The following is a 72,089-nucleotide window of genomic DNA, read 5'->3' on the forward strand; positions in this document are numbered from 1 at the left end:
TTGTGTGGAAAAACTTACCCCTTAAAAAGTTACCTCTTAAAAATACTTCATACAAAAAATTGAAATCATACTTCTACAATGCACTAAAACATGATTTGAATACATCAAATTTCAAAAAGTCCCTGCCCTGGGAGGGGGGTCATCCTTCTTCCACACCCTCTCCCCACTCGATTGCTCCACTCCCTCACCGGGTACCCCCAAGGCCAGTGATCAGTGATCGCTCAGCCTCCCCACCTTCAAAAACGCTCCACGGCCCCTGGTTCAGACGGAGAACACTGCCAGATGTGAGCGGGGAACTGAGAACAGTTGTCCGTGATGTCTGGATCCCAATGATCAGCACTTCATGTTTCGGAGTTGGCTAATGTTATTGATTTGTAATTAGCCTGATTTAGAATTAGTTGACAAAACCTTAATTTATTCATTCAGAATATCCAGGGGGATGGGATAAGTGTAATATTAAAATGATATGCAAGGTGTCAGGCTGTCTGTCACAACATACAGCCCCGATAACCCATTATTTCCTTCAGTTAAATATTGAGAAGGTAGCACTATTGTCATTTGCCACTCAACTATTATGTTTGTTTACCTCTGACTATTTCTAACCACTCCCCCACCCCCCACCAATTTCTTTGAGAGGTTGAATAGAAATGTGTCCAATCTCGTTGTTTTATTAATTAAACACGTAGATGAACATCCTCAAGGAGTGTCATCAGATGGAAACTGATTCAGATGCGATATTTAAGAGCTTGTTCAAAGAAGGGGCATATTTTAAAGGAGTGACAGAGATACTTGCAGGGGAATGTGTGAGGAGATTATTATTTGGCTTCAATTTTAGCTTGAACCAGGACATCTGAAGATTCAAAGTTTAACATAGTAATTGTGCTGATACTGACCCCAACCAACCACGTAATGAATATCATCCATTCCGGAGGTTTTACTTTTATGATGCCATTTAAACTTCACTTAGATTTCAATCACTTCAATGTAAAAGTAATTGGGAATGGGAAGCATTGGAACAAAAATTTGCCCTCAGTACAAATTAACTGTAATATAATAATGTATGCATGTTGGTAGGTGCATTCAAAACAAAGATTTTTTTTTTATCATTGATGTGTTATGAATACCACAGAAAATATGATGTACTCTCAAGATCACATTTAATGGAATAATATTGCTTAAATATATAGTTATTGGACTTTGCATTTCGGAAAAGTCCCAGCTGAGAGGAAGACAGCAAAATACTGAAAATATTGAGGATGAAAATGAATTCAGGGCAGTTTGTTAGGAAAATGAAAGAAATGGTAATAGACTACATACAGCTGAGTGAGTATAATTTTATGAATGAGAAATTGTGTTCAACCAATTGATGACTTCTTTGATAAAGTAACTAGCATGTTAGATAACAAGGAAGCCAATGGATGTAGCACGTTTTGTTATACATAATCTGGTCTGTGAAGTGCCCATAAAAGATTACCACATTAGATAAGCACCTGTGGACTTGAACGTAATAGGTTAAGTCCAGGGGGTCAGATATGGGGCTTTATGTGTGGGCCAGATATATTGTCAGTGCAGAGGAGCTACGAGCAAGGTCAAATGTGCATCCAGAGTCAAGGTCTGGAATAGTACTAGGTGTGCAGTGAAAGCTGGGACAATGGGAGTGTTCAGCACTGGGAACCTAAGCAGGTAAGCAGCTATGATAAGGGTAGAATAGGGGGCCAGGTGTAAGGCTGGACTCAGGGTCAGGAATGAGAGAAGGTATGCAACTGGAGTCAGGGTCAGGAGTAGTACTAAGTGTGCAGTGAGACCCAAGTTGGTCATCATGGGCCAAGTGTTTGATTATCATGATTTCCATACATGGATATACTAAGGTCATTCATGTGCTGCACGTGTTGATCAGAGCATGGGCTCTACTGTGGAATGTAATTAGGAATGTAATTTAGTCTAACCTTATTCATAGCAAATCCATTTAAAGCATAAATATTGCATTCAAGTGTCTGTTAAAAGACTCGCTACAGTATGCAACATATTGCACAATTTCAAGCTGAAAATGCAAAAGCTCCATACCAATGGGAGGGGGGATTATCCTGTTACAAACCTGTTGTGCTGCTGCAAGTAAGAATTTCTTTGTTCCGTTTCGGTGCACATGACAATAAAACACTTGATGATGACACAGATTTGTTAAAAATAACTGGCAGCGTCGGACAAGATTGCGATGCGGTTGAGTGATAGCGACAACCCCGCCCCCTTTCCTGGGCCCGGCCCCGACCCGCTGTCACGAGCTCCCAGGGCCACATTCGGAAGGTGTTGCAGCGGCGGGAGGTGCGGGATGAAGTCGCTGGGCTGGTGCTCGCTGCTGGTTACCTTCACCGTCTTCACATCGGCGCAGTTTGTGCCGCCGGTGAGTGAGTGAGCGAGTGACTGTGCAGAGTCCGGCGGTGGTTCCCTGTCAGTGCTTCCGGGTTGGTGCTGCGCCGAATGTTTTGATCCCGCGGCTCTGAGCACAAGGAACATCGGCAATGTTTGAAACAAAGTTTTCTTCATAGACAGAGTCGCGGGTTCTGTTTGTTACCAGCCTTTTTTACAAATAGTTGGTACGCAAACATGCTGGAGAAAGTCAGCGGGTGCAGCAGCATCTATGGAGCGAAGGAAATAGGCAACGTTTCGGGCCGATTCGGCCCGAAACGTTGCCTATTTCCTTCGCTCCATAGATGCTGCTGCACCCGCTGACTTTCTCCTGCATTTTTGTGTACCTTCGATTTTCCAGCATCTGCAGTTCCTTCTTAAACATTTTTACAAATAGTTGTTCACCTTCCTAAAAAAAAACGCAATTGTATTTCGAAGCACAAAGAACTGCGGATGCTGGTTTACAAAAAAACAATACAAAGTGCCAGAGTAACTCAGCGGGTCAAGCAGTATCTCTGGGGATAGACACAACATGCTGGAGTAACTCAGCGGGACAGGCAACATCTCCGGATAGAAGGAATGGGTGACGTTTCGAGTCGAGATGCTTTAAGAAGGAGTTACTCCAACCTTTTGTGTCTACCTTCAATGTAAACCAGCATCTACAGTTCATTTCTACTCGTATCTCTGGAGAACATGGATTGGCGTCGTTTTGGGTCGGGATCATTCTTCAGGCTCAAGAAGTGTCTCGACCCGAAATAGCACCTATTCACCATATCTCCAGACATGCTTCCTGACCCGCAGAGTCAGGAAAAGAGTTACCCAAAGACTTTGTGCCTTTATTATATTTAGAAGTTGATCAGAACTAGTCGATCGTTCGCATGGGGTCGTTTTCCTGATGTACGCGACTGTCTTATTTGCCCCATACTTATCCGTGTCTTGCTGCGACCAGTAACCAAGCCTGTTGCCCGTTGCATAACTAAGTTTGATAATAAGTGTCGTTGTCAAGTTTTGGTCAGGTGGTGGGTGTCATCACATGATCGGTAACCGCATGATACGATGATTTCACTGCTTTCGCCTTTGCAAAACTCTCCGCAAGTTTCACGCTGGAGATATGCACAAAACTCCAGATTGAACTTCTGTGTAACTCTAAGAGAGATTGGGGCATTTATCTCTGTTTGTTTTATTGTAGTTATCTTCTACCAGCTACCTGCCTAATCTATTCTGCATTTTTCCTTGATCTCATTCCCTTTGTCCTAATTTCACACCTTACAATTCCCATTTAACTTTCCCCTGCCAATAGACTGAAGAAGGGTCTCGACCCGAAATGTCGCGCATTCCTTCTCTCCAAAGATGCTGCCTGTCCCGCTGAGTTACTCCAGCATTTTGTGTCTATCTTCGGGGCACTGATCCCCATTTCATCACAACATCGGTTTTGCTTTGAAATAGCAATGGTGTTTTAAAACTGCAGGCACCTTATCCATCCCTAATCATATGCTCTTGCAGGGGAGTTACATTGATTTCTCGTGAATTAGTTGATTCATCATGTGATGGCATTTCTGAGAAGAATAAAGAATTTATATCATAGTTTTCGTCAGTCGTTTTCCTGATGTACGCGACTGGCTTATTTGCCCCTACTTATCCGTGTCTTGCTGCGACCAGTAACCAAGCCTGTTGCCCGTTGCATAACTAAGTTTGATAATAAGTGTAGTTGTCAAGTTTACTCTCAAGTCCAATTCAGCAAATTTGATTACAGTACATGTTCATAAACACACTACTGATTATGACTAGACTGATTTTTTTTCATTGTCAATTAATATTTTCTGAGGTCATGAGTCACTTGTGGCATTTGCTTCTTACTTAAAAGTAGGGTGTGTCTTGGTTGTAACTCAATACTATCAAAATCTCAAAAGGTTACATACATATATTATCAAAAATGACTAAAATAAAAAAAGAATGTACGTTATATTATTTATTAGTACGTTATCCTGGAATCGTTTGAAAAGAAAACATCAAGAATTAGAGATATTACATGACTAAAGTGCCTATTTCTACACTAGCTGGAATGAGAATTACTGCCCTTTCCCCTTATTTCTAACTTGGACTTGTTCAGTTGAAGGAATATAAAAATGTGCAGATGGGTTGAAATAAGGAAGTGAAATAATGATGTGAGAAAAATAATATAACTTTTTTTTTAAATGCAACGGAGCAGTTAACATAACAAACAGATCAGGAACTCAGCGGGTCAAGTAGCATCCGTAGAGGGAAATAGCAGACAATATTTTGGTTTGGGGCTCCCAAGTCTGACGAAGGCGCCCATTGTCTGTCCATTTCAGTCAACAGATGCTGCCTGACCTAATGAGTTCCTCAAGCAGTCAGTTTTTTTGCTCAATTATTTCTTTGCCCTATTTCTTTAATACATTTCTTTCAAAATGTCTCAATTGTGATTTGCACCAAAAAAGAGCATTTTCTAAGAACATCCTGATTTGGGGGTGGTAACAGGATGGAATTTTGGAGCTCTTCCTGTTGGAATCCCACTCAATTAATGGCCTTCATAAATGCCACATTATTGGAGATCAATTTATTTCATTGTTCACATCCAAATGATAATTGGACCTTCCATAAAATTGCCTGATGGAAAGATCTAGTATTTACTCGACTAAGTGGGACCCGTTGGGTCCCAGCATCACACGGGGGGGCTGGTCCCCCAACGCAATATTCCACCTCTCCACCAATTCCAATATTGGTGGCCAGTGGGGGGGAGGGGCTTTCTGTAGCGCCAGTATGGGTGTTGTGGGCCAAAGGGACTGGTTTCCAGAGGGCTAGTATGGATTCTTGGGCTGGCAGCTCAGTCACTCAAGCCTGTTGTGCTGGCAGCTCACTCACTCACGGCTGGTGGGCTGGCAGTTGACTCGCGGCTAATCCTTGAAATTCCATTTCAAGCAGAGTGCAAAGCCACCAAATTCATGTGCAGTTTCTTACCACTTCAAGAAGGGTGCAAGGCCACCAAATTGCCCTGAGTGTATAGGAAGGGCATGAGAAAGAGGAATAACACAACTAGTGTGAAAGGGTAATTGATGGTCAACGTTGACTTAGTGGGCCAGAGGACCTGTTTCCATGCTGTATCTCCAAACTTTAAATATTTGCAAGTAAACTTACATGATGTGCTGGTAATCTATATTACTAAAACTCTGTTCTTGACCGGTTTTGGCGATCTGTGCTGCGATTTCCGAGAGAACACCGCCACCTACGGCCGTCATTTTTGGCCACCTCGCTCAGAGACCCCCTCCGCCGTATGTGTGCCGAGGATTTTTCCCGTCGATGAAATATGACAGAGATATTAATGTTTTTTACAAAATTCCCCATTCTCTCTGCTGCCCCCGCTGGAGGCAGGGGAAGGGACTATAAAACCAGGAAGTTTTGCGTGCCTCAATTAGTCTCTGCAAGCTGGAGCTCTGTCAATTAGTCTCTGTCACTCTGAGCTCTGAATGACACTGAACAAATGTCTACAGCACTGTGAATACCCTTAATTTGGTTTGAAAATGAAAATAGTTAGTTTGAAGTAAAAAAGCACTGCCTGCAAATGGTTGTTTGGGTTGAATTAAAAAGGCACTCTCTCTCTCTCTCTCTCTCTCTCTCTCTCCCCCCCCCCCCTCTCCCCCCCCCCCCCCCCCCCCCCCCCCCCCCCCCCCCCCTCCTCTCTCCCCCCCATCCTCTCCCCCCCCCCCTCCTCTCTCTCTCCCCCCCCTCTCTCCCTCCCCCCCCCCCCCTCCCCCCTCCTCTCTTCCCCCCCTCTCTCTCTCTCTCCCCCCCTCCTCTCCCCTCTTCTCTCTCTCTCTGGCTTGTTTGGGTTGAATTAAAAAGGCACTCTCTCTCTCCCCCCTCCTCTCTCTCCCTATCCCTCTCTCTCCCCCTCTCTCCCCTCTCCCTCCCCCCCTCTCTCTCTCCCCCCCCCTCTCCCCTCCCCCTCTCCCTCTCTCCCCTCTCCCTCTCTCTCTCCCCCTCTCTCTCTCTCCCCCTCCTCTCTCTCCCCCCCTCCCTCCCCCCCTCCCTCTCTCCCCCTACCTCTCCCCCCCCCTCTCTCTCTCCCCCCCCCTTCTCTCTCCCCCCCCCCTCTCTCTCCCCCCCTCTCTCCCCCCGCCCCTCTCTCTCTCCCCCCTCCTCTCTCTTCATTGACCTCTGCACCACACAGAACTCATTATCTTTTCACAGTTCCAACATGTTGGGAGAATGCTTTGAAGAGCATAGAAACATAGAAATCAGGTGCAAGAGTAGGCCATTCGGCCCTTTGAGCCTGCACCGCCATTCAATATGATCATGGCTGATCATCCAACTCAGTATCCTGTACCTGCCTTCTCTCCATACCCCCTGATCCCTTTAGCCACAAGGGCCACATCTAATTCCCTCTTAAATATAGCCAATGAACTGGCCTCAACTACCTTCTGTGGCAGAGAGTTCCAGAGATTCACCACTCTCTGTGTGACAAATGTTTTTCTCATCTCGGTCCTAATAGATTTCCCCCTTATCCTTAAACTGTGACCCTTTGTTCTGAACTTCCCCAACATCGGGAACAATCTTCCTGCATCTAGCCTGTCCAACCCCTTAAGAATTTTGTAAGTTTCTATAAGATCCCCTCTCAATCTTCTAAATTCTAGCGAGTACAAACCTCGTCCAGTCTTTCTTCATATGAAAGTCCTGACATCCCAGGAACCTTCTGGTGAACCTTCTCTGTATGGCAAGAATGTCCTTCCTCAGATTAGGAGACCAAAACTGTACGCAATACTCCAGGTGTGGTCTCACCAAGACCCTGTACAACTGCAGTAGAACCTCCCTGCTCCTATACTCAAATCCTTTTGCTATGAATGTTAACATACCATTCGCTTTCTTCACGGCCTGCTGCACCTGCATGCCTACTTTCAATGACTGGTGTACCATGACACTCCCCTTTTCCTAATCGGCCACCATTCAGATAATAGTCTACTTTCCTGTTTTTGACACCAAAGTGGATAACCTCACATTTATCCACATTATACTGCATCTGCCATGCATTTGCCCACTCACCCAGCCTATCCAAGTCACCCTGCAGTCTCCTAGCATCCTCCTCACATCCTCCTCCTAACGCTGCCCCCCAGCTTCATGTCATCCGCAAACTTGGAGATGTTGCATTCAATTCCCTCGTCCAAATCATTAATATACAGTAAATAGCTGGAGTCCCAGCCTTGTGGTACCCCACTAGTCACTGCCTGCCATTGTGAAAAGAACCCGTTTACTCCTACTCTTTGCTTCCTGTTTGCCAGACAGTTCTCTATCCACGTCAATACTGAACCCCCAATGCCGTGTGCTTTAAGTTTGTATACTAATCTCTTATGTGGGACCTTGTCAAAAGCCTTCTGAAAGTCCAGAAGGTAGATATAAAGTCCAGAAGGTAGCATAAAGTAGATTTGCAGTATTTTTGTTTGCTATAATGCAAAAAGTATATTAGTATTTTCAGAAGCTTTATTTCTCTTTGACAGTATACAGAAAATTGCAGGAGAGGCATGTATCCACCAGCAGGCCCCACGTAAGTATTAAAATATTTTTTAGCCAATTCATTTTAGAAATGTTTTGTGCAGAATTACATTCAAAAGAAAATACAGTGCATTTGTGATGTCCCCATTTTCCCTTTACAGACTTTAAACCACATGTGAGACATATTAGTTTAAAATGAGTGGTTGGTGTTATAATCTCTGCCTAACATTACATGGTCATATCAGTCTACCAAACACTGTTGTTTCCTATGTACAGCAATTTGAGAGCTGAGTAACGTGTAATGTGAGAACGTAGAACAGTACAGCATAGGAACAAGCCCTCTGACCCGCAATGTCTTTGCCAAATGTAGTTAAATTAATTTCATCTCCCTGCACGTGATGTATATACCTGTTCCCTGCATATCCATGTGCCTATCTAAAAACATCTTAAAAGAGTAGAGGACTCGAGGGCCTAAGCTATAGAGAGAGGTTGAGCAGCTAGGACTCTATTGTTTGGAGTGCAGGAGGATGAGGGGTGATCTTACAGAGGTGTACAAAATCGTGAGAGGAATAGATCAGTTAAATGAAGTCTCTTGCCCAGAGTAGAGGAATCTTAAATACAGGTGCACAACCTTTTATCCGAAAGCCTTGGGACCAGACACTTGTCGGATTTCGGACATTTTCGGATTTCAGAATGGAAGATTTTTAGCGTAGATTAGGTAGGTAGCGCGGGCGGCTTGAAAAGTCTGGAGCAGCTGCCTCCTCCCCGGAGACCGGGAGAATCATTGCATAAATGTTAGTCAGTTAGTTTGGAGGGATTTTATGTGTTGGTGGTGGTGGAGTCGGGGTGAAGGGGGAAACTTTAATTCTTAGTCCCCTACCTGGTCGGCGACTCCCAACCTCGCGGAGCTGGGGGCTCCGTCCGGCCGCGGGCGGCGCCGGTTGTAGCTCCGACCCCGGCAACTCTACCCCTGGCTGCGAGGCGCTCCAAATCCAGCGCCGCCCGCGGTCGGACGTCCCAGCTCCGGGAATGTCGGGAGTCGGCCGCGTCGCAGCGCTGGGATACCAGCGGGGAGCGAGCAATGCCTTACCGGGTCGCCGTGCGGCAAGCTCCGGAACACTGTGGCCGCCGACACACAACATCGCGGAGCGTCGCTGGATTTGGAGCCGCGGAGCTGGGGGCTCCGTCCGGCCGCGGGCGGCGCCGGTTGGAGCTCCAACCCCGGCAACTCTACCCCTGGCTGCGCGGCTCCAAATCCAGCGACGCTCCGCGATGTTGTGTGTCGGCGGCCACAGCGCTCCGGAGCTTGCCGCACGGCGACCCGATAAGGCGTTGCCCGCTCCCAGCGCTGCGACGCTGCCGACTCCCGACATTCGCGGAGCTGGGGCGTCCGGCCGCGGGCGGCGCTGGATTTGGAGCGCCTCGCAGCCAGGGGTAGAGTTGCCGGGGTCGGAGCTACAACTGGCACCGCCCGCAGCCCCAACGGCCACAGCGCTGCGGAGCTTACTGCACGGCGACCCGGTAAGGCATTGACCGCTCCCCGCCTCTCCGACCAGGTAGGGGACTAAGAATTAAAGTTTACCCCTTCACCCCCCTTCACATAAAAGCCCTCCAAACTAACTGACTAACATTTAAGCAATGATTTACAGATGTTTAAGCGTCTCCCGGTCTCCAGGGAGGAGGCAGCCGCTACAGTAGTACAGACCTGGGTTGACCGTGGGTCGTTTTGGGTCAAGTTTGGTGCCAAACGCGAGCTTTGGTGCGCAGACGACATCTGGAAAAAATGGCCGGTTTTCGGAGCTTTTCGGTTTCTGGAACACCGGATAAAAGGTTGTGCACCTGTACCACTATTGTATCTGCCTCTACCACCATCCCTGTCAGCTTGTTCCAGGCGCCCACCATTCTGTGTGTAAAAAAAAAAAAAAAGAAACTTGCTTCACTCATCACTTTTAAACTTTGGCCTTTCACCTTAAACATATCCATTGTACAGTAAAGGTTCTGACAATAAATGCCACATAATTAAACATACATCTATTGGGTCTCCCTTCAGCCTCAACTCCAGACAAAACACTCGAAGTTATCCTAGCCTCTTATAATTAATACCCTCTTATCCAGAGAACATTCTGGAAAACTTTGAGAATATTTGAGCTTTCATTTTGAGTTTTTCTATTGTAGAATGAATTCTGCAATGCTTTTCTATTTTCATTAGGTGAAAGTGACCAATAAAGTAAGAATTTTGCAAGAGTCTTTCCTGAACTTCTGATGTTTGTTTCTGGGATTTTGAAGCACTCAAATTGAAACAGACGGAATAATCTGTGACTAACCTCTATTGTTATCCTGCACCTATTTTTCTACGAAAGCCTCTATTATAGAATTGTGGTATTTTCATCACCAAATAGTGTTAGCATTTGAGTATCTCATCCATTCAATATTCAAAACTCATGCCTTTTATAATTGGCTCCACACAAGCCAAACACCACCACCTCCCCTAATATTTAATGATTGTGAACTGATTTGCAGCTAAAATGCGAAAAAAATGATATGGAAAATTGTTGGGTTTTTTTCTCCAATCCGTTTGAATCTTCACAATTTAGTTAAAATAGAACTATGGACCTTTTAAAGCCTATTTAGGGAGATCAGCAATTGAATGGATATCAAAATATTTCATGAATTATCTTATAATTTTGACTAATCATTCTCTGATTATATATCAGTATCTATCACTACAAATAAACATGTTTCCATTTAATGCCACATTGTAATACACACTCAAATGTTTCGAAGGATTGTTGACCGCACCACTAATGCTACCTGATCTGCTAGAACTATCAACGTCCTGTCTTTGGTTTAGATTTACAACAATTATAATTACTTTTTGCACCAACTTTTCTGCTGTATATGTTCACAGGTTTGTGGGAAATGTTCCTTGGTACAAGATAAATCTTGATTCAGCTCCACGTCAAAGGTGGCATCAGGTGATTAAAGAAAGAAAAGTGGAGGTATGCGACTACCATTTTTTAATACATAATTTTCTTTTAAATCTTTCTTTGATGCACTCCACAAGAATGGCTGAATTGTGGATGGCACAACCAGGACAGCCCAGATTTAATGTTCCCCGCAATAAAATTAATTAATGATCAATGGACGCAAGGAATGGGGCGTTAGGAGAGGGACTGTGGTATTGCCTATAAGCTCGGCTGCAGGAGGTGTCCACGGGAGGCAGTAGAGTGATGCGAAGGACATTGGTTAGCGGGCTGAGCTAGTTGAGGATGACGGAGGAGGCCGTGTAGCAGCCTGGAGCTTACCTGATCAGGAGCCGCTCCAGTACATGTGGCACGTGGGCCAGACTTTAGACTTTTTGTAAATTGCGCCAAAATATGGCGACTTGTCCACATGTGATCTATACAAAAATAATGTTACTTTGCAGTGGATACGTGACAATAAAGCACCATTGCACCATTAATGTCAAACAGAGTGATGTTCAAAGCAGTGTTATTGGCGTCTCCTATCTTAACTTCCAAACCACCTCTACCTGCTAACCTAATTTGAAAATGCCATGTGGATATTATGCAGATCATTCTTGATTCCGATTCCTTAGAATTAAACAAAAAATATTCACAATCCTGGCTCAGCTGTTTTAGCAATCCTGGCTGCCAGCATAAGGTAAACCATGTCCTCCACTGAATAACTACCCCAGAGAGAAAATGTTTAAAAAAAAAAACAGGGCAAATAGCCTTCATTTTACTCAAATGTGATTTTCTTTCTTTGTAGATACTAAAAGGGAAATACGTTTAAAAAATAATCTGTTGAATTATGGTTATAATGGTCACATCAGATGTTAATTAACTGTTATTATTGAGTAAAATAAAGTATTTTAGAAATTAACCATTAATTACAAAAATAGCAATCCATCCCCGTGCTTTTTGTTTTGTGATGAATTTGGTTTATTCAACCCTCTTTCAGATAAGCATAAATATAACAATGTGTATGTGATATTTCTTTGTAACAAATTGGGGCTATTTATTGGTGTTGTATAGAAATTATATTGAAAAAAAAAACTAAACAGGGCCACTTTGAAAATAATGTGTCCAATCTTTATTTGCTCCCTGTTTTGCACAGGCAATTCAACACTCTGCCCCACTCAGAATTCTCAAAACCTAGTTAATCTGTAGAAAAATGTTTGAAGAAAAACACCAGCGCCCACAGTTCGAATTGTGTGTTTAACCAACTTCTCATTTTATCGAATAACTTAACATGTATTGGAAGATTACATATTATTAACTTATTTATTTCAGCTGACCAATTTGATCAAGGCAATCAAGGAATTGGCACTTGATTTCTTTCCCAGCGGAAAATTAATTGATCTAGTGGACAAACATTTGGTAAGGATAATTTTTAGATTTTATTTCTACGTTTCAAAATTATTGAGATTTCTAACAACCCATCTCAGTGCTTTATCTGTAGAAACTGTGATAATGAACACAAATTATTTATTTATTGTCAGATTTTATTAGAGGCAAACGATCATTAGGGTAAACGTGAAAAATAAAGCTGTCAAAAACCTTTGCAAAACTGGTGTCCTAGATAGAAATGCTCTTGAAATTCAGTGTCATGAGTCCTCTCTTCAAATAAATTAATTTTATACTGCTAGTTAACTAATATCCTGGTGCCCAGTTTGGAAGTTCATTGCCTAGATTAAGCAAATAGCATAAACCTCTACTTTTTCAGATTTTGTTATCATATATCAATATTATAAATGCATTTTTACTTTCAGGCTCCACTTGTAGACACTCTTCCTTTTCCATTTAACGAAGAACTAAAGGGAATTGCTGATGTATCTGGTTTGCCTTTGGGTATGATGGTTATTTTACAATAATTGTTATTTGCCATTGAAACTATGTATTCTAGGATCAAATGTATTGTGGAAATGTATTTTAATCATGGATACTATCATTTACTATTGGTGACTTGGGCATCTTACATTACACACATTGCAGTATTCCTGGCTATTGTGTCTGTTAATTTCTCAAAGAATTTTAAGGCTTGCTGAAAAAAAATATTTAAGAACATTTTGGTTGAAATTTGCACAAGCCACATATTTATTTCCATAACATTTGTATCATTGCATGATCTCTAATTAATGTTTAATTACTATCCTAGGCTTCTTGAAACTGAAAAGTGATCTAAATTGAATACTGCATACCTTTGTGATCTTTAAAATACAAAACTAGTCTGGTTCTACTGTCTGATGTGAAGCGGGCTTCATCCACTTCAAATAAAATCTGATGCAATTTGATCTCCATTTTTAGTGCTGGTTTTTGCTGGCACGCTTTATTTTGATTGGATTTTAAAATCTGGTCATTCTCTGACCCATTTCTTTGCACAAGTAGATTACACAACACTACTGCTTCCGTCACACTGAACAAGAAATTATACACCTTATGAAATCAGCCCCGTTAGTACTTACCTAGTTTTACATGGATGTTTATGATAATCATAAGAATATGGAACTGGTGACTGAGTGATCCTCTCATCAGCTTAGAATGCAATCCTGACCTCTCATCTACCACATTAGAAACCATTAAACTATCTTTAATTGGACTTTGTCGGATTTCAATGATATATCTTGCACTAAATGTTGTACCGTAATCCTTTATTTGTGCAATGTGGACAGCTTGATTGTAATCACGTATAGTCTTTCTTTGACTAGATAATGCACAAACAACAGCTTTCCACTGTACATCGGTACATGTGACAGTAATAAACTAAACTAATTATCAATCTGCTTATAAATTTTAAACATTTGAACTTTTAAGAATAAAATAACCAGATTCAAAAGGTAATTGTTTAATTATACCTTCTAACCAAAGCAGGTAGATAGTCAGAATCTTTTTTCCCCAGGGTGGAAATGTCCAACACTAGAGGCATACTTATACAGTGAGGGGGGGGGGGGGGGGGGGGTGTAATGGAGATGTGCAGGGCAAGTATTTAACGCAGAGAGTGGTGGGGGCCTGGAATGTATTGCCAGGGGCGGTGGTGCAGGCAGATACGACAGCGGCTTTAAAGAGGCTTTTAGATGGGCACATGAAAGTGCAGGGAATAGAGGGATATGGTTCATGTACAGGCAGACGAGATGAGTTTTATTAGGCATCAGGTTCAGCACCAACATTGAGGGCCAAAGCTGTACTGTTCTATGGATATATTTGCAAACGTCCTCCATACATCAGCCCAGTTATAGTTAATAACATTGTACGCATTTCGCTCATTTCAGGAGATCACATATAGCAGCGAAGATCCCTGTTTCACGTGATGAGATTTATCTTAGTTGCTGTTTTAGGTGCTTCTAGTTAAAGAGGAGTGATCAAAATATTGGATAGTTCTTTATCTCATGTGTTAAATCACTAGTAAATTGATCGTGGAGATTTTGAATCTAGCTGAACTTCAATGTAGGCTAATTTTTCTTCACCCTTAATTATTGCAGACACATTAAGGTGAGAAACCTCAATCTAGCTCATAGTGAGTCTGACATTTTCAGTCTTTAACTATATTCACATCACTTTTTGAATTCCTATCCGCTGAAGAGGCTTTGTTTTCAGAACAAAAACAAAGTCTCTTCATGTAAAATGCATTTCAGGTTGGGATTGTACCACTCTTGGAGTTCAGTAAGTGGAGTTTTGCTTACTTTCTGTACAGTGTGCCAAAATGTGCTTGTTTACCCTACCTACAGGAACAAACTATCTCTTGAATATAGAAATCGCCCGAAAACCAAGGAGAAATTTGAATATAGTTTTAGATTTAAAAAAATATTCAAATGTGATTTGCTGAATTTGGAAAAACTGATAATTGTACTCTATTTTGAAGAAGGGTCTCAACCCGAAACGTCACCTTTTCCTTTGCTCCATAGATGCTGCCTCACCCGCTGAGCTACTCCAGCATTTTTATCTGCCTTCAATTTTTCCAGAGTCTGCAGTTCCTTCTTAAACATAACTATCTTTAAACCATGTTTCTTTGCATTTCCAGGGGAAATTATGTTATTTAATATCTTCTATGAGGTATTTACAGTGTGCACATCACTTGTAGCGGAAGATGAAGCAGGTACGTCAGCAACAGAAATTACATTTCTCATTTACGGTTTTAGTTTTAGAGACACAGCGCGCGCGGCCCACCAAGTTTGTGCCAACCAGCGATCCCCGCACATTAACACTTTACTGCACCCACTAGAGACCATTTTTACATTTACCAAGCCAATTAACCTACAAACCTGTACGTCTTTGGAGTGTGGGAGGAAACCGAAGATCTCAGAGAAAACTCACGTGGTCACAGGGAGCAAGTACAAACTCCGTACAGACAGCACCCGTAGTCGGGATCGAACTCGGGCTCTGGCACTGCATTTGCTGTAAGGCAGCAACTCTACCACTGTGCCACTGGCTGAGTTGGTCTAGTTTATCGGAGTGGGTAAAAGGAGAAAACTGAAGAAATTAACAATTCTTGGGTAAAAATGTTCAAACATACCTTTTAGAACAAAATATGCATTAACTGGTAGAGCTGCTGCCTCACAGTGCCAGAGACCCAGGTTTGATCCTGACCTCGGATGCAGTCTGCGTGCAGTTTGCATGTTCACCCTGTGACCACGTGGGTTTCCTCCAGGTGCTCTGCTTTCCTGCCACATCTCAAAGACATGAGGGCTTGTAGGTTAAATAAATTCTGTAAAAGAAAATGGCTCTAATGTTTACGGAGTGAACGAGAAAGTGGGATAACAGAACTAGAATGAACAGGTGATCAATGGTCGGTGTGGACTCTGGGTCGAAGCTGGATCATTAATTTAAACTGTTTGAATTGTTACTTTTAAGTGAACCTCGTTCCAGTTCAAGTGAGTTTATTGTCATGTGTCCCTGTATAGGACAATGAAATTCTTGCTTTGCTTAAGCACACAGAAAATAGTAGGCATTTACTACAATACAGATAAATGTGTCCATATACCATGATATAAATATATACACACATGAATATATAAACTGATAAAGTGCAAATAGCAGAAAGTGGTTATTAATAATCAGAGTTTTGTCCGAGCCAGGTTTAATAGCCTGATGGCTGTGGGGAAGTAGCTATTCCTGAACCTGGTTGTTGCAGTCTTCAGGCTCCTGTACCTTCTACCTGAAGGTAGCAGGGAGATGAGTGTGTGGCCAGGATGGTGTGGGTCTTTGATGATACTGCCAGCCTTTTTGAGGCAGCGACTGCGATAAATCCCCTCGATGGAAGGAAGGTCAGAGCCGATGATGGAGTGGGCAGTGTTTACTACTTTTTGTAGTCTTTTCCTCTCCAGGGCGCTCAAATTGCCGAACCAAGCCATGATGCAACCGGTCAGCATGCTCTCTACTGTGCACCTGTAGAAGTTAGAGAAAGTCTTCCTTGACAAACCGACTCTCCGTAATCTTCTCAGGAAGTAGAGGCGCTGATGAGCTTTTTTAATAATTGCGTTAGTGTTCTCAGACCAGGAAAGATCTTCAGAGATGTGCACGGCCAGGAATTTGAAGTTCTTGACCCTTTCAACCATCGACCTGTTGATATAAATGGGGCTGTGGGTCCCCCTCCTACTCCTTCCAAAGTCCACAATCAGTTCCTTGGTTTTGCTGGTGTTGAGGGCCAGGTTATTGCGCTGGCACCATATGGACAGTTGCTCGATCTCCCTTCTATATTCTGACTCATCCCCATCAGTGATATGCCCCACAATAGTGGTGTCATCAGCGAACTTGATTATGGAGTTCGCACTGTGGTTGGCTACGCAGTCATGAGTATAGAGTGAGTACAGCAGGGGGCTGAGCACGCAACCTTGAGGTGCTCCCGTGCTGATTGTTATCAAGGCTGACACATTTCCACCAATACGAACAGACTGTGGTCTGTGGATGAGGAAGTCGAGGATCCAGTTGCAGAGGGATGCGCAGAGACCCAGTTCTGCGAGTTTGGTAACCAGTTTGGAGGGGCTGATTGTTTTGAATGTCGAGCTGTCATCGATGAACAACAGCCTGACATATGAGTTTTTGTTGTCCAAGTGGTCCAGTGCGGAGTGGAGAGCCAGCGAGATCGCATCCACCGTTGATCTGTTGTGGCGGTAAGCGAACTGCAGTGGGTCCAGGTTTTTGTCGAGGTAGGAGTTGATTTGCTCCATGATCAGCCTCTCAAAGCACTTCATCACCACAGGCGTTAGTGCCACTGGTCGATAGTCATTGAGGCACGTCACCTTACTCTTCTTGGGCACCGGTATAATTGATGCCCTTTTAAAGCAGGTGGGGACCTCAGTCCTCAGAAGTGAGAGGTTGAAAATGTCCGTAAAAACTCCCGCCAGTTGGTCCACACAGGTTTTTAGAACACGACTGGGTATACCATCAGGACCAGGTGCTTTTCGGGGGTTCACCCCTCTGAAGGATTTCCTGACGTCAGCCTCTGTGACTGAGACTGAAATACCATCACAGCGAATGGGGGATTGGGAAGTCACATCAGTATTCTCCCTGTCAAAGCGTGCGTAAAACGCATTGAGCTCGTCAGGGAGTGATGTTTTCACCGACATTCGAGCTGCCTCCTGGTTTCGCCTTGTAGGAGGTGATTGCATTCAGGCCCCGCCACAGCTGCCGAACATCTGTCTCATCCTCCAGTTTGGAGCAGAAGTCCCTTTTGGCCTTTTTGATGGCCTTACCAAGGTCGTATCTGGACTTCATGTAGGCCACTGTATCATCGGACATGAATGCCCCGTGTCTGGACTTTAGAAGAGTGCGGATCTCAAAGTTCATCCAAGGTTTCTGATTGGGAAACATTCGGAAGGTTTTTGTAGGGATGCAGTCCTCCACACATTTCTTTATGAAGTCTGTAACGACTGTGGCGTATTCGTTCAAGTCCGTTGCCTTGAACATTTCCCAGTCTACAGATTCCAAACAGTCCTGGAGTTGCTCTTCTGCCGCCCCCCCCCCCCCCCCCCCCCCCCCCCCCAGCTCTGTACTGTCCTCACTTCTGGGGGTGCGCTCTTCAATTGCTGCCTGTAGGCAGGAAGAAGCAGCACCGCGGTATGGTCGGATTTACCGAAGTGAGGGCGAGGGATAGAGCGATAGGCATTCTTGATGGTGGTGTAGCAGTGGTCGAGGGTGTTTGGTCCTCTGGTGCAGCAGGAGACATGTTGGTGGAAGTTGGGGAGTGATTTCTTGAGGTTCGCCTTATTGAAGTCCCCAGCAATGGTGGTAAATGCCTCGGGGTAAGACGTCTGGTGTTTGTTGACCACGGCGTGCAGCTCCTCCAGTGCCAGACGGACGTCTGCCTGTGGTGGGATGTAGACCGTGGTCAGGATAACGGAGGTGAATTCTCTTGGGAGGTAGAAGGGACGGCACTTCACCGCCAGATGTTCGAGGTGTGGAGAGCAGGAGTTGGACAGGACTGCCACGTCGGAACACCACGCAGAGTTGACCATGAGGCAGACGCCCCCTCCTCTCCCTTTCCCAGATGCCAGTGTACGGTCCATACGGTGGATGGAGACCCTTCAGGCTGGACCGCTGAGCCTGGGGAGCTGGGGGTGAGCCATGTCTCTGTGAAACAGAACACGGAGCATTCCCTCAGCTCCCTTTGATAAAGAACTTGCCCTTAAGTCCTCCACTTTATTTTCATGGGACTGTTCACCTTTTGTAACGGCATGTACACAACTTTTAGTCATTTATTGTCTATTTCTCCAGTTTACATGTTCCCAGATAAACTGAGTTATGCTTCCTTTTACTGTGGGGTGGCAAGATGGTGAATGGGTTCCAAACCTTCTGTCCATGCTACCAGCATTGTTGAGATCAATTAAAGGAAGAACTGAACAAATTTATCTTTCTTACATTCAGGAAAATTGTATCATGCTAGAAATCTGGATTTTGGATTATTCCTCGGGTAAGAGCTTGATTTTATATTTGAAAGACATTTTCATGTGTTAGTAATCAGTGAATTTAGGTTTTGGATCTGATGACTGTTTCAAGCATTGCTTCAAATAGGTAGATTTGGTGTCTGTATTTGTACTCTAATTTCAAAGAAGAAAAGAGGTACCAGTAAAGGTTCACTGCAACAGTACCAGGAAAGGAATGTCAGTGCACATGTATTTAAATTGTGAAATGGTAACCTTGGATTAAGCATTGAAACTATATCATCTTAAAAGTTGCATTAATGGTGTTGGTGATGGTTCCTCTTCCAGATAATTGCTTTTTTTGGTTTATTTTGATATATTGTAAGATCTGACGAGAGCAAACAGGAATATAATTGCTTTGTATTAAACTTGCTAAATAACTTAATCGGATTGGTCACTGGTTCATCCCAAACTTGCTCCAAGTTACCTATTCCTGGTTATTGAGGAAATTAGAGTATTAAAATTGATCACCGCTTGCCAAAAGTCTAGGGGAAAAAAAATCAATGTAAGTTTTTGGTCCTTATCACTGGGCACAGCGGTAGAGTTGCTGCCTGACAGCACCAGAGATCCGGGTTTGATCCTGATTACGGGTGCTGTCTGTACAGAGTTTGTACCTTCTCCCTGCGACCGCGTGGGTTTTCCCCAGGTGCTCCAGTTTCCCCCCCACACTCCAGAAACGTACAGGTTGTAGGTTAACTGACCGGTAAAAAATTGTAAATTATCCCTGGTGTGTAATATCAATGTTACAAAATTTGAGATTTAAAAAATCAAGTCTGCAATTTATCCCATCAGATAAAGCATATAAAGAAGTTTAATTTGACACATAATTCACTTTCATATCTTCAGTATTAAAAAAGTTATGGCCATTTTCATACTCGGAAATCAGCATCTTGTTCCCTATTGCTTATACATTGACTTAACACAAAAGCTGTGATCGAGGACGGTCAAAAGCCTATAACTTTCTTAAAAATTAAGAGAACTGAAAGAAATATTCAGTTATTATAGATTGAAGCATTCTGAAACAAATATGAAACAATCTTACTTGGATGACCTGAAATTAAAGCATATAATTACTTAGTTACCCAATTGTAGCTAATTACAAAATTCAATTACTAGATCTAAACATCTATCCATTTCTTAAGAAAAGATTAACATTTTTAAAAAGCCTAAGTGTTCAAATAACATTCATACAAGAATTCACAATATAACATGATTTTTAAATCTCATTGTCATGAATTTATAGGCCAAATGGAAGGGATTTAGTGTTTAATTCCTGTAAAATAATGGCCACTTAAATCATCTTGCGAGTGGGATTTTGTGGAACGCGATCGTTTGGAACGCTGCGGTTGCGGTGAATTTAAACACCATATCGGCAGGAAAAACACTGCCGGTTTGTATGGGGCCTAAATCACCTTTTCGCAACGTAAAATGTGGATTAAGGTAATCCTAAGAAGCACGCTTATATGTAAAATAAACGGTTTGCCTTTAGCTGTCCCGTATCTGAAATCCGTCCCCATTGACGGCGTTCACAGCATTAGAAGCGGCTTTTTAGTTTACTCCAGCGGTGAAAGGGTCCAACGATTTATTTATTAAAAAATAAATTAAATTAAACAAATTTCACAGACCGGCAGTCGGAACAAAGCTTCAGCGTTACCTAGCTCCCCAAGAAAATATATCCAGGACAGGCGGTAGAAAACCGCATTTTAACCCCCCCCCCACCCCCCCAAAGGCGCCAAAGTCGCGCACATGGCCAGTGACATTTCCTTGACTGATGAAGGCCAGTATGCCAACAGCCACTTTCTCCACCCTATCTGTCAGCGAAGCCATTTGCAGTGAACTGTGTACTCGTTGATTCAATTGCTCTATAGCACTCCCCAGGGCCCTACCGTTCACTGTGAAGGTCCTATCCTCGTTTGACTTCCCAAAATGCACATCTAAATGCACACTTATCTAATTAAACTCCATTTGTCATTCATCAGCATACAAGCTCAACTGATCAGTAATCCTGCTGTAATTCTTGATAACAATTTTCAATACCACCTATTTTGTTGTCATCTGCAAACTGACTAATCATGCCTTGTACATACTCCTCCAAATCATTGATCTAGATCAGTCATTCCCAACCCAACCTGGGGCCATGGCAAATTTCAGGGGGGGCCACACAAAAAAAATGGGATTTAGGAGGCCACAGGTTCAATGAAGGGGGCCACAGAGCTACCACAGAGCCTCCTAAATTTCAGTTCTAATAAATTTAAATCTATGTAGTTGAAATATTTTTGATGTTTGTGGAATAGAATAAAAGAGAATATATGTGCAATTAATAGACACTGATATTTTTATGGAAGGTATTATAATATTGAAGTACTTTTTTTCCACTAATAAGAGGTTACTAGGGAAATTAATGAGGGTAAAGCAGTGGATGTTGTCTATATGGACTTTAGTAAGGCCTTTGACAAGGTTCCTCATGGAAGGTTGGTTAAGAAGGTCCAATTGTTGGGTATAAATGCAGGAATAGCAAGATGGATTCAACAGTGGCTGAATGGGAGAAGCCAGAGAGTAATGGTGGATGGCTGTTTGTCAGGTTGGAGGCAGGTGACTAGTGGGGTGCCTCAGGGATCTGTGTTGGGTCCACTGTTGTTGTCATGTACATCAATGATCTGGATGAAGCTGTGGCAAATTGGATTAGTTAGTATGCAGATGATACTAAGATAGGTGGTGTTGTGGATAATGAAGTAGATTTCCAAAGTCTACAGAGAGATTTGGGCCATTTGGAAGAATGGGCTGAAAGATGGCAGATAGAGTTTAATGCTGATAAGTGTGAGGTGCTACATCTTGGCAAGACAAATCAAAATAGGACATACATGGTAAATGGTAGCGAATTCAGGAATGCAGTTGAACAGAGGGATCTAGGAATAACTGTGCATAGTTCCCTGATGGTGGAATCTCATGTAGATAGGGTGGTAAAGAAAGCTTTTGGTATGTTAGCCTTTATAAATCAGAGCATTTAGTACAGAAGTTGGGATGTAATGTTAAAATTGTACAAGACATTGGTGAGACCAAATCTGGAGTATGGTGTACAATTTTGGTTGCGCTATTATAGGAAGGGTGTCAACAAAATAGAGAGAGTACAGAGGAGATTTACTAGAATGTTGCCTGGGTTTCAGCAACTAAGTTACAGAGAAAGGTTGAATAAGTTAGGTCTTTATTCTCTGGAGCGCAGAAGGTTAAGGGGGGACTTGATAGAGGTCTTTAAAATGATGAGAGGGAAAGACAGAGTTGACGTGGACAAGCTTTTCCCATTGCGAGTAGGGAAGATTCAAACAAGAGGACATGACTTCAGAATTAAGGGACAGAAGTTTAGGGGGAACATGAGGGGGAACTTCTTTACTCAGAGAGTGGTAGCTGTGTGGAATGAGCTTCCAGTGGAAGTGGTGGAGGCAGGTTCGATTTTATCATTTAAAAATGAATTGGATAGGTATGTGGATGGGAAAGGAATGGAGATAGAGATAGATATGCCATTTATTGTCACTATACATGTACAGTGAAACTGAAAGCTGCTCGTACTCAGTGCATACATACAATTTAGCACAAAAAACAAGAAACAGAAAAAACAAAAAACAGAAGGGAGATGGGGGGGGTGGAATAGGTGCACAAATTCTGCGGCGCTACATACATATATACAGATGGAAGTCCGTGTTGGGCGGTGTAGTCAGTGCATGTGTGAATTTGAATTTATAGTAGATATGGTCTGAGTGCAGGTAGATGGGACTAGGGGAAAATAAGTGTTCGGCACGGACTTGTAGGGCCGAGATGGCCTGTTTCCGTGCTGTAATTGTTATATGGTTAATAATGTCAGGGGGGGGCACAGAAAAATTAAAAGATCCCAACGGGGTGATGAGCTAAAAGGTTGGGAACCACTGATCTAGATGACAAACAGCAATGGGCCCAGCACAGATTCCCAAAGTATACCACTATTCACAGGCCTCCAGACCGAATAACAACCTTCTGCATCAAGAAGGCAATTCTGTATCTCATTTGCTAGCTCTCCCTGGATTCCAGAGAAGCCTACCATGCAGAACCTTCTCAAAAACCTTTCTGAAGTTCATATAGACAATGTCTGTGGCCCTGACCTCATTAACCTTACTTTAAAAAATAAAACTTTCATGAGACACAATCTCCCGTGCACAAGAACATGCTGACTATCACTAATCAACCCTGAATTTCCAAACGCATGTATATCTTATCCCACGGAATCCCTCTCCAGTAACTTTCCTGCCATAGATCCCTGAGGCACACTATTGGTCACAGATCTTCAGTCTGTAGTTTCCAGATTTGTGTTTGCTGCCCTTCTTTAAAGGAGGCACAACATTTGCAACCGACCAGTCTCAACCTGAACAATCTGATAGCACAGAAATAGGCTTTTCAGCCCATCATGTAATTGCAAAATGATTATGCATCTACATGAATCTAATTTTATAGAATCGTCCAGTATCTTGGAAAACAATGAAGCAATCTGTGAATTAGAAGTGCTGATTAAGCTTTTCTTTCTTTTTCAGCTGGGACACGAAAAACAGTAGCTGGAAGATCCCGGAATATCTTAGACCACTAACAGTGAATCTAGATTTCCAGAGGAACAATAGAACTGTGTTTAAGTCTACTAATTTTGCTGGATATGTAGGAATGCTAACTGGCATGAAACCGGTAGGCTATTGCTGAAACCCTCTTAATCATTTCTGTAAGTGCTGTGCCACTTTGTTTCAGCAGTATTTGTCGAATATTTTGTGGGATTATGACACAATGCTTTATTTGTCAGTGGTGTTCAAAACCATCTCTGGGAATAACATCCTATCTCCAGGAACAAGCCTATCAGAAATTCATATCCTGTGGGTCAGGGAAAATAGGATTACAAGTGATCTCAGTCTCCAGGATACTAGATCATCTATAGGATAATGTTAGCTGTGAGTAGCTGGAAACACTCTCAGAAAGTTGTGGTTTCAGATCCCAACTCCAATCAATAACCAAAAATCTAAATCAATAATCCATTGCAATACTGAAGAAGTGTTTCTCTAGTGAGAAGTTTAAAGCAAACTTTTCTCCTGTATAGCTATAAAAGTTCCCATTACACTATTTGAAGAGGGGCAGGGTGTTATCCTGTCACTATTACATTACTGATTGCAGTAACTTTCTTTCCGCAAATTAACTGCCAAGTCTGGTGCAGCACAGCCATGTCACGGGACATATGTGGCAGCTGGAGGCTGTGTGCCATCGGGCACCTGCCCAGCCACCTCCAGCCTTCAATGACTTCTTCTGTTCACCGGTTTCAACACCACTTTCTGAGCTGATCCCCATAACCCTATCATGCTTTTGGAAGCGTGAGGGTATGAAAGATACCATATAAATGCAATTTCTTCTTATATTATAACATTGTAAAGTAATTTTCTTGTCAGAGGTTGACAATGGGATCCCGCTACCTCTGGTGATGCAATTCGACGATTGGGGTCTTTTCTCTAACCCTTGGCAGTATCTCATGACTGACTTTTGGAGTAGATATTTTGATTGGCAAAAAGAGGAAGGGCATGTAAGTAAGTTTATTGGCCAAGTATTCACATACAAGGAATTTGCCGTGGCGCTCCTCCCACAAGTAGCAACATGACATACAGTGACAGTTACAAATGACTCAGAAAACACTAAACATTAATAATAATAAAACATTCATGACTAAACACCATTGATCAAGCATGTGAACAAACAAATACCAGATCAAAGTGAGGCTACAGATTTTTGGCTGTTTATTAGAGCAACTACTCATGGATAAAAACTGTTTTTATGTCTGGCTGTGGCAGCTTTGACAATCCGGAGTCGCCTTCCAGAGGGAAGTGATTCAAAGAGTTTGTGGCCAGGGTGAGAGGGGTCAGGGATGATCTTGCCTGCTCATTTCCTGCTGGTGACGTATGTAATTAATGTCCAACTTCATGATTTAAAATTTCCCAACTTCTTCCACCCTCGGTTCCCTGGCTAAGTAGTAGTGGAAAACTGATCAAAGAAAATGACCTCGCAGTCGGAGCTGATCTAGGAATACAAACTTAAATCCACGACAAATTTCACTACGATGGACAGATGTCTTCCTCCTCATCCAGCCCAAAGTAAAAATTGGGTGAAGGGAGACACAAAATGCCGGAGTAACTCAGCAGGTTGGGCAGCACCTCTGGAGAAAAGGAATAGGTGGCATTTTGAGTCTAAACCCTTCTTCAGACACCGAATCTGAAGAAGGGTCTCGACCCGAAACGTCACCTATTCCACTTCTCCAGAGATGCTGCCCAACATGCTGAGTTACTCCGGCATTTTGTGTCTTCGGTGTAAACCAGCAGCTGCAGTTCCTCCCTGCATATCCTAGTAATTGAGTAGTTCTCGATGTAAAATGTTCATTAGTGAGGAGTACAGTGACTGATAATGAGGCTTTCCCCTTCTCGTACTTGAAGGCTTTGTCTGCAAGGGGGTGGGAGGAGCTGTGTTGCTAAAGGTCCACTATAGTGCTTCCCAAGAGTACTGGGGTTGATTTCCTCAGCAGCATGTTAGCTGTTTTGGGAGGAGTACTTTGCAGTGTTCAACCCACACATAGGGGTAAACGTTGTAGTGCTTAACTAGAATGTCCTTGTACTAACCAAAAGCCTACCTAACCAAGCTGAACATTACACGTATATTTTACGGACCTTGCACTTGCCTATCAATATTATTGCTCAGTTCCCGGCACCATTTCCTACATGTTGTCTGCTTTATTTGGGACTGCGCACCATTGCTTTTACCTCTCTCTGTGGGATATAGCGCGGCGACACTGCCACGGATGGGAAAAGATGCAGCTTGATCGCTTTGTTGGCTGGGTTATTGGGCATGTGTGTTCCTTGCATTGTTACAGCCACCCCCACCATAGTGAAGTGAGGTGCTCACTACCTTCCCTAAGGAAAAATTGGATGACCCAAGATTGTTTGTTTGGAACAGAGAGGCTGAAGGGAGCTAGATAGAATAAAAAGGAAGAAACTTTTCCCTTTTATCACAACCAATGGGCATAGGATTAATACGTATCTGCAGAGAATGCGGATTTAGTTTAGTTTATTGTCACGTGTGCTGAGGTACAGTGGAAAGCTTTTATTGCGTGCTAACAAGTCAGGGGAAAGACGATACATCATTACAATCAATCATCGACAGTGTACAGATACATGATGAAGGGAATAATGTTTAGTGCAAGATTAAAGAAAGTCTGAGGGTCTCCAGCGAGATAGATAGGAACTCAGGACCGCTCTCTAGTTGTTGCTAGTATGGTTCAGTTGCCTGATTATTGTTGGTGGAAGATTAAAGATAGTCCGAGAGTCTCCAGCGAGATAGATAATAACTCAGGACCGCTCTCTAGTTGTTGCTAGTATGGTTCAGTTGCATGATTATTGTTGGTGGGCCTAGATGTCTAGAGCTCACGGTTTGAAATGGTGCACGGGCAGAAACTATCATCACACTTGTTAAGTTTAGAGGGTTTAATTGTCTTATGTACCAACAACAGAACATCTGGAAATGTACTTGGAGAGCCTTAACATGCAAAGTTTTGAACTGGTAGTGGAAAGAGCAGCTCTTCCACGAATACAGACATCAGCTGAATGGCTGGCTCCTGTTGGGTAAGTTTTCCCATGACCTTAGATCTGCACCAGAGGTTGTCAGATTTCCTTCCTATGACAATGCATGCTGAAGGTATTGGCGCTGGTTCACTTGAATGTTCCAGCCCATTGTCAACAGCCATGTTCATAGGTTAAAAGTAATCGTGGTAATGAACTTTGGAATTTAAATGCCTACTGTAACAAGTAACCCAGATCTCTATTTTTGCAGGGAACCTTTACGCTCACAATGAATGAACGCTTCAGCTTTGAGGGGGGATACATTGGTAATTAGCACTCTTCAACAATGCCCATCAAATTGTTTAACCTTCCATTTATTTATTTATTTATTTATTTATTGCAATTCAATTAGTTAACATTACACACAGACTCATAACATTTTGTGAAATGTCTGTAGAAATGTAAAAGATGGGTTCTTTAAAAATAAACTGACCACACTCAAGCATGCACAATAAAGTGGGAGGATCAAGTGAGCCATCTATAAGGCACAAATGAGAAGTGTGATGGAAAACTCAATCTATTACCACAAACATCCACTTCTTCCTTTGCCAGTTCACAGTTAGTATAATATCTACAATTTCCGCTATGCTCCCAGTTGCTAAGGCTCCTTTGGTAGTCCTTTGTTAATTTTCCAATCTCGTGGAAGGACATGGGCAGAATTTATGTGGGAGTGGTATAATCTACCAAGTACAAACTTGTGCATTGTTCTAACTTGGAAATATAATATTGTTGCTTCAGTGAGCCTGGTCCATAATCCTTAACATTCCTCATTAACACAGGAGTACCTTCACAATATTTTGTCGGTATAAGAGAGCTACTCACAATTTTTTTCAAACACCCAAAGTGCTGGAGTAACTCAACAGGTTCGGCAGCATCTCTGGAGAACATGGATAGGTGGTGTTTGGAATCAGGATCCTTCTTCAGATTCCTTAATATACTGTTAATACTATACTGGTCTTCTCAGGGACATGAATAAACAAAAAATAATAATTATGTTCAGACATTATTAACCATATAACAATTACAGCACGGAAACAGGCCATCTTGGCCCTTCTAGTCCGTGCCGAACACTTATTTTCCCCTAGTCCCATCTACCTGCACTCAGACCATAACCCTCCATTCCTTTCCCATCCATATACCTATCCAATTTATTTTTAAATGATAAAATCGAACCTGCCTCCACCACTTCCACTGGAAGCTCATTCCACACCGCTACCACTCTGAGTAAAGAAGTTCCCCCTCATGTTACCCCTAAACTTCTGTCCCTTAATTCTGAAGTCATGTCCTCTTGTTTGAATCTTCCCTACTCTCAATGGGAAAAGCTTGTCCACATCAACTCTGTCTATCCCTCTCATCATTTTAAAGACCTCTATCAAGTCCCCCCTTAACCTTCTGCGCTCCAAAGAATAAAGCCCTAACTTGTTCAACCTTTCTCTGTAACTTAGTTGCTGAAACCCAGGCAACATTCTAGTAAATCTCCTCTGTTCTCTCTATTTTGTTGACATCCTTCCTATGATTGGGCGACCAAAATTGTACACCATACTCCAGAATTGGTCTCACCAATGCCTTGTACAATTTTAACATTACATCCCAACTTCTATTCTCAATGCTCTGATTTATAAAGGCCAGCACACCAAAAGCTTTCTTTACCACCCTATCTACATGAGATTCCACCTTCAGGGAACTATGCACAGTTATTCCTAGATCCCTCTGTTCAACTGCATTCCTAAATTCGCTACCATTTACCATGTACGTCCTATTTTGATTTGTCCTGCCAAGATGTAGCACCTCACATTTATCAGCATTATACTCCATCTGCCATCTTTCAACCCATTCTTCCAAATGGCCTAAATCTCTCTGTAGACTTTGGAAATCTACTTCATTATCCACAACACCACCTATCTTAGTATCATCTGCATACTTACTAATCCAATTTACCACACCATCATCCAGATCATTGATGTACATGACAAACAACAGTAGACCCAACACAGATCCCTGAGGCACCCCACTAGTCACCGGCCTCCAACCTGACAAACAGCCATCCACCATTACTCTCTGGCATCTCCCATTCAGCCACTGTCGAATCCATCTTGCTACTCCAGCATTAATACCCAACAATTGAACCTTCTTAACCAACCTTCCATGAGGAACCTTGTCAAAGGCCTTACTGAAGTCCATATAGACAACATCCACTACTTTACCCTCATCAATTTCCCTAGTAACCTCTTCAAAAAATTCAAGAAGATTAGTCAAACATGACCTTCCAGGCACAAATCCATGTTGACTGTTCCTAATCAGACCCTGTTCATCCAAATGCTTATATATATTTATATTATCTCTAAGTATCCTTTCCATTAATTTGCCCACCACTGAAGTCAAACTAACAGGTCTATAATTGCTAGGTTTACTCTTAGAACCCTTTTTAAACATGAATTATTGAACTTCATGTAAAGTGTAAATGTAAGATATTCCCATTCAGGAAAATAAGATAATGTCATAGGAGCAGATTAAGCCATTTGGCCAATTGAATACTCCACCATTCAATCATGGCTGATCTATTTTTCCCTCTCAACCACACTTCCCTGACTTCTCTCCGTAACCTTTGATGCTCTTACTGATCAAGAACCTATCAAAGGTACACAAAATTGCTGGAGAAACTCAGCGGGTGCAGCAGCATCTATGGAGCGAAGGAAATAGGCGACGTTTCGGGCCAAAACCCTTCTTCAGACTGATGGGGTGGTGGGGGGGGGGGGGGGGGGAGAAGGAAGGAAAAGGGGGGAGGAGGAGGAGCCCGGGGGCGGGCGGATGGGAGGGTGGGAGGAGACAGCTAGAGGGTTAAGGAAGGGGAGGAGACAGCAAGGGCTAGCAAAATTGGGAGAATTCAATGTTAATGCCATCCGGACGCAAGGTCCCCAGGCGGAATATGAGGTGCTGTTCCTCCAATTTCCGCTGATGCTCACTCTGGCAATGGAGGAGACCCAGGACAGAGAGGTCGGATTGGGAATGGGAGGGGGAGTTGAAGTGCTGAGCCACCGGGAGGTCAGGTTGGTTATTGCGGACTGAGCGGAGGTGTTCGGCGAAACGATCGCCCAACCTACGCTTAGTCTCCCCGATGTAAATCAGCTGACACCTAGAGCAGCGGATGCAGTAGATGAGGTTGGAGGAGATGCAGGTGAACCTTTGTCGCACCTGGAACGATTGCTTGGGTCCTTGAATGGAGTCGAGGGGGGAGGTGAAGGGACAGGTGTTGCATTTCTTGCAGTTGCAACGGAACGTGCCCGGGGAGGGGGTGGTGCGGGAGGTAAGGGAAGAATTGACAAGGGAGGACCTATCAATTTCTGCTTTGAAATTACCCAATGGTCTCCATGGCCATTTGTGGTGGATGATTTCCACTGATTCACCACCCTCTGATTGAAGAAATTCCTCCATCTCCATTCTAAAGTTACCTCCTTTTCTGCAGCTCTCCCATTACTGAAAACATTGTTTGTGCACACACTCTATCTAGCCGTTCACTATCCATTATAAATGAAATGTTTGATATTATACACACAAAATGTTTTGTAGTTTTACCCTTCTCTATTTTTTTGCAGGCATCATTGAATGGATCCTGGGTCGGAGGGATGAAATCTGGATGAGCTTCCTCACTCGATCGGTGTTGGAGAATGCCACCAGGTAAAGTCCTGCATTCAATTGCATTACATTTAGAAGATAACAATTTCTCCTTCGAGATCTAACGAGTTCTGAACTTTTTGTCACTTAACGATTTCAGAATGTTTGTTTCAGAACAAAATATATGTCTAGATGTGTTTTTCAAATAATCCATTCAAACACAACCTCGTAAGTTGACAGCACAAGAAGAGGGATTATGTATCTGCATTAGTTGAATGAAGTTTTGCTTTGCACATCATACCATCTTGCTTTTCATTCCAGAAGCTGTAAACTGTCTTAGCTTGAATCGTGAACTGCTTTTAATCACCAAACATAATTGGCTTTATCTTTGCAGTTACGCACAAGCCAAGGACCAATTAGCTAACACAGAAATGTTGGCTCCAGCATACTTCATTCTTGGCGGCAACCAGACGGGTGAAGGGTGTGTAATCACACGTTCAAGGACGTCCTGTCTTGATATTTGGGAGTAAGTGTGTCACAGAATCCCTAAGGTTACAGCTTGGAAGGAGAACATTTGAGCAATCCAGCTAGTTTCACTCTCCTGCCCTTTCCCCATTGCCCTGAAAAATCTTTCTTATACTATTCAGCTTCCATTTGAACATTGAATTGCATCTTTATCCAGAACCCAATGCCTGGAATTACAATCCAGACTCTAGTCACAGCTTGCTGCATTAAAAAAAAAAAAATGCTTGTTGGCATATTGTTGAACCTTTTGCCAATCCCCATCCTTCTATGTGCTGATGTTTTTGACCCTTTCACCAGGGGGACATTTCCTCTCTAAGACCACTTTCTTTATAAGACCACATGACTTTATAAATCTCTGTCAGATCCCTGGACAGCTGCCTCTTTTCTGTGGGAAAACAATCATAGTTTTTCCAATCTATCCAATATAACCAAACTCCCTCGTCCATAGAACCATGTCAGTAAATATCTAAAGCACCCTCCAATACCTTCACATCTTTCCAAAAGTGTGGCTCCAGAATTGGAGGTGATGCCCAGGTTATGGCCAGACCAATAAATCTGTTCACAGGGACACACACAAGACTGCAGATACTGGAACCTTGTCCAAAAAACAAACTGTTGGAGGGACTCAACAGGCCAGCCAGCATCTGTGGGGGGAAATTAACAAATTGAGGTTTCTGGTTTAGTCCCTTCTTCCCTCCATCCATCGGTCTTAAGAAAGGTCCCACCCCGAAACATCATCTCTCCATTTCCCTCCGCAGATACTGCCTGACCCATTATGTTCCTCCAGCAGTTTGTTTTATGCCCAAAAAATGTGGATAAAGCTTGGGATCCCAAACACTTTCTTAACCCAGGGTGTGGAAAGGAACTGGTTTATACTGAAGATAGACACAAAACGCTGGTGTAACTCAGCGGGCAGGCAGCATCGCTGAAGAAAAAGAATGGGTGACATTTCAGGTGGGAACCCTTCTTCAGATTTTCTTAACCTGGCTGGATACCTTCAACACACTATTCACATGGATGTGACTGCTCTTGTTCCCTTTTTGAATTGAGCACTCTGTTTAAATTGTCTGTTCATCTACCACCTATCTGCTCATCCACCAGTCTATTAGTATCCTCTTCATAGTTCACTGTACCTCCAAGATTATTAGAGTACATGAGGAAGATTCAATGATAGTGTTTAGCAGGGAACTGGATAAGCATATGAAGGGAAGGGAACAGGGAGAAACAAGAACAGAGCACAGTACAGTACAGGAACAAACGCTTTGGTCCACATGATAATCTCACCTGCATGCGCATGATAAATATCTCTCCATTCCTTCCCCATTCATATACCTCTTTAAATGCCTATTAAACATAGTTATAGTATCTGCTTCCAATACCGCCCCAAGTACCCATCATCTTCTATATGTAAAAAGTTATGCCCTCTCGTATATGATATTTCCACCCTGGGAAAATGACGGAATATTTACCATTACTGAGTATTACTTCTATCAGATCACCCCTCAGCCTCTGATGCTCCAGAGGAAATAATTCAACTTTGTCCAACCTCGCCTTATAGCTAATACCAAGTAAATTCTGGTAAACCTCTTCTGCATCCAATCCAAAGCTTCCACATCCTTGGGGCACCATTTAAAAATCACAATGGAGCTGAGGTTTACATTGTTTGCTCTACATTTAAAAAGGCCAAAAACTTTGATTTGGAATGTGCTTATTAGTGTTTAATTTTCATTTGTTTCTTTAATTTTCATTTGTCTCAACTAGGCTTGACCTTAAACGTGGCAGATGGTATGTGCTGGAAACAAATTACGACCATTGGCAGGAGCCGTTGTTCCTGGATAATCGTAGAACTCCTGCAATGAAATGCATGAATCAAACAACACAGGCAGTAAGTGCTTCCTCCTCAGACTTTCTATGAGCAACATATTGCAATACGGGTGTGATAATGATTGGGAATCAATATTTCTGCATATGAAGAGATCTTTGCACATTAAGCCAATCATTAGGACTGTAAGTAACTGAGTACATCATGTGATGGAAGAGATGGATTGAAAGTTTGTTAAAGATTTTAGTCGACAGGTAGACATTTAGACAGGGACATGTACATTGATAGTACAGGTTTAAAGGGATATGGGCTAAGCGCAGGCAGGTGGGACGAGTGTAGATGGGACATGTTGCTTGTCGTGGGCAAGTTGGACCAAAGGGCCTGTTTCCATGCTGTATGACTCTATTACACAGTCATTGGTAATAGCTTTCTGAGCAGAACTAATAACATCATTTTTGAACACATTTCATAATGACTCTGGAATGGCTTCTATCACCAAAGACATTTGATGAAGATCTGAGCAGTGGGCGATGTATTTCTTACTATTTGCAATGTGTGTGTTTCAGAAAATCTCTGTCGAAACTATCTATGATGTTCTGTCAACAAAACCAGTTCTCAATAAGGTGAGTCTAAATGAAAATGTCCCTCATTTTAAAGATTTTAAAATTGTATCATTATTTTCTGCAACAGACCAGAACGCCCTACTCAGTTATTTTGTTGCAATCCATTGGGTTACAGTTCCAGTTTGAATAGTTTTCCTGTATCAAACAGGGAGTGAGTGACCTTGTTGAAGGTTTTGGTAGTCTAACTGCTATCTGTAACATGTGTTGAACAATAATTCTGATTTCAAAACTAAAATAGAATTGTGTTATGGAAAAAAGTTGAGTTCTTACCATAACGTTTTTTTGTTTTTCCTCCTCCTGTTCTAAAGATTCAGTCAGCTCAGCCAATTGAACATTTCTGCTGTTAAAACTAAATGATCCCCTGTCCTGAAAATCCAAAATTAAAACCACTTTTGCTGATAATCTGAAATAAAAACAGAAACGTGCGGCAAACATTCAGCAGCATCTATGGAAGAAGAAACAAAGTTTGTTTCAGAGTTTCTGGTTATATATTGTACTAGGCTAAGTGGGACCCATTTACTTTCTGGAGCCCTAGTATGGGTGTTGTGTGCTGAAGGGACTGGTTTCCAGAGGGCTAGTATGGACATTGTGGGCCGAATGGATTCTTGGGCTGGCAGCTCAGTCACTCAAGTCTGGTGTGCTGGCAGCTCACTCGTGGATGGTGGGCTGGCAGTTGACTCACAGCTATTCCTTGACTTTCCAATTCAAGCATTGTGCAAGGCCACCAAATGTAGTTTCCTACCATTTCAAGCAGGGTGCAAGGCCACCAAATTCAAGTACAGTTTCCTACCACTTCAAGCAAGGTGCAAGGCCACCAAATTCAAGTGCAGTTTCCTACCACTTCAAGCAGGGTGCAAGGCCACCAAATTCAAGTGCAGTTTCCTGCCACTTCAAGCAGGGTGCAAGGCCACCAAATTCAAGTGCAGTTTCATGCCTTTTCAAGCAGGGTGCATGGCCACCAAATGTAAATGCAGTTTCATTCCATTTCAAGCAGGGTGAAACCACATAAAAACCACACTCACAGTTCAGTAGACATTCAGTGTGTTCAGTTGATTCACAGCTCAGGCAGAATCATGACCTCTCCCTCCCCATCTTGCAGAGACTGAGCCACGCCCATACTTCTGCGGTTTATAGTCCCTCCCACTGGAAGGGGCATGGCCTTCATGGCGTGATTGACAGGAGAGAGAATCTCAACATTTTTTAAACACTAACTCTTTTATTCTTCATCGATGGGAAAAATCCTTGGCACCTGATGAGCGGAGGGGGACTGAGTAAGATGGCCAAAAATCACAGCCGTATGTGGTAGCGTTTTTTTCTAAAATCAATATGCAGTGCAAACAGGAAGTGGTCAAGATTTGAGTTTTAATTATATAGATATGGTTATAACTCTTTATCAGATGGTTCTGTGTTTCTTGCATTTGCTGAGTTTGGTCTCCATTTATTTTGTTAATCATTAATATCTAGCCATGTTCAAGTATTTATGCTCTGAGCCTGATTTGTATTCCAAAGTCTTTATTATATTTCTTAGTTCAACTCGTAATGCGAAAACATTAACAATACTTTTAATTCCATTCTGCCTAGCCAGAAATAGCTAACCAAAACGCACAGTCCTAAATTTAAAGGGGGAGATTAAAAAAATATATTTTATTTAAATTTCAGACTACCTGTAACTGCACCAGCAAGACATTAAAAGGGAAGGTAGACACAAAATGCTGGAGTAACTCAGTGGGACAGGCAGCATCTCTGGAGGGAAGCAAAGGGGTAATGTTTTGGGTCGAGACCCTTCCTCAGACATTAAAAGGAAAGGTGGAGAACATAATGTCAGCCCACACCTTGTGCAGTACTGGTTACAGAGACATTCACACCGAGAAACTGGCGTGGGAGAACATAGCAGTGAGGAAGTGAAAATTCAGCTTCAATGTTCAAAACGTGACCAATCCACAAAACATTAGGACCATGGAATGTTTTTGTTAAGTAATTTCCTGGGTTCAAATGGATATTTGTGGAAGAAAGGACCTCCTCGTCTACATTGGCACTAGAGGAGTAGGCAGTGATTTCCCCCCCCCCCCCCCCCCTCTACCTCCAGTCTCTTCCCTACCCCACCCCCCAGCTCTACTTTCAGTCTGAAGAAGGGTTCTGTCCCAAAATGTCACCTATTTCTCTAGAGATGCTGCCTGACCCCCTGACTCGCAGAGTTACTCCAGCATTCTGTGTCTATTTTCAGTGAATTTCGCCTTGAATGTGGAACAAAGGTTCACACTTGAACCTTTGCAATGGCAGCTCAGTAATGTGGTAAGCTTGTTTATTTGTACAAATTAGGTGGCATAACCTAGAAACTCACGAAAAAAAGTTTAATTTTGTTTTGTGTATTTCACAGTTGACTACATATACCACCCTAATGGACGTGTCTGCAGGAACACTTGAAACTTTTCTACGTAACTGCCCAGACCCATGTATGCCATGGTAGAAATGTCCACAAGATTGCAGAATGAGATATAACTACTGAATATGTACAGGAAATATGAACTGCAGAAAAAAACTTCAATAACTGCGCTGTTAATTTGCTGTAGATAATGCTATGGATAAGACTAAACCTTTGACTTGACCTAAGTTACCATGAATGTTTCTTTGTTGTTATATTGCCATTCTTACAATGAACCTGACTAATTGCAATGTAATTTCTTGTCTTGCTTCTGATTTAATAAAGACCTTTGACATAATTGACCTGACTTCATACTTTCTATCACTCTTCTCTTTATATAGGTTTCTCCAGATTATTTGTGCTGTCAATTTTATTTGCAATTTCTAGGTTAGTATCTGTGCATGAAACCTCCAACCATATTGTAGACGAATAGGACTTGCAGTCCTGTTTGGAAGACAAGGCTGTGAATACCAGAGGAGCATTGAGATGAAGGGTATTGACAGAAAATTGAGGTAATTCCAATCAGTGAATTAAAAGTATTCCATCCTAATTTTTTGATGTATTAAAGTCGGGTGTGCCATATGCTGTGAGGAGGATGCAAAGATACTTTGGGGATGTAGACGGGTTACGTGAATCAGCAAGGACATGGCAGATGGAAGATAAAGTGGAAAATATCAAATAATTAATTTTGACAGAAAAAATAGAAGAAATAAGGATTTTTCACGTGAAAAGAATGAAAGATGTTGATGGTCAGTGGGATCTAGGTTTCCTTGTACACACATTATTCAAAGTTAAATACAGGTGTGGACGTTAATAATGATTTAAATATACCAAATGGAGTAAGCTGAAACTAAGACAAACTTTAACCTACTATTAAATTGCAAGGCCAGCGGAACACATTAACCTTTGCTTTCAGTACATTAACAAAGCTAGCAGACTGTTGATGTTCCTCTTTCTAATAACATAAGTGAGATAACAGCACAAGTTTCACAAATGTCTCCTCTATAATGTAAACATTGAGAGAGAATTCAGACTAAGATTATGAAGTGTGTCTTAAGTATAACCTTCCCCTGTCACTCTTCTGTATATCTTCTGATCCTGTCTGTCAATCTTAAGAAGCAAGAGGTTGAACTAAGCTTTAACGTATTGCTGAATCGTCAATTATTGGAGTGTATATATGTAATTCGATCACTGCCCCTTTGTGTGGGGATTTCTCTCTGTAGTCTGTTATCAGCATACTGTAAAGGTTTGTACCACACCCGCCTGGCGAAATAAAGATTACTGCTTATACTGATTTTATTTGCTTTTCTGTCTGTTTAAGCATATTTGGGCCACGACACAGGAACAGCAAACATGCTAGTTTGGAGGTCTCAAGAACGACAACTGAAGTTTTTAAACGGATCTTTATTCGAAAGTTCGGTTTTCAGTACACAGTTCTCTTGACACGTCTGGCCACATGTGGTCAGCGCTGAACTGCCGCGCGAAAGCAAAACCGCGCGAAAACAAGCAAACTCTCCCGAATCACGTGACAGCAGCGTCCGAACGCCGGGTTCGATACCTGCGTGCGCCGCTACATGGCCCCCCCAGAATCCGCGGTACAGAAACGCATGGGTAACCGGACGGCTCGACCGGAACGCGTAGTCCGAAGTCGCAGGGCGAGCGTAACAGTAGGGGCTGGCAAAACAGCCGGAGGGATGGGAAAAACGCGAACAAGGGACGGGCGTAACAAAGGGGACCGGAGAAACATGACTGGGGTAACAGGTGCAGAGGGCAGTAAAACGGCAGGTGGACGACCTCTACGCCGCGGAGTAGCCACTGTCACTGGGCTTTCCTCGTCAACGTGTGCTGGCTTAAGGCGGCTCACGGAGACAAACTCCTCCTTGCCACCCATGTCCAACGTAAATGTCAAGACACCAGTACTGAGCACCCTGTACAGACCTTCGTACACCCGCTGTAATGGCGAGCGGTGAGCATCTCTATGGAGAAAAACATAAGCACAATCCCGTAACATAGTAGGCACATGCGCCGCAGATGAACCATGCCGGGAAGTGGGAACCGGGACCAAAGCGCACGCCCACTCGCGAAGGTCAGCTCAGAACGCCGAAGCCGGGACCTCTTGATTCCAGGGGACAGGCAGGAAATCCCCAGGAACTCGCAAAACCGAACCGTAAACCAACCCTGCCGTCCGGGACGGCAAAATCCTGGACCGGCAGTTGCACATATCTCTGTACCTTGGAAGTTTGGCATGGGATGCAGGAACGGGCTCATGCTGCAAGCTGCTTCCTCAATCCATGCCAGACGAGCTTCACCGCGACCAAAGCAGAGGTGGCGCGAATGTACGGGTGCGCTAGGCTGTGGATAGTGTCGAACATCCGACGCCGCCAAGCGACTGGGACAATGGTACGAGCTTTGCCCGTGGAGATATCACAAAGGACTCGCACGCCGGTGGCGCCACAGGGAACCTTAGCCAGCTTGAGCCCTGATTCAGCATTGCGGTAAACCTCCATACCGGCATCTGCCTGTTGGGCAGCGGCCAGCTCCGCTTAATCCATGCCTAGACTAAGCGCTGAAACTTTGGGCAGCGCTGCCGAATATCAGATGTGAATTCGGAAATGTAGGCGAGGTGCCGTTGCTGTCTGGCAGACCAGGTCAAGGCGGACGGTAGTGGCTTGTGGTCTGTGAAAGCGGTGAAAGCGTGCCCCTCCACGAAATAACGAAAATGGCGGATCACTACGTACAGCGCAAGAAGCTCCTGGTCAAAAGCGTTATACTTAACTTCGGGGGCTCGCAGCTGCCTGCTGAAAAATGCCAGCGGCACCCAGCGACTCCCTATGCGTTGCTCGAGGACGGCGCCTACCGCGATGTCGGAAGCGTCCACTGTGAGGGCCGTTTGGGCTGATGCCCTAGGGTGTTCTAGCATAGTGGCGTTGGCCAATGCAGTCTTAGCCTCCTCGAACGCCTTCTGCACCTCCTTGGACCAGACCAGGTCCTTCGGCTTTCCCGGCCAAGCATTGGAACAACGGCCACGTGATGGCAGCTGCTGACGGGACGAATAGGTGGTAGAAATTAACCATCCCGATAAACTCCTGTAGACCCTTGAGCGATAATGGCCTCGGGAAGTGACGGATAGCGTCGACCTTCTCGGGCAGCGGCTGCGCGCCGTGGGAGGTGATGCTGTGACCCAAGAATTAAATGGAACGCAATCCGAACTGGCACTTCGCGGGGTTGATCACCAACCCGTGTTTGCGCAGCCGTTTGAAAAGCAGGCGGAGGTGCTTGACGTGCTCTGCCTGTGAGCTGCTGGCCACCAGAATATCATCGAGGTAGATGAATGTGAACGGCAAACCCCGACCAACCTGATCCATTAACCTTTGGAATGCCTGAGCAGCGTTCGTCAGGCCAAAAGGCATTCTTAGCCATTCGAAAAGGCCGAAAGGGGTGATGGTGGCCGTCTTTGGGACGTCGTAGGGATGGACCGGAATCTGATTATACCCGCGAATAAGGTCGACCTTCGAGAAGAAGGTTGCGCCTTCCAGGTGGGCCAAGAAATCCTGGATGTTCGGGACTGGGTACCGATCTGCTGTGTTACCGCGTTCAAACGCCTGTAATCACCGCAAGGTCTCCAACCCTCGGACGCGTTGGGTACCATGTGTAGCGGGGAAGCCCAAGGGCTATCCGACCGCCGGACAATCCCCATGTCCTGCATAAGCTGGAACTTGTCTCGTGCGATGCGCAGTTTATCGGGCGGGAGTCAAAATTTGTCCAGGGTCCGCGTACCGTAAGTGCGAATGTTGCTCCCGTTAACAGCCGAGAGGACGGGTCCTACCTTACTGGCGCGAATATCTCGGGCGCCCGGAGGCAGGATGCTGGCATGGGCACCGGAGTCCACCAGTAAATGGTGGCCGGAACGGCGATCGCGGATGTAGAGGCGTTTGTATGGGCCGATCGCGTTCGCCTCTATGGGCGATCGACCGAGGCATTTCCCTGGTATGAACAGGGGCTTCAAGATCTTCGGGCTTCGGGTTCGTAGCGTTGATGGTAGTAACACCAGCGACGTTGACTGTAGACCACTGGCCGCTGCGATTCTTCTTCGGCGCTGGGCTGGGCTTCTTCTTCCTCCCGATGTCGGTTTGGCTGCACCCGCGCTGTGACTGGGGGGGGACGAAAAAACACACAAGTCCCACCGTCTGTGTGCCCACAATTCGTCAGCTGTTGGGAGTCGCTGAAATCAGCTCTGGCGAGCATCAGTTGGACTTCATCGGGCATCTGCTTCAGGAACGCCTGTTCGAAGATCAGACATGGGTGGTGCCCGTCCATCAGGGCTAACATCTCCGCCATGATGATGGATGGCCACCGGTCGCCGACACATGTCCATGTGCATTAGCTTCGCCGCCCTGTCTCTGTGGCTAAGACCGTAAGCGCAGAGCAGCAGGGTCTTCAGTCCTTCATATTTGGCGATGGTCGGTGGGTCCCTGATGTAAGGCTACAGCCTCGAGGCACAGTCCTGCGGCAATGCTCCCACCACATGGAAGTACATAGTATCTTCTGCTACGAATGCAATGGAGGTGAAACTGTGCCTCAATGTGGGCGAAACACACCTGAGGTTGGTCAGGCCAAAACAATGGCAATTTGAAAGCCGGTGAGCCCTGCCGCGTGCTGACTGATTCTGCGGGAACGTTGTCTTCCTGCATAATTCTCTTGTCTAACGACGGCTAGACAGGTCGGGGTCACCAATGTGGCGGTCTCAAGAACGACCATATAACCATATAACCATATAACAATTACAGCACGGAAACAGGCCATCTCGACCCTTCTAGTCCGTGCCAAACACGTATTCTCCCCTAGTCCCATACACCTGCATTCAGACCATAACCCTCCATTCCTTTCCCGTCCATATAACTATCCAATTTATTTTTAAATGATAAAAACGAACCTGCCTCCACCACCTTCACTGGAAGCCCATTCCACACAGCTACCACTCTCTGAGTAAAGAAGTTCCCCCTCATGTTACCCCTAAACCACTGAAGTTTTTAAACGGATCTTTATTCGAAAGTTCAGTTTTCAGTACACACGTTCTCTAGACACGTCTGGCCACATCAGTGGTCAGTGCTGAACTGCCACGTGAAAGTAAAACCACACGAAAACAAGCAAACCCTCCCGAGTCACGTGACTGCGGCTTCCGAACGCCGGGTTCGATACCTGTGTGCGCCAATAGGCGCCGCTACACTAGTCTTTATTCTTGGAGGATTTGAGTATCAGAGTAGAGATGTCCTGTGCAAATTATATAGGGCCTTTGAAAGGCTTCATAAGGGACATTGCATACAGGCCTGGCATCCTGACATAGGAAGGCAACACTTTTGATAAAGGGGGTGAAACAAAGTTTGACCAGATTGGCTTGGCAGGTTTGTCATTTAAGGTGAGGTTAAGCAGCCTGTATCCATATTGCCAGGAGTTTAGAAGAATTGTGTATTCTCGTTTACATGTACAAAATTAGTATTGGGCTTGGCAGGGTAAGTGCAGGAGCAATGTTTCCCCTGGCTCGGATATCCAGAACCAAAGCCACTACCTCAAAATAAGGAGTCAGCCTTTTAGACCAGAGAATAAAGTTCCGACCAGATGGTAATTAATCTCTACCCAGAAGGCTTGTGGAGAATAAATATTTTCAAGTCAGGTCGACAGCTTTTTTGCTTGTGAAAGGCATCAAAGAACGTAAGGATAGTGACACAAATGAAAGATTGACGATGATCTTAAAGGCAGACCAGGCACTTGGGCTGAATGGCTTGCCCCTGCTATATCACCTGTCATCAGAATGTCATGTGGCTTTGAGGTAATTTTGGTCCTATTTGCATCACAGTTCGAAAAGTAGGCACAAAGTGTTAATGGGGAATTTTGGTCCAACCTCACTGAAGTAGCAACGTTATATTTCCAAGTTAGAACAATTCACAAATTTGTACTTGGTAGATCATATCGCTCCCACATGAAGAAACCTAGAAGCAAAGAACTGCAGGTGCTGGTTTACACCAAAGATAGAGACAAAATGCTGGAGCAGGTCAGGCAGCATCTGTGGAGAAAAATAATTGGTGATGTTTTGGGTAGGAATGCTGCCGGCACTGCCTCACACGTCATGCTAGAGGATGAAAGTTCAACTTGCATGAGTGTGGATTAAAGTCTATGTTGTGCAGTTCACCTCACTGCTCCACTGATGAATACGATGTGTGGCAAGGCAAATGGCAGAGATGCTACTGTCGATTCACCCAATAATAGAAAATTTACAAACTCGAGGGTTTTACATGCTTGAGGGGCATTCCCGAATACTCGTGGCCTCAGCTAGGTCGTGGAAATATTTTCAGCATGTTGAAAAATTTTCCGTGAGTAAAATTTGGTTGGCATGGCTCTTTTTAACTTGTAATGCAGTGGAGTGGGGTCGCTATTTAGTTGCAGGCACTAGAGGGTAGCCGTAGGCAATCTCCTTCGCTGACCGGGCATTTTAATTGGCTCATTGGAGTTTTCAGGACCAAGGAAAACCGACTGGTACATAAAATGCCCGCTAAACATTATTATACTTCTTATAAGTGTCTCCACTCCTTCGCCCCCACCCCTTCCCTCCCCTTCTCCCCGCTTCTCTCCACTTTCTCTAAAGGACTTACTGTTACTGTGCAGCCGTTTACCTTCCTCTTCATCGCGGGTGTGATTTCAGACAGTGCTCCCCCTCTTTCCCTGGCCCCGCCTTGGCGATGTCTGTGTCTGTGTCTGTGTCTGCGTGTGTGTGTGCGTGCGTGTGTGTGTGTGCGTGCGTGTGTGTGTCTGTGTCTGTGTCTGTGTCTGTGTGTGTGTGTGTCTGTGTCTGTGTGTGTGTGTGTGTGTGTGTGTGTGTGTGTGTGTCTGTGTCTGTCTGTGTGTGTGTGTGTGTGTGTGTCTGTGTGTGTGCGTGTGTGCGTGTGTGTGTGCGTGTGCGTGTGTGTGTGTGTGTGCGTGTGTGCGTGTGTGTGTATGTGTTACTCCTAAAAACTGGCAGTTAGTGACAGAAGAGAAAAAGAAACAAGTTTAAACAGAATCCTTTGTCATTGTTCTCTATCACTAAAATCACAGGAGGTTTAACATAATTAACCAAAGATCAACTATTTTATCACCATGTTCTGTCTTCCCTATATCTGTTACAGCTCCTAATAAGGAAGATAACATGTTTCAGATCAAAATGTCAAACAGAGTAGCGGCTCCAACACACAGTTCTGAGCTGCGTGCATTCCACCCAAAACTCTGCCCAGGGCACTAATTAACACCTAATCAGCAAGACAAAATGATTTACAGCTCATAGCACATCTGTTCACATTGTTTTGTTCACTAATTAAGTTGTTATTTTTCACCTTCATTCAATGCATTGCAAATATGACAGAAAACAATTTCCTTACCTTATTAGTTTACAGAAAGTGGCGAGGAAAATGATAACTACAGCTGTATTACACGTTTACTTGCAATTCACAACATAGCTGCTTATGCAGGGGGTACACAAAATTGCTGGAGAAACTCAGTGGGTGCAGCAGCATCTATGGAGCGAAGGAAATAGGTCACGTTTCGGGCCGAAACCCTTCTTCAGACTGAGGGGGGGTGGGGGGGGAGAAGGAAGGAAAAAGGGGAGGAGGAGCCCGAGGGCGGGCGGATGGGAGGGTGGGAGGAGGACAGCTAGAGGGTTAAGGAAGGGGAGGAGACAGCAAGGGCTAGCAAAATTGGGAGAATTCAATGTTAATGCCATCCGGACGCAAGGTCCCCAGGCGGAATATGAGGTGCTGTTCCTCCAATTTCCGCTGTTGCTCACTCTGGCAATGGAGGAGACCCAGGACAGAGAGGTTGGATTGGGAATGGGAGGGGGAGTTGAAGTGCTGAGCCACCGGGAGGTCAGGTTGGTTATTGCGGACTGAGCGGAGGTGTTCGGCGAAACGATCGCCCAACCTACGCTTAGTCTCCCCGATGTAAATCAGCTGACACCTAGAGCAGAGGATGCAGTAGATGAGGTTGGAGGAGATGCAGGTGAACCTTTGTCGCACCTGGAACGATTGCTTGGGTCCTTGAATGGAGTCGAGGGGGGAGGTGAAGGGACAGGTGTTGCATTTCTTGCGGTTGCAACGGAAAGTACCCGGGGAGGGGGTGGTGCGGGAGGGAAGGGAAGAATTGACAAGGGAGTTGCGGAGGGAGCGGTCTTTGCGGAAGGCAGACATGGGGGGAGATGGGAAGATGTGGCGAGTGGTGGGGTCACGTTGGAGGTGGCGGAAATGGCGGAGGATTATGTGTTGTATTTGCTGGCTGGTGGGGTGAAAGGTGAGGACCAGAGGGACTCTGCCCTTGTTGCGAGTGCGGGGATGGGGAGAGAGAGCAGTGTTGCGGGGTATGGATGAAGCCCTGTTGTGAGCTTCATCTATGGTGGCGGAGGGGAATCCCCGTTCCCTGAAGAACGAGGACATTTCTGATGCCCTGGTGTGGAATGTCTCATCCTGGGAACAGATGCTGCGTAGGCGGAGGAATTGGGAGTAGGGGATGGAGTCTTTACAGGGGGCAGGGTGGGAAGACGTGTAGTCCAGATAGCCATGTGGATGAAATGCAGGGGTGCTGTTATCCTTCCGGATGCTTCCTTGGGAAGTGAGATAGCGTCTCCTCCTGGAAAAAAGATGTAATCACAAAACATAGGACATTTCCATGAATTCTGTAAACTATTTTGCATAGCACACCAAGCCTCCAACTTTATTAGAGTCTGATAAAGGGTCCCAAACCTATAACCTGGTAGAAGAAGGTCCCCACCCGAAACGTCAGCCTCCTTTTCCTCCAGTGATGCTTTCTGACCTGCTGAGTTTTCCAGCACTTTGTGCCTATCTCCCAAAACAAAATATTGTTTGTCCATTTACTCCACAGATGCTGCCTGACCTGCTGAGTTCACCAGCATCTCTTGCTCAAGATTTTGGCATCTGCTGTTTATTATGGTTGTGAAAGGTGGATCGCTAGAATTTAGAAGATTGAGGGGGGATCTTATAGAAACTTACAAAATTCTTAAGGCGTTGGACAGGCTAGATGCAGGAAGATTGTTCCCGATGTTGGGGAAGTCCAGAACAAGGGGTCAGAGTTTAAGGATAAGGGGGAAGTCTTTTAGGACTGAGATGTGAAAAACATTTTTCACACAGAGTGGTGAATCTGTAGAATTCTCTACCACAGGAGGTAGTTGAGGCCAGTTCATTGGTTACATTTAAGAGGAAGTTAGATGTGGTCGTGGCTAAAGGGATCAGGGGGTATGGAGAGAAGGCAGGTACAGGATACTGAGTTGGATGATCAGCCATGATCATATTGAATGGCAGTGCAGGCTCCTGCACCAATTTTCTATGTTTCTATCCAACTGGGGATGGGTGGGTGGAGTCAGGTGGGAGAAAGAGGTGGAAAGATAACAACAGAGGTGGTGGAGACATGGTTTAGTGGAGGGAACCAGGGCTGCAGATAATGATGGGGATGGAAGGTGGAGTAGAGAAACAAACAAAAATGGTGTAGTGGGTGCGGAAGAAGCTGGGTAAAATGTTGTGTGAAAGAGGGTGCGATTGGCAGGATAAAGGTGGCAAGAGGGTTATCTGAAATTAGAGAATTGAATGTTCAAGCCACAAGGGGGGCAAAAAGGGCTGGGCAGTGCATAACCAGCTTTCCTACTGATTAACCTGAGATATCGTCAATTTCATAATCTCAGTTAAAGGTTCGAGCTCAAACATCGATTAATTAAACTCGAAGGTTAATAAATAAAACATTTACAATGGACAGCGATAGATTTGCAACCTTACAGTGCCAGAGACCTAGACTGAGCTCTATACTGCAGAGGTAGATAGCAAGCTAGACTGAGCAATGTACTGGATAGCTAAGTAGCTAGCTAGTCTGAGCTACATACTGGATAACTAGGCAGCTAGCTAGATGGCTACATACTGGATAGCTAGGTAGTGAGCTAGATGGCTACATACTGGATAACTAGGCAGCTCGATAGATTGAGCCACGTACTGGAAAGCTAGATAACTGGCTAGACTCAGGGCCAGATTTAGATGAAGAGAGGCCCTAAGCTGTTTTCACTTGTGAGGCCCCCTCCACGTTGGTTTTCAGCTCTGGGACATGCAGCATCCCTGGAGAGAAGGAATGGTGATGTTTTGGGTCGAGGCCTTCAGACTGAGAGCCAGGGAAGGGACAGGGGGAGATACAGAGATAAGGGAGTGTAAGATGTGAAAACGAGACATCAAAGTGGATGGAGATCAAGGAAAATGTTGAATAGATCATTGTTACCTAGGAGAAGGTAATAACAAAACAAACAGAGATAAAATGTAATCAGGGACAGTTAGACTGGTCATGGAACTGGGAATGGGGAGGGATGGAGAGAGAAAGCAAGGGTCACTTGAAGTTACACAAGTCAATATTTATACTGCAGATGCTGGAGAATCGAAGGTTACACAGAAAAGCTGGAGCAACTCAGCGGGTGCAGCCGCATCTATGGAGCGAAGGAAATAGGCAACGTTTCGGGCCAAAACCCTTCTTCAGACTGATCAGGGGTGGGGGTGGGTGAGGTGTTCATCAAACTGTACAACTCGAACCCCCTTCTGTCCTCCTTTTCCCTTTCTTGTCCCCACCCACCCCCACCCCTGATCAGTCTGAAGAAGGGTTTCGGCCCGAAACGTTGCCTATTTCCTTCGCTCCATAGATGCTGCTGCACCCGCTGAGTTTCTCCAGCTTCTCTGTGTAACCTTCGATTCTCCAGCATCTGCAGTTCCCTCTTTAACACTGTGTACACTCTACTGCGTTATCTCTTCAAGATATGCCTACCTTGAAGAAGTTCTCCTCTTCTCTCCGGAGACAGTTTCACAACCTCCTCTCTAACTGTCCCCCATCTGTGATCCCTCCTGCCCTCCAACTGTACGACCACATTCTTACCCAGACTCCTCCTTTTCCCTTTCTTGTCCCCACCCACCCCCACCCCTGATCAGTCTGAAGAAGGGTTTCGGCCCGAAACGTTGCCTATTTCCTTCGCTCCATAGATGCTGCTGCACCCGCTGAGTTTCTCCAGCTTTTCTGTGTAACCTTCAATATTTATACTGCTGGGGTGTAAGCTGCCCAAGCCAAATATGAGGTGCTGTTCCTCCAATTTGCACTGGGCCTTACTCTGACAATGGAGGAAACCCAGGACAGATATGCCAGTGTGGGAATGGGAGGGGAAGTTAAAGTCTTTAGCAGCCAGGAGATCAGGTAGGTTTAGGCGGACTGAGCAGAGGTGTTCAGCGAAACCATCGCTGAACCAGCGCTTGGTCTCGCTGATATTTTGGAGTCCACACCTGGAACAGCGGATACAGTTGATGAGGTTGGAGAAGGTTCAAGTGAACCTCTGCCTCACCTGAAAAGACTGTCAGGGGGTCTTGGATGCAGTTGAGGGAGGAGGTATATGGACAGGTGTTGCATCTCCTGTGTTTGCAGAGGAAAGTACCTGGGGAGGATGTGGTTTGGGTGGGAAGGGACGAGTTAACCAGGGAGTTGCAGAGGGAACGGTCTCTGCGGAAAGCAGAAAGGGGTGGAGATGTGGCTAGTTGGAGGAGGCTAAAATGTCAGAGGATTATGTGCTGTATGTGATGGCTGATGGGGTGAAATGTGAGGACTAGAGGGACTCTATCCCTCTTGAGACTGGGGGGAGGAGAAGCAAGAGCGCAGTTGCTGAATATCGAGGAGTCCCTAACGAGGGCCACACCAATGATGGAAGAGGGGAACCCCCATTCCCTAAAGAATGGACATCGCAGATATCCTGGTATGGAACACCTTATCTTGGACGAAGTTGCGACGTAGAGGGAGGAATTGGGAGTAGGGGATTGAGTCTTTGCAGGAGACAGGGTGGGATGAAGTGGAAGTAGATAGCTGTGGAAGTAGGTAGGTTTATAGTAGATGTCCTGTGATGGAGACGGTGAAATCAAGTAACGGTAGGGAGATATCAGAGATGGGATCAAGAAAGGGTAGGGAGATATCAGAGATGGGAGAGGTATTTGATAAGATTCCACATGGTTGCTCCAGAAGGTTAGATCGCATGGGATCCAGGGAGACCTAGCCAACTCGATAAAGAGTCTGTATGAATGAACTGCAGATGATAGTGTAAACCAAAGATAGAAACAAAATGGGTGACGTTTTGGGTCAAGACCCGAAACGTCACCCATTCCTTCTCTCCAGAGATGCTGCCTGTCCCGTTGAGTTACTCCAGCAGTTTGATTTTATCAACTGGATTGAGAATTGGCTTCAGGGAAGGAAGCAGTGGATGATGGGTGGTTTGCTTTTCAGAGTGGCGGCCTGTGACTGTGGTGAGCCTCAGGCCCATTGCTGTTCAGGGTTTATTTCAATGATTTGGTTGAGAACATACAAAGCATGATTAATATGTTTGTAGATGATACTAAAGTGGATGGTATCACAAATAGCAAAGATGGTTATCAAATATTATAGCAGGATCTTGAGCAGCTGGGCGAGTAGCTGAGAAATGTTTAATGGAGTTTAATGCAGATACATGCAAGGTATAGCGTTTTGGGTAGTTTAATCAGGGCAGGATATTTAAGTGAAAGGCAGGGCCCTGGCGAATGTTGTTGTGCAGAAGGATCAAGGAGTGCAGGTACATAGTTCCTTGAAAGTGAGGTCACATGTTGATAGGGTGGTCAAGAAGGATTTTGGTACATTGGCCTTCATCAATGAGGGTTTTGAGTATAGAAGTTGCTTCATAAGGAATAGGAGTGGAATTAGACCATTCGGCCCATCAAGTCAACTCCACCATTCCATCATGGCTGATCTATCTCTTTCTCCTAACCTCATTCCTCTACCTTCTCCCCATAACCTCTGACACCTATACTAATCAAGAAGATTAGTATACGATTAGTATATGAAATGATGTTACGGTTATACAAGATGTTGGAGAAGCCACATTTGGAATATTGTATTCAGATTTTGGTTACCCTGTTATAGGAAGTAGGCTGATAAGCTTGAAATAGTGCAGAGAAGATTTACAAGGATGTTGTAAGGACTTGAGTGTGTGAACTATAGAGAAAGAGGCTGGGCAGGCGAGGACTTTATTTGTTGGAGTGCAGGAGGCCGAGGGGTGATCTTCTTGTAGAGGTGTATAAAGATCACGCGAGGAATAGACAAGGTGAATGCACAGAATCTCTTATCCAGAGTGCGGGAATCAAGAACCAGAGTATGCACATTTAATGTGAGTGGGGAAAGTTTTAATAGGAACCGGAGGGGCAACGTTTTCGCACAAATGGCGATGGGTACATAGAACGAGCTGCCAGAGGAGGTAGTTGAGGCAAGCACTGTAATGGCATTTAAAACACATTTGGACAGGTACATGGATAGGAAAGGTTTCGAGGAATATGGGCTAAATGCAGGCAGGTGGGACTAGGGTAAATGGGACATGTTTGTCGGTGTGGGCAAGTACAGCCAACAGGCTGGTTTCTACACTGTATGCCTCTATGACTCCGTCCTGTATGGTGCTGGGTTACAACAGTATATCAGAGGTCATAAGGTTATAAGGAATAGGAGAATAATTAGGTCATTTGGCCCATCAAGTCTACTCTGCCATTCAATCATGTCTGATCTATTTCTCCCTCCTAACCCCATTCTTTTGCCTTCTCTCCGTAACCTCTGACAAATGTTGGGTGTCTGACAATTAGGAACTCACCATCTGATATCCCATAGCCTTCCCAGCATCCACAGGTAAAGATGTAATGAAACGATCTTCACAGTTGTAGCTCCAGCATCTGGTAGGGAGTGTGACACCACAAAGGGAAGTGGAACCCATTTGTCCCACACCCTATCCACTGCTCCGAATATTCACTTCCTTCACCCCCAATACACAATGTGTAGGCATGTACCACTTAAATTATAGTCCGCTGCTTCTTTGATTGCTGCTTAAAATCTTGAGTCATCTACAACAGTGACGCTGGACATTCACTGCCCTTGAATAGAAATATTTTGCTGCACCTTCCTCATTGTTGGGTCTGAATCCTGGAACTCCACAGGTTGCAGCACTGCAGGCAGACTTGCATCACAATAAATGCAGCTGCTCATGATGGTGCCTCACTGCAACCTTACCAAGGGCATTCAGGAATTGTCAGTAAGTGATGTCCTTACCACAAAAGCCCATCTCCCAAAAGAGAATAAAAAGATACCACCATTATTTTTCTCCCCCCCTTACCCTTACCCTTACCCTTACCCTACCTTCTGAGATTGGAAATTTGCGCACTGGCAGCACAGGTTAAAATATAACTAGGAGTGAGAAAAGCAGCAATAAGATTTTTTGAAGATTACTGGTTAGATTCAATTACAAAATAACTGCGATAATATAATTGCCCATAAGTCATGGAGAAAGAGCATTTTCTGCACCTCATTGTACAATTTAATTGTGATTTAATTAGCCTGATTAACATCTAATCATTTTCATGTGCTTCCACCCTCTCTTCTTGATCAGCTTCTTACTTCACAGCACTTAATCAGGAGTAATAATTTCTGGTGAGTTTGATTTTGTTTTAAATCAATGTTGCTGGTATTTGTGATTTTCTTTTGTTTATTTATGTCTAACATTTGCTAAACTGCACTATGTGTGTTTTAGATGACATGAGCTTACATTAATTACCAGACTTTCTGTGTGGAATACTTTTGAATTGATTGATTTTTTTTTCCTTTCTTTGACTGTATATCTGTGAGTTGTTTTTATTTTGAGTTTCCTCTTCAATGTAGAAAGGTTCTGTGGTATTCTGTGGTTCTTATTCTTTTGAGTTACTGAGTATTATTTAAATATGTAACTTCATGTAAACCCTATGTTTAAAACTGTTGATTTAATTTCAAAGTTGAAAGACTTTGGCAGTTTTTATATGGCTAGGATCCCTACGTTGTGTCTGTTCATCATGTCTGTTTAATGCCAATTGTCTACTATAACTGAGTAAGCTATTATCATTGTATATGTAGTAGAAGCAAACAACTACAGTTGCTGGTTAATACATAAAAAGATACAAAGTGCAGGAATAACTCACCATGTCAGGTAACACCTCTGGAGCACATTGGGTGACATTTCTGGCTTACTCAGACTCTCGGTCCAGAACTGAGCCTGGAAACCAGGTGAGTTGATGGGCCTGTTCTGTTGGCAGCTGGGGAAGAGGAGAGGATCGGCGGAGTCAATGGTCACGGCCATGGTACAGGTGACGGTTGGAGGCAGCAGGTGCGGCCTGGAAGTAACTTGAGGAAAATGTGTGGGCTGGTGCTGTCAGCAGAAGGTCCTGCCTGCCAGTGGTGCAAGCTGAGGGTGGAACGGGCAGTAGGGGCTGTAAGCAGTGGGGAGGTGGTGCATGCCAGGGGTAACTCAGACAGCCGGCTGTAAATTATCTACCCATAAACCTGAAACGTCACCTATCAATGTTCTCCCAAGATGCTGCCTAACTTGTTGAGTTACTGCATCTTGTCTTTTTGTGTATTAACAGTTCCTTGTTTCTACAAACTATATTCGATGGCAGACTCATATTTAAAAAAAAAAAAAATCTAGTCATTAAAACGCTCATCAAAAATACCCTTTAAGACTGGGATCATCCATGCAGCCTGGGAAAATTGTTTTCTGCATTTAGTTTGCATATTGTAAGTTTTTAAAGAGAATGCAGGGAATTTGGGAGAAACTAGTGAGGAAATTGTGGAAGCCCTGATTGAAATTTATGTCCACTTTAAATACAGGAGAGGTGCTGGAAGGCTGGAGTGTGGCAAATTTGTGCCTCTATTCAAAAAGGGCTGTAAGGAAAATACTGGAAACTATAGGCCAGTGAGCTTCACATCTGTAGTCATAAAAAAGGCTGATTAGGAATCGTCAACATGGGTTTTGTATGTGGGAGGTCGTGTCTTACAAATCTGAGTTTTTTGACGACACGACCAAAAGGTCGATGAAGACGGAGCTGTAGATGTTGAGTATATATGGGCTGTTTGTTATCTATATCAATGATTTTGTTAAGAACATACATGGCAAGATTAGCAAGTTTGCTGATACAAAAGTGGGTGGTTTTGCAGACAGTTGGGCAAAATTGCAGCAGGATCTTAATTGATTGGCCGGGTGTTCTGGGGAATGGTTGATGGAATTTAATACAGAGAAATGTGAGTTGCTATTTTGTAAGTCTAACATGGGCAGGACCAACACAGTGAATGGAAGGGCTCTGGGGAATGTTGTCGAGCAAAGGGATCTAGGAGTGCAGGTGCATGGTTCCTTGAAGGTGAACTCGCAGGTAGAAAGGTTGGTCAAAAAGGCTGCTGGCACATTGGCCTTCATCAGTCATTGTATTGAATATAGAAGTTGGGAGGTCATAAGTCATTGGTGAGGCTGCATTTCGATTATTTTGGTCAGTTCTGGGCACCATGTTATAGGAAAGATGTGGTCAAGCTGGCAATGGTACAGAGAAGATTTACGAGGATATTGCCAGGACAAGAGGGTCTGAGCTATAGGGAAAGGTTGAGTTGGCTGGGACTCTATTCCTTGGAGTGCAGGAAGATGAGGGGTGATCTTATAGCGGTGTATAAAATCATGAGGAATAGATTGGATAGAAGCAGTCTCTTCTCCAGAGTAGGTGAATCGATGACCAGAGGACATGGGTTTAAGGTGAAGAGGAAATGATTTAATAGGAATCTGAGGGGTAACTTTTTCCACACAAAGGGTGGTGGGTGTATGGAACAAGCTGCCAGAGGAGGTAGTTGAGGCAGGGACTATCCCAAAATTTATGAAACAGTTGGACACGTGCTTGGATAGGATGAGTTTGGAGGGATATGGACCAAACGCAGGCAGGTGGGACTAGTGTAGCTGGGACATGTTGGCCGGTGTGGGCAAATTGGCCCGAAGAACCGTATCACTCTGACTAATTTGCATTTCTATGCCCTTTCAGCTAATCAAGTTGATTTTAATTTTAATTAATTTTCTGATTTGATGGAAGGTACAATGGAAGGTCAAAAAGTGATAACTGAAATTCCTGCAGCTTTAAAACGCCTGGCAAAATACATAGTGCGTGGATTCTATGGAGTGGAATATTTCCTCACCCTGAACATTCTTGTCCACTACCCCTGCGTGAAGGAGGATGATATTCAACAATTGCTGAAGTTTGAGAAAAAGCAGCTCCGAGCTGTACTCAACACGCTGAAATCTGATAAGTTTATTAAGAGCCACATTCGAGTGGTAACCAGTCCTGATGGGAAGAGTTCCAGGCATAATTATTACCACATCAACTATAAGCTGCTAGTGGATGTTGTGAAATACAAGCTGGATGTTATGCGCAGAAAAATTGAAAATGATGAGAGAAATTCAACCACACGATCTTCTTTTAAATGTCTTGTTTGTTTCAGTACATTTACTGATTTGGAAGTCAATCACTTGTTTGACCCTTGCACAGGTAAGATATGCTCTTGAAACTTTCACGAGGAGCTCAGATTCCATCCATTCTTTGCTCCATTATCAACCTTTTGTCCTCCTTAAAAAATAACTTAAATTACACTAACTACTTTGCTTGCACAATTTGAATTGTGATGCAGTAACTTGGCCAATTCCCATGAAACCAATAGAATATCACAGTAAGAATCTTGTTGCTGACACTAGGACAGAGAACAAATGTACAATGAATGAATGAGTTTATTGGCCAAGTATTCACGTACAAGAAATTTGCCTTGGTGCAGTACACTGTGGCAGCCATCGTCAGCACAAGCAGCAGCAGCCTCACTGCAAGCGACTGCACAATTTAACAGTTGAGGTGCTTCCTGCTACTTTTGCTTAGATTTTGGACAGTTGGGGCAATTTCTCGCATTTTTTTTTGGTGAAGATAGTATTTATTTGAGGCAAGAGTCTTTTTGTTACATTGCCCTTCATAATGTTCAGGACAAAGACACATCATTTATTTATTTATTTGCCTCTGTACTCCACAATTTGAGATTTATAATAAGAAAAAAAAAATCACATGTGGTTAGTGCACATTGTCAGATTTTAATAAAGGGCATTTTTATACATTGTGGTTTCACCAAGTAGAAATCACAATAGTGTTTACACATTACCCCCCATCATTTCAGGGCACCATAATGTTTGGGACACAGCAATGTCATGTAAATGTACATTGTAGTCATGTTTAGTATTTTGTTGCATATCTTTTGCAGGCAATGACTGCTTGAAGTCTGCGATTCATGGACGTCATCAGTTGCTGGGTGTCTTCTCTGATGATGCTCTGCCTGGCCTGTATTGCAGCCATCTTTAGCTTATTCATGTTTTGGGGGCTAATCCCCTTCAGTTTTCTCTCCAGCATATAAAGGGCATGCTCAATTGGGTTCAGATCGGGTGATTGACTTGGCACTCAAGAATTGGACATTTTCTAGTTTTGAAAAACTCCTTTGTTGCTTTAGCAGTATGTTTGGGATCATTGTCTTGCTGTAGAATGAACCGCCGCCAATGAGATTTGAGGCATTTCTTTGAACTTGAGCAGATACGATGTGTCTATACACTTCAGAATTCATTAAGCTACTACCATCAGCCGTTGTATCATCAACAAAGATAAGTGAACCAGTACCTTCAGCAGCCATACATGCCCAGGCCATAACATCCCCAGGATCTTGGGCTGTTCTTTCTCTCCTCCATACTTTGCTCTTGCCATCACTCTGATATAAGTTAATCTTCATCTCATCTGGCCACAAGACTTTTTCCAGAACTGTGGTTGCTCTTGTAAGTACTTTTTGGCAAACTGTAACCCGGCCATCCTATTTTTGCAGCTAACCAGTGGTTTGCATCTTGCAGTGTAGCCTCTGTATTTCTGTTCATTAATTCTTCAGCAGACAGTGGTTATTGACAAATCCACACCTGAGTCCTGAAGTGTGTTTCTGATCTGACAGTTGTTTGGGGATTTCTCTGCCATCAGCTGTGGAGGTCTTCCTGCCAGTCCCTTTGCGTTTAGTAAGCTCACCAATGCTCTCTTCTTAATGATGATTTTGGTAAGCCTAAGGTTTGGATGATGTCTCTAAGTTTTATTCTTGTTTCTCAGTCTCATAATGGCTTCTTTGACTTTCATTTGCACAACTTTGGTCCTCATGTTGATAAACAGCAATAAAAGTTTCGAAAGGTGATGGAAAGATGAGGCGCTGCGAGCTCTCTTATAACTGCATTAAGGAGGCATTTAAACACACCGGGGGGAATTATGTATAAACACAGTTGTAATTTCTACATGGTGAAATCAAAATGTATAAAAACTCTTTAATAAATTCTGATTGTGCACTTTAACCACATGTGGTTTTTTTTTTTTTTTTTTTTTTCCTATTACAAATCTCAAATTGTGTAGTACAGAGGCAAATAAATAAATGATGGGTCTTTGTCTCAAACATTATGGAGGCACTGTAAATGCAGAAATAATAGTACAGGAGAAGCAAGGCAAAGGAAGGCCTCCTGAAACGTGCATCATTACTAATGTGCTTGTTATCACTGCTGTTTGCCCAAGATGCTGATGAAATATATGTTGAAGTAAATGGTGTAAATTACTGGCAGGGTTACGAAAAAATAAATAGAATCGCACAGGTTTTCTACGTTGTATGTAACTGTCTGTTCACCAGTCACTCTTTCTGCTGTTTCCATAAAATATACAGGTAATTTTAACTGCACTTACTGTCATGCTGAAGTAGAAGAAGATGCCTCCTCCATACCGAAACGGAACGCTCAGACTCTACTGGCAACATTTAATGACCAGGTTGAACCAATTTACGCACTTTTACATGAAACTGAAGATATTGCCCTTCCGCAAGAACTTCTGGAACCACAACCGACAGAGATTCCTGAACTGGCACTTGGGTATTATGCATTCTGCTCTCAATTACACTTCATTTTTTTCTGGTGGAGGATGTGTGAGATTTGTATGTTATCTCTACCTGAATCAACTTGGAATAACAAGTATTTTATCTCCTTGAACAATACTCAAAATGCTGGAGTAACTCATTGGGTCAGGTGATATACTTTGAGTTGTTACTCCAGCAATTAGTGTTTTGCTTTAATCTCCTCATTCATCTTAAATAAGTTGCCTGTTAGTTCATATTTTTTTTATAAATTCCCATGAATTTGTTTTTGTAATATTTAATAGTTTTATGCTGCTGGTCATAAACCTCACTTCCATTGAATTACATTGTTTTAAAACATCATAAAACATCTGAAGAATGGTCTTGACCCAAAATGTCATCTATTCCTTTTCTCCAGAGATGCTGTTTGACCTGAGTTACTCCGGCTTCTTGTCTATCTTTGGTTTGAACCAGCATCTGCATTTCCTTCCCACAAAGAAAATACCTTCCTGTTGATACATTTAAAAATAAATTTCCATCTATTAGTGACGTGTCTTAGATCAATTTGGAGAAAATGTATTAAAATGCATTTTTAGGCTGGATGACTGTGGCAGTAAGTTCTTGTGGCAACACCATCAAAAGGCAACAAGCTACTTTGTTGTTCAATTTAGAACACAAAAGGCTGGAGTAATTAGTAAGTCGGGCAGCATCTCAGTCTGACCCGTTAAGTTACTCCAGTATTTTGTGTTCTATGCAAGATTCCAGCACTTGGTTCCTTGTTCAATGTGATTGGCTGATTTTATCTTTACCTCGATTCTACTCTACAAGTAGAACAAGCCTGTTCCCTACAAGCCACAACTCCATAACTATTGCCTGATTTTTAAAAATATTATTAAAGGAAATAATTGTTGGCTGTTTTAGGTTATCAAGGGCAACAGCTCGCTTTGCAGCAAATTATATAAAGGCTTGTCCCACTTTCACGAGTTTTTCCCTTGATTCAAACTTGCAGAATGTTCGTAAAGCGCCCGTAGGAGTTCGTAGATATATCATAGCAGCCCGTTATGCTAGCCGAAGGTACTCGTGGCATCGGGTAAATTGGGACGTTTTTTCCAGCCTGATAAAAAATGCCCACGAGAAAAAAAAATGGTGGGGATGAAAGAAATTGCAACTTTTTTCTTGTAAGGGGGGCATCAAAATAGTCGTGGGAATTCGTAGACATACTCGTCAGAGTTCTTGAACAGTCGTGGAAGGTTGTAGGAGTTCGTAGATTACCATGATCTTGAATCTTTTTTTTTTTTAGGTCCTTTAAACTCAGCAGAGGTTTTGAATTAAGTCGTGAAAGTGGGACAGGCCCTTAAGTAACTTTCATGCACTTCACTGTCACCTACGCACACAGACTTTGACTAATATTAGCAGATAATTAGAAGATGAAACAAGTTTTATTATGATTGCATTTTTCTCTCAGTCAGGGGCAGAAGATGCAATTCCCCGCAAATGATGCTCACCCAGGAAGATGGTCAAAAACAGCTTGCAGTGACCTGTATGAACAAAACATTGTGTTAAATGTTCAAGAAGCTGATGCCAAAACCAAGAAAAAACCTGTTAAACCCCAACCCATATGGATGACCACAAGTACTGTTGAGGGAACTGGTTTGGAAATGGCAGCAAATTCAGCAGGTCAGTCGGTTTTGAATTTTCCAAAGTACATACAAGTTGGGAATCCAACCAAAAAACCCTGTAGTTATAGAAATATGAAAAGTGTACCTTTTAGCAACTTTAAAAAAAACAGGTTATAATCTTCAAATTATATGTTGTGCATTGTGCAAAACTAAAGGGGTAAAATATTAAATCATTTTCTTGTTTGGTCAAATCTCTTCCCAATCGAGCAATTGCAACCAAAGTTTGTTTCTTGAAAGCAGACACCAAATTGGTTAAAGATAAACCAAGCCAATCTTTAATCGATACGTCAGACGGGAGTGGCAAGATCTACAAAAAGCACAAATGTTACTCAGCACTTCTCGGGCTCCACTCGCAGAACAAAGAGGAATTAGTGCAGTTGTACTTTTTTTAAATCAATAAAACACACCTACCATGTCAGAATACGGCATGATTGAAAGATTCTATAGCCTTTCAGAATATAGGAAAAGCTGGGTCCAATTCAAGCTCATCCAATAACATGTTATTGCTTATCTCTGCAGCATCAGCTATTTTTTTTTTCAATCTTGACTTCTTTATGGCCTTGAAAGAAGCACGTTATTACGCAGGTTTCCATCTTAATGTCTTTATTAAAAAGGCCTGTCCTCCATATAATTTGCAAAGTTATTCAGACTTGGCACCGAGCCATTCTTTTGTCTACTAGACTATACGTTCTTTATAGTAAGTTTCCATTAGTTAGAACGACTTCATGTTGTGTTTTGTGAATTCGATTAGATTTGACTTAATTCTTTCAGAACAGTTCCGTAAGACATCAAAATGTTGTTTCCCTGCTGTAATACTATAGGAGAGTTTGAAAGTATCTTGGATGCTATTCTCAAAGCCAATGTAGCTGGAATAACCAGCATTAGTCGGACTACGCAGGATCGCCAATCCCACAGATTGTAACTGTCCAGTGGAGGAAACAAAAATACTTTTCCTAGCTCTGAGTTTACTCCAGCATTTTGTTCTATACCAGATTTCAGCAGCTGCAGTTACTTTTCTTTCTATGCCCAAATACTAAGATAGTATAATCTGGAAAATTTCTAGGATATCTTGTAAATTCTGATATTTCCAATAGCAAAATATAAATCAATTGACATTACGTCAGTGTAATAATGTAATGTCATCATGGGCTCTTCAGTAGAGAGCACTGTGAGAATTGGAAGGTAACAGCATTCATATGTCAAGCTCAAGTAGCACAGAAAGAGTAAGACACTTGTTTAGACCACATATGGAGAATTACCCCAAAACACTTTCATTTGGCATCATCTTCTACATTTTGTTCTGGCAAATGAACTGGTCTTTCAACATAGTGTACATCAAAATGAGATGGGGTGGGTAAGATACATTTTAGTTCCATTGTTTTTGTCAATAGAAACCCTAACCGGTAATTTTGTCCTTATTCCAACTACAATTCAAAATAGTCCATACAATGAAAAAATGCCTCTGAGAATAATGTTCTCCCAAAGAAAAGCCAGGCACAGTTTGAAAATCAATTTCTGCTAGGGTAGGAAAAGCATAAAATCAGAGCTGTGATCAGAAATGTGCATATGGTTTGTGTGAAATATTGTGATTGACCTATGTCAAGTTTTCTTTCTTTGAAACATTTTAGAAAGTGCCACAACTCTAGATCAAAATGCAAATTCAAAGAGTATGACTCTAAAGTGTGAAGTAATGAAAACACTTATGATTCATGAGAAACGAGCAGTAGTTGGAGCAACCCTGACTTCAAATGAAAATTGTAGTGAAACTAGTGAATCGGAAGAAGAGTTCAAAACAAAACAAATTAAAAAACCAGGACTTCAGGAAGAAGAATTTGAGCTGGAGAAACCTACAGTTTTGGTTGCTGGAAAGCCGTACCTCTATAGTAAAGTCAGTCAACAGCCTGAATTGATATCTTTGATGACTGAAGAGGAGCGGGAAAACTATATTAGTACTTGCCAGGAAATGTTCCATTTAATGTATGATTAGATTCTAGTATTTCACATGTACATTTGTTCTTAGTTTTCATTAATCTGATGGAACAAGTAATTTACTGAACAATTGGTATACCTTACTGAAATTTCATTGGCTTTTAGTAATATGAGGCCATTTGTCTAGGTAAAAACTAGTTGATGTTTAAATGTTAAAATATGTGCAGAATAAACCTTCCTGAATTAATGCAAAATGTGATAGCTAAAATCCAAAAGTAGTAAATCCAAAACTTTTGAGTAATTTACTTTAACCGTAATACAGTTTAAGGGTTGTCTGCTTCATACGTTGTGAAAAAGTAGTGAAAGTTCAATTGTGCTTTTGCAATCTACATAAAATTTTGTGAACTATATTCATTTTCAGATTGTATTCCCTTCTACTAATACACTAAGTGCACAAGCACTCCAGGACTTGACCAGCCTCTATTATGTAGTAATTAACTTTTGCACTTCTGACATTCCTTTTATATTGGTGTTAGCTCTTCATTTTTCTATAGGGGAATTGGAAGCAATCCCTCCTTTGCTAAGCTAAATTAATTGGGGGCATAACTTTCTCCTGCAATCTTTAGTTTTCCAACTTCTGCCTCAATGCTTGGAGGGCTATTGGTCAAATGTGTGCAAACAAGACTTGGACAGCAACTTGGATAGCATAGGCAAGTAGGGCCAAAGAGCTAGTTTCCAGGCTGTACAGCTCAGACTAATTTTGATGGAAGGATGTACAGGGCTGCAAAATGAATGGCAAAAACCTGTTAAAAAGGGGAAGTAGGGTGATGCTAGTTTAGTTTAAAGATGCAGCAAGGAACCAGGCCCTTTGGCACAGCGAATCCCACATTAACACTATTAGGCTGTGGGCCGAGGAGCTTTATTCTGCAGTTTCGTGACCCAAGTCACCAAACTACATTAAATTTTCAGATATTGTGTAAAAAAATCATATAAATCACCCCTGAAACTCATCATGAACAAGACTTGCACATTTTTATTAAATTAGAGAAAAACCGGAAAAATTTTGGGTAATTTTTAGTCCAATCAAAGCACGTTTAACATTGAGTTGTCTGCCAGTTGGCCAATCATGCGCTTTGCTTCAGGCTAGCACACAAAATGGCTGAGGGGGCTTCACAGATGCCTGTTTTACTGGAGATTCCGATTTGTTGTTCTGTGGAATAAATGTTGTGGAAAGTTGCAGCAGGTAATTGAATTTAGTGAGAAAAGCATTAAAAAGGCCGAAGAAAGTGCTGCTAAGTGGATGGAAGTGCAAGAAAGCCTTGAAAGCAAAGTCGCTGCTGAGGTGCTGGAACACAAAGATTAAGACAGCCAGGAATCAACTCTAACTGAAAGGTAAGATCTTTTTTTAATTTTTTTTTATTTATTTATTTTTATTTGAAGTACAGTAAATTACAGTAATACACATCACATATCTTATTACATTTGTTGTACCACTTCGTTTTTCGAGCTTTAAAAAAGGTAGAAATAAAAGAAGTAAGGAAAGTGAGCAAGAGTCGTGAAGGTGCAGGAAAGTGTTGGGAAAAGAAAGCCCCTTAGGGAAGAAGTTAGAGAAGGAAGTAAAGAAAGGAAATAGACACTAGAAAGAAACGGAAAAAAAAAGAGAAACAATCGCTCTATTATAACACAAAACACTGCAAAAAAGGATATACCAACCGTGTTTTTTTTTTTTTTTTTTACCCCCCGTTACCAGATCCTGGTACCATATATTTTTTAAATTACTATTGCACCTTATGCTTGTAACAGTTCCATAAATGCAGACCACGTCTTTTGGAAGTGGTCTGCTTTGCCTGCTAGGAGAAGTCTCATCTCTTCCAGGTGTAATGTTTCGAACATGTTTGAAATCCACATTTATATTGTTGATATTGGAGCATTTTTCCAAAATTTCAGTATAAGCTTTTTTCCCATTATTAGCCCGTAATTAAGTAAGTTCTTTTGAAACACGTTTAGTTCGGGGTTACCTTCCGATATTCCAAAAATGATCCATTCTGCTTTTGGTACAAGTTTTATTTTAATTAATTTAGTGAAGATTTCAAATTTCGTTCCAGAATTTTTGGATTTTTATACAAAAAACAAAAGAGTGCGCTATGGTAGCTGCTTGTGACTGACATTTATCAAAAATGGGTGAGACATTGGGGAAAAGTTTATTTATTTTAGTTTTTGAATAATATAGTCTTTGTAATGTTTTGAATTGAATTAGAGTATGTCGTACGTTGATCGAGCATTTATGCACATATAGTAAGTGTTTATCCCAGCACTCTTTTGAAATTTTTATAGCTAGTTCTTCTTCCCAGTCTCTTCTAATACCATCGGTTGGAGGTATTTCTATATTTAAAATAATGTGGTATAAGTATGATATTAGATTTGCTGATTCAGCCTTTGTCTTCATGGCTTCATCCAGTAAGTCTGGGGGCATGTTATGATAGTCTTTTGTATATTTTTTCAGATAGTCACGGATTTGAAGATATTTAAAATATTGATTATTTTTCAAATTATATTTCAGTTGTAGTTTTTGAAATGATAATATTTTTCCTAATTCATACGTCTCCGAGCGTTTTGATTCCCATTCTTTCCCATTGTGTAAATGATTTATCTATAATTGAAGGTTTAAACGACGGATTATTGACTATTGGCATTAAAAGAGATAGATTTCTTAATTTTAGATTCTGTTTTATTTGTTTCCAAGTTCTAATTGTGCTGTGTATCATTGGAATTTTATTATAATTTTTGTTATTCAGATTCATTAGTGAGAGGAGAGTCGCTCCTGTATCACACGGAGAGCAGTCCTCTCTCTCCATTACAATCCAGTCCACCTGCTGGGCAGAGTTGTCCAGCAGGTGAATCATTTTTAATATTTACTGCCCAATTATAGTACATAAAGTTAGGGAGCGCTAGACCACCCATCTCTTTTGGTTTACTAAGGTGTGCTCTTTGTATTCTGTGGGATTTAAGATGGCGGACTGCGGGGGTGATGCGCCGTTGTGTATGGTTGCTCCTCCTGCAGTCCGTCCTTTCTCCCTTTTTTATTTTTATTTTTTTATTTTTAGTCCTGTCTGCGGGAAATTTTAATTGGAAGTCTTCTTTTATGTGGTGGGTGGGGGGGGGGGGAAGGGGGAAACTGTTTTAATCCCAGTCCTACCTGGTCGGAGATGCGGTTTTCTTCCGAACTGCTTCTTCGTCCTCTCTGTGCGGCCTACCATCGAGCTGGAGCAGCGCTGGATCGACGATCTTCTGCCGGGACTACAGCTTCGCCGGCGGTGCAGATGCTGGGACACCAACACCAGCACGGAGCGGGCGATGCCTTACCGGGTCGCCTTCGGGTAAGCTCCGGGGCACTGGGAACGCCGACTGCAACATCGCTGAGCTGCGGCTGCAGAGCATCCAGCCGCGGGCGGGTGGCACTGGATTTCAACACCGTGGGGCCTGGTGTCCGAGTTCGCCAGTGTCAGAGGTCCGGCCAGCGCGGCCTGAGAACTTTGGACATTGCAGTCTTCAGGGAGGAAGCGGTCGCTTCAGTCCAGGCCACTGAAGAATGTTCACCCGACGCCGATGATCCAGCTTCGCGGCAGAGGGCCTGAGAACATCAAGTTGGCTGAGGAGGCCACATATAGACCCTGACCTCGGGTGGACTATGAGGGGGAGAACTGGATATTTTTAGTGCCTTCCCTCACAGTGAATTCTGCTGTGGGGGGACGTTTCATGTTGATTTCTATAGTGTACTGTTCTGTGTCTTTTTTCTTTTTTCTCTTTTTTGTTTTGTATGGATTTATTGACATTTGATCTGTTCAATTAATTTAATCAATCTCTGTAAAGCACTTTGGTTCAAATACTGGTTTTGTTGAAAAGTGCTATATAAATAAAGATTATTATTATTATTTATAATCCCATACAAAATTTGTAATGTCTGAGTCTAGTTTTTTGAAAAACGTTTTTGGAAGATATATAGGTATTGATTGAAATAAATATAGGATTTGTGGTAAAAAGATAATTTTTATAGCATTTATTCGACCTATTAAAGACATCGGGAGCGTTTTCCAGAATTTGATTAGATTATTTAGTTTCTTAAGTAAGGGACTATAATTGGCATTAAACATAGCGTGATAGTTTCTAGTAATTTCAATTCCTAAATATTTGAATTTTTCTGTGGCTATTTTAAAGGGGAATTTCAAGAGATGTGTTGAGTCTTTCAGTTTTATCGACATAATTTCACTTTTGTTCCAGTTTATTCTGTATCCTGAGAAAGATCCAAAGACCTCAATTAGATTTAATATGTTTGGTATACTGATTTGAGGTTTCGTGATATACAGTAGTACATCGTCTGCGTATAAAGATATTTTGTTATTTGAATATTTTGTATTATAACCGTAAATATCTGGGTGTGTTCTGATTTTTTTCAGCTAAAGGTTCAATTACCAGAGGCTTGGTAATTACCTGGGGGCGCTAGTGTACAGCGGGTGGAGTAAGACGTGTTTTCAAGAACTCCCCTCCGTTCAATTTAAATTGTTTAAAATTACCGTCTTTCAGTCAAGGTCGCTCTCAGAACTTTTCAGTCTGTTTATTCAACTCGGCGTGGTGCAGACCTGCATAAAAAAAAACCCCTGCAAATGCCAGACACACGCAAGGGAAGAGCTAAACAAAAACCGCTAGCAACCTTGGATAACAAAGGCGAAGATAGTGATTCTAATGGAGAAGCAACAGGTGCAATGCTGAGAGAGATGTCAGATGCGATTTTAAAGGCCATCAACGACCACTTTGATCAATTTGAAATCAAGTTTACATCTCTTCAGTCCTCACAAAATGCCTTGACGGTCCGAATGGATTCCATGGATGAGATAGCTGGAGAGCATGACACCCGCCTGACGCTAATGGAGAAAAACACAAGCAAAATACAAAGGGAAAACACCCTCCTGCAAGCAAAAATCAACGACCTAGAGGGCCGCTCACGTCGAAATAACATTAAAATCGTGGGTATTCCAGAAGGAGAAGAGAAAGGGAAACCAACAGAGTTTATCAGCGCCCTCATCCCAAAACTGCTGGGTGAGGCACACTTCCAAAAACCACTTCTCATTGATCGTGCACACCGCACCCAACAGCCGAAGCCCACGGAGGGAGCCAGGCCTCGCACACTCATCGCCAGGGTCCATTTCTTTCACGAGAAAGATATGATAATAAGACTTGGTAGACAACAGACTCTGGTGTACAATGGACGGCGAGTCTTTATCTTCCCGGATTACACAGCTGAGGTAATGAAGCAGCGACATGGGTTCTGCGAGGTCATGCAGACCCTGCGGGAGATGGAGGTGAAATACAGCCTGCGCTTCCCAGCCAAACTCCAGCTTCAACACAACGGACAACTGAAGGTTTTCACTTCACCTGGAGAAGCAAAGAAATTTGTGGAAGGGCACCTGAGAAGCAACGCTGGAAATGAACAGACAGGATGACCCTGTTGGACAGAGGAAATATTCGCTGAGAGCATTAAAGAACAGTTTGCTTCAACACACCTAAAGACGGTATAATTTGACATTTTCAACATTATTTGAATGAGCGGAGGAGGCCCTTGGCTTGCCTTAGCTGGTTTATTTGTTCATAGACTGGTTAGGTAGTGGGCCTGGGGGGCAATTTTACTTGCCATACGCCCGGCGGCCCTCGCTAAACAATGAGGGGGAAGGTAACGCTTTGTTTGGGGAAGTGTTTTTGGGGAGGGGGTCAGGGTTCGTTAATGTTCAATGTTTTCCAGAGCTGCCAGACCTTTTATTTTTTATATTGTTTCATTTCACCATGGTGTGACTTTTTGTTTTTCTTAGCTGAATATGTCAGGACTTAACAATGTAAAGCAGGACGATATGAGTAAGATAACGTTGGTCTCATGGAATGTACGTGGCCTTGGGCATCCAATTAAGCGGGGTAAAGTGTTTGCGCATTTGAAATCTTTATCTTCAGACATAATATTTCTCCAAGAGACCCATATCAAAGCTACAGAGCAGAGGCGATTAAGAGCTAATTGGATCTCTCAAGTTTATCAGTCACCTTTTACATCCAAGGCTAGAGGTGTAGCTATTCTTTTTCGTAAGAATATCCCATTTCAACTTGTTTCAATGGTTACAGACCCAAATGGCAGATATATTATGATTACTGGAAATATTAATTCACTCCCTATCACACTACTGAATATATACGGTCCAAACATTGATGATCCAAATTATTTCCGCAAAATGTTTGATTTAATTCCAGACCTCAACACCACCAATTTGATAATGGGCGGAGATTTCAATTGTTACCTTGACCCATATCTTGACAGGCTCTCCACCCGCAACCCACCTGCAATTGCATCTGTTCAAACATTAAACAACCTGATTAAGTCTAGAAACATTGTTGATATCTGGAGGATACAACATCCAACGGACAAAGACTACTCATTTTTTTCTCATGTCCACAAATCATACACAAGAATTGATTATTTCCTGGTGGATGCAAAATTAATATCTAGCATTGAACATACCAAATATCATAATATATTGATATCAGACCACAGTCCAGTATCTCTAGACCTGAAGCTTGCTCTGCCTAAACAAAGCTATTGTTGGCGCTTTGACCCGTATTTGCTCACAGACCAAGTGTTTATTGACTTTTTGACAGCAAGGCTTACAGAGTTCCTTGAGACCAACGATACAGGGGATGTATCAGATTCTATACTCTGGGAGACCCTTAAGGTAGTAATGAGAGGTCATATAATATCATTTGAAGTCTCCAAAAAAAGGGAACAGCGTCATCAATTGGTAGAAATTGAAAATGCACTTCTAAATCTTGAACAGACTTACAGGAACTCTCTCTTACAAGAGGATTACAACAAAATCTTGAATTTAAAATATGAATATAATCGTATTCTTAGTGAAAATGTTGGCAAGCTTCTACTCAAGCTCAGACAGAGACACTTTGAGTTGGGCGATAAACCAGAGAGGCTACTGGCCAGACAATTAAAAGGGGAACAGGCAAGTCGTGCGATCCATAAAATCAAATCCAAAACGGGTGATTTGCTTACCAATCCCAAAGAAATAAACAACCGCTTCAAAGTATTTTATTCAGAATTATATACTGCTAAAACGCGGGCCACTAATGTAGATTTTGCAGGATTCTTTGACTCCCTCAGTTTGCCAAAACTAGATGAATCAGCCAGGCTAGAACTGGATTCAAATTTCTTAGAAAGCGAGCTAGTTGAGGCTATTAAATCTTTTCCCTCCGGTAAAGCGGCTGGACCGGATGGATTTGGTTGCGAATTCTATAAGGCATTTCATAAGTCGCTTGTCCCACTCCTAATTAGGATGATCAATGATTCGATTAAGAATAACAGGTTTCCAAAGTCCCTGTACGAGGCAAATATATGTATCCTGTTAAAAAAAGACAAGGATAAAACGGAACCTGGTAGCTACAGGCCTATTGCTCTCCTCAACTTTGATCAAAAGGCTATCACAAAAATACTAGCTAATAGACTGGGGAAGCATGTTTCATCAATTATACACCCTGATCAAACAGGGTTTATTCCAGGTAGATTTTCGTTTTGTAATGTGCGTCGACTCCTGAATAATTTATATAGCTCCACCAAGAGGCGGGATTCTAGAGCGGCCATCTTATCCTTAGACGCCGAAAAAGCGTTCGATCAGATAGAGTGGCCCTATATGTTTGAGGCACTTAAAAGATTTGGGTTTGGGGATTCCTTTATTGCGTGGGTCAAAATGGTGTATCTTTGTCCGACATCATCCATCCTCACTAATAATGATAAATCTGGACCTTTTGACTTACAACGTGGGGTCAGACAGGGAGATCCTCTGTCCCCCTTACTCTTTGATATTGCTCTGGAGCCCCTCGCAATAGGTATCAGGAGTCACCCAAACATCAGGGGTATAAAGGTGGGGAATGTGGAAAGTCGTGTGGGGCTTTACGCCGATGACACATTACTATATCTCTCCGATCCAGAAGCCTCTGTTCTTCCCTTGTTAGATTTTATTAAATCATTTGGCAAGCTTTCTGGATACACAGTCAACTGGAGTAAGAGTGAGTTCATGCCTTTATCAGACAATATAGATTCAGATTTTCTTGAGGCTCTACCATTTAAGATAGTATATGACCATTTTACATATCTAGGACTCAAAATACCCCTAAACCCCAAACTTATATTCAAACTCAACTACGCTGATATGATTACAAAGTTAAAACTGAACATAGAGAAATGGAGGATTTTACCCTTGTCTATAGTGGGGCGTATTAACGCTATCAAGATGGTGTCTCTTCCTAGATTCATATATTTATTCCAAAATCTTCCAATTTTTCTTACTTCATCATTTTTTTAAAAATTGGACTCCATTATCCTTCCATTCATTTGGGGCTATAAAGCCCACCGTATATCAAAGGCACATCTTCAAAAGCCAAAAAATGAGGGAGGCATGGGCCTTCCTATATTTAGGCACTACTATTGGGCAGCCAATGCTAGAGCTCTGATTTACTGGCAATGGGGATTCCCAGATGAACCTTTGGATAATAATAATAATACCCCTTCGTGGCTAAACATTGAAAACACAGCAGTGAAAAATTCCTCCCTCTGTACTTTGCTTTTTTCCAAAACAGAATCCCCACATAAGTTGGTTGGTGAGAACTTCATTTTAAGAAATTCTATTCGAATTTTAAATCAGATAAGAAGTTTCAGTACATTGTCAAATGTCTCTATTTACACCCCCATATGTCACAACCACTCCTTTTTGCCATCACAGACGGATGGGGTGTTTGCTGTCTGGAGGGACAAGGGCCTTGCGACCCTCAGAGATCTATATATTGACAAAAAGTTTGCTTCGTTTAATCAGCTGAAATCAAAATTTAACCTTTCCAACTCTCATTTTTTTCACTATCTCCAAATTAGGCACTACGTTAAAGATCAAATTGCAAATTTTCAAACCATGCCTGACAGTTGCCCACTCTATGAGCTCCTGCAGCTTCCTCCAGACTCCAAACATCTAATATCTCGCTTTGTGAGTCTATTCACCACCTCTGTATCCACTACCCATCTGAAAGAAGCCTGGTCTACTGAGCTGAATTTCGAGGTGTCTGATGACACTTGGAATGAAGGTCTGACCAGAATCCAAACTTGTTCGATCAATGTCAGGTATAAACTGATTCAGTTTAAAGTCATCCACAGACTCCATTACGCAAAGACCAAATTACATCGAATCTACCCTGCTATTTCTCCATTATGTGACAGATGCAAAAGTGCAGATGGTTCTTTAACACATATTTTCTGGCTCTGTCCTCATATACAAAGATACTGGTCTAAAATATTTAAGTGGTTTTCTGGGGTCTATGGAAAAGATATTCTCCCTGATCCAGAACTGGCACTTTTTGGATGCTCAGAGACTGCTTTGTACTTCACGTCTGAAGAACAACAAGCACTGATGCTTGGTATGGTGGCAGCCAAGAAAATGATCCTAACAGACTGGAAATCATCTACACCCCCTTGCTTCGAAAAAATGGCTCAATGAAATGATAATAATCATACAGATGGAAAGGATACGCTTCTACAACTCCAAGGTACCAAACAACTTTTTAAGTGTTTGGGGACCATTTATCAACCATCTCAAAGTCCAATAATTTCATAATTTCATATTATCTGCAGTGATGTAGTCCTGTGACCTTTACTTCTGCTTTTGCAATGCATGACTGTGTAGCACCATGTGGATTGTACCAATACTGTTATGTCTGGCGGTTTTGTTTTATTATTTATTTATTTATTTATTTATTTTTCCTTCCATTTTTTTCCTGTTGTCTTTTTCAGTTTTTTTTTGTTTGTTTTGTTCTGTATTGTTAAAAAATTGTATAAAATAATATAAATATTAAAACAAAATAACCGTAAATATCTGGGTGTGTTCTGATTTTTTCAGCTAAAGGTTCAATTACCAGAGCAAATAACAGCGGTGATAATGAACATCCTTGTCTATTGCCCCTTGATAATTGGAATTTTGTAGATCGTATATTATTAGTTAATATTCTAGCCGTGGGTTTGTTATATAATAATTTTATCCATGAGATGAAGTTCTCTCCCATTTGAAATTTTTGCAATACTTTAATCATATAATCCCATTGTACTTGACCAAATGCTTTTTCTGCATCCAATGAAATGATAGATAACTCTTGTTCTTGAGGTTTGTGAGAGTGCATTATGTTAAGCAGACGTCTCAGGTTATTAAATAACTGATATAACTCTTAGATATAAATCCCATTTGATCTTCATTTATTAATTTACTAACATATTGACAGTCTTCTAGCTAGTGTTTTCGCTAGTATTTTTTGATCCGTATTTAACAAAGCTGGTTCTTCTATATCTTTATCTTTTTTAAGTATTAATGTTATCGTTGATTCTGCTAGTGTTTCAGGTAAGATTTGTTCTTTAAAAGCGTATGTATACATTTTCTGTAGACGCGGTGTAACTATGTCGTAAAAACATTTATAAAATTCTTTACTGAATCCGTCTGGTCCTGGTGTTTTTCCATTCTTAAGTGTGTTTATTGTGTCTTCTATTTCCTTAGATGTAATTTGTGCTCCAAGTTCCTCTTGTTCCTTCAGTTCTAGTTTTGGAAGGTTACAATTGTCCAGAAATTCTGAAACTTTATTATTGTCTATTAGCGTTTTCGATGTGTATAAATTCTTATAAAATTGAGCAAATCTTTTATTGATATCATTAGGCAGTGTTAATCATTCCCCTCTATCTGATTTAATCTTTAAAATTGCATGATCTTTTTCCCGTTTTTTCAGTTGGCGTGGTAAATGTTTATGGGGTTTATCCCCAAATTCAAAATGTTCTTGTTTTGTAATTTGGAATAGTCTTATAACTTTCTCTGACAATAATTCATGTAGCTTAAATTTCAGTATTAAAATTTTATTATGTTTATCCATAGTTGGATCTTTAGCATTATCTATATCTAGTTGTCTGATTTGTTCTTCTAATTGTCTTTGTTCATTCTTATTCTTTTTGTTTTGAAAAGCTTGATAGGAGATAATGACTCCTCTAATAAATGCTTTGAAGGATTCCCATAGTAAAGTGGGCGATATATCTGGTGTATCGTTTGTCTCAAAAAATAGGTCCATCTTTTTTTTTAGATATATACTCCCTTGTGGGTCTTTCAGAATTTGCGAGTTAAACCTCCAGAACGATATGTTCGTAGACATTCCTCCTAATTTTAAAACAAAAGCTAGCGGGGAGTGATCTGAAATCGTATTGGTGTGATATTTAGGGTTCATAGTATAAGGAATTAGTTTTGTATCCACTAGGAAGTAGTCTATACGTGAATATGTTTTGTGTACCTTTGAATAAAAAGAGTATTCCCTTCCAGTCGGATTCGCGATCCTCCAGACGTCTGCTATATTTGTATTTTTTATATATGTATTTAAGAGTTCACTAGTTTTAGATTTCATATTACCTCTTTGTTTTTGCATCGATTTATCTAAGTACGGATCTAAAACACAGTTGAAGTCTCCTCCAATTATAATATTTTGGTAGTTGAATTCTGCGATTGTATTCAGGATTTTATTAAAAAATTGAGGATTATCAAAATTGGGCGCATATATATTTACCAAAGTGATTGGCGTAGCATGGATCTCTCCTGTAACTATAAGATATCTCCCTTCCTTATCTGATATAATGTTCTTTGATTTGAATGGTATTCCTTTGCGAATAATAATTGCGGTGCCTCTGGATTTCGAAGTATATGAGGAGTGAAATGTTTGGCCTATCCAATTCGCCCTCAATCTCATCTGATCTTGATGTTTAAGATGCGTTTCTTATAGAAAAGTAATGTCCGTGTTATATGATTTCAACTGAGCTAGTATTTTGCCCTTTTTAATTGGTTCATTAATACCCCTTATATTCCAGCTACATAGTGTGATTCCTCCCATTTTCTTTTGTTTATCATCTTGCGTTTTCTCTGAGTTTAATAACTTTATTTATAACGGTGCATCCATACCTCAGGACTCTGGATATTTGGGGGGCGTTTATATTACTAACTTCCTTGGTAGATCCCTTTTGTGATTGTCCTTGAAAAAAACCCACATAGTTGTGACATATTGTGATAAAAAAAAAAATTGAACAAGTAAAATGACAGTGTGTGGAGTATTCGACACTAGTGAGTGTCCCACCCGTCTGTTGGATTCGACATCTATTCGACTTCCGAAGTTGATGTTGTACAATTAGCTCCGCACCCTTTATTACTCTAAACCTAGGATATATTGCCCCTCTCCCTCCCTCTCCCGAGAGGTGGTGTCGCTGTCTCGAGGAGTCGCTGTCTCGAGGAGTCGCTGTCTCGAGGAGTCGCTGTCTCGGAGTCGCTGTCTCGAGGTGTCGCTGTCTCGAGGTGTCTGATTCGTCGAACGGACTAAAGGAAGCAGCTGATTGGCTTGTATCCCGGGTAAGGCTTTGTATTGTATCCAGGGTAAGGGGGGAGAATGAGGGCCAGGGCAGTTTACTGTTCTGGATGTCAGATGTGGGAGGTCATGGAGTCTGAGTGCCCTCCAGACGTCCACATCTGCGCCAGGTGCGTCGAGATGGGGCTCCTAAGAGACCGTGTTAGGAACCTGGAACAGCAACTCGATGACCTCTGTCTGCTCAGGGAGAGCGAGGAGGTCATAGATAGAAGTTACAGGGAGGTGGTCACTCCAAGACCACGGGAGACAGAAAACTGGGTCACAGTTAGGAAGGGCAACGAACAGAGGCAGGGACTGGTGAGTACCCCGGTGGCTGTACACCTTGAAAATAAGTACTCATGTTTGAGTAAGGGTGGGGGAGACAGCCTACCTGGGGGCAGCGACAGCGGCCGGGCCTCTGGCATAAATACCGGTCCTGTTGCTCAGAAGGGTAAGGAAAAGAAGAGGAGGGCAATTGTAATAGGGGACTATAGCCAGGGGGTCGGATAGGCGATTCTGTGGACGCGGACAGGAGTCCCGGATGGTAGTTTGCCTCCCTGGTGCCAGGGTCAGGGATGTGTCTGAACGGGTCCAAGAAATTCTGAAATGGGAGGGAGAGGAGCCTGCGGTTGTGGTGCATATAGGTACCAACAACATAGGTA

At 42.6% G+C, this 72,089-nt stretch overlaps 2 protein-coding genes across 2 annotated transcripts; both read left to right on the forward strand.

The window, feature by feature from the left end:
• Positions 1-2,252: 2,252 nt before the first annotated feature.
• Positions 2,253-36,782, forward strand: asah1b (N-acylsphingosine amidohydrolase (acid ceramidase) 1b). Its single transcript, XM_055635280.1, has 14 exons — positions 2,253-2,398; positions 7,914-7,960; positions 10,817-10,907; positions 12,204-12,290; positions 12,683-12,761; positions 14,929-15,003; positions 18,771-18,816; positions 23,383-23,527; positions 26,696-26,750; positions 30,078-30,159; positions 30,491-30,622; positions 32,383-32,506; positions 33,010-33,066; positions 35,444-36,782. Exons 1-14 carry the CDS (start codon positions 2,327-2,329, stop codon positions 35,531-35,533), a joined length of 1,182 nt encoding a protein of 393 aa, XP_055491255.1. The 5' UTR covers positions 2,253-2,326; the 3' UTR covers positions 35,534-36,782.
• A 14,690-nt stretch (positions 36,783-51,472) lies between these two features.
• On the forward strand, positions 51,473-53,396 carry LOC129697080 (general transcription factor IIE subunit 1-like). Its single transcript, XM_055635303.1, has one exon. It carries the CDS (start codon positions 52,461-52,463, stop codon positions 52,935-52,937), a length of 477 nt encoding a protein of 158 aa, XP_055491278.1. The 5' UTR covers positions 51,473-52,460; the 3' UTR covers positions 52,938-53,396.
• The last annotated feature ends 18,693 nt before the right edge of the window (positions 53,397-72,089 follow it).

The sequence above is a fragment of the Leucoraja erinacea genome, chromosome 1 (assembly GCF_028641065.1).
Source record: "Leucoraja erinacea ecotype New England chromosome 1, Leri_hhj_1, whole genome shotgun sequence".
Classification (NCBI taxonomy): Eukaryota; Metazoa; Chordata; class Chondrichthyes; order Rajiformes; family Rajidae; genus Leucoraja; species Leucoraja erinaceus.

Coding starts and splice junctions, on each gene's coding strand:
- asah1b (XM_055635280.1), top strand. CDS start 2,327: ATGAAGTCGCTGGGCTGGTGCTCGCTGCTGGTTACCTTCACCGTCTTC. Junction 23,528..26,695: donor TGCTAACTGGCATGAAACCG/GTAGGCTATTGC, acceptor CTATTTTTGCAG/GGAACCTTTACGCTCACAAT. Junction 30,623..32,382: donor TCCTGTCTTGATATTTGGGA/GTAAGTGTGTCA, acceptor TGTCTCAACTAG/GCTTGACCTTAAACGTGGCA.
- LOC129697080 (XM_055635303.1), top strand. CDS start 52,461: ATGGAAGGTACAATGGAAGGTCAAAAAGTGATAACTGAAATTCCTGCA.